The sequence below is a fragment of the Chiloscyllium plagiosum genome, chromosome 15, assembly GCF_004010195.1.
Source record: "Chiloscyllium plagiosum isolate BGI_BamShark_2017 chromosome 15, ASM401019v2, whole genome shotgun sequence".
Classification (NCBI taxonomy): domain Eukaryota; kingdom Metazoa; phylum Chordata; class Chondrichthyes; order Orectolobiformes; family Hemiscylliidae; genus Chiloscyllium; species Chiloscyllium plagiosum.
The window spans coordinates 11,456,370-11,528,458 of NC_057724.1; the positions used below are offsets into that span (position 1 = coordinate 11,456,370).

Below are 72,089 nucleotides of genomic sequence, written 5' to 3' on the forward strand. Positions count from 1 at the left end.
CACAGGTCAGAGAGTTGTATTAATCCCTGAGCACAGGTCAGAGAGGAGAAACAGTCCCAGGGACAGGTCAGGGAGGTGTAACAGTCCCTGAGCACAGGTCAGAGAGGATAAACAGTCCCTGAGCATAGGTCAGAGAGGGGTAACAGTCCCTGAGCACAGGTCAGAGAGGGGTAACAGTCCCAGACACAAGTTAAAGAGGGGTAACATTCCCTGAGCACAGGTCAGAGAGGGGAAACAGTCCCTGAGCACAGGTCAGAGTGGGGTAACAGTCCCTGAGCCCAGGTCAGAGAGGGGAAACAGTCCCTGAGCACACGTCAGAGAGAGGTAACAGTCCCTGAGCACAGGTCAGAGAGGGGTAACAGTCCCTGAGCACAGGTCAGAGAGAGGTAACAGTCCCTGAGCCCAGGGTAAGAGAGCGAAAAAAGTCCCTGAGCACAGGTCAGAGAGGGGAAACAGTCCCAGGCACAGGTCTGAGAGGGGAAACAGTCGCAGGTACAGGTCAAGGAGGGGTAACAATCCCAGGCACATGTCAGAGAGGGGTAACAGTACCTGGGCACAGGTCAGAGAGGGATAACAGACCCAGGCACAGGTCAGAGAGGGGAAACAGTCCCAGGCACAGTTCAGAGAGGGGTTACAGTCCCTGAGTACAGGTATGAGAGGGGAAAAAGTTCCAGGCACAGGTCAGAGTGGAGTAACAGTCCTTTAGCACAGGTCTGAGAGGGGTAACTGTCCCTGAGCACAGGTCTGAGAGGGGAAACAGTCTCGGGACCGAGGCATGACAGGGGTAACAGTGCCAGAATGATGGCTGGAGAGGAGGAAATAGACCGTGAGTGGAGGTCAGAGAGGCGGAGCTGTACCAGGCAGAGCCATGCATGGGGAAGCGGTCCTGGGTAGATGCCTGTGAGGGAAACCGAGACGTGGAGAAATCTTACCTTGGAGCAGGTGTGAACTGGAGAGTTGGAATAGAATGGGGATGGTTGTAGGACTGGGGTCTGGAGTGGGTGGTCAGACCACATGTGGAAGTCCCTGTGCTCAGTTGCTGAAATCAAATGTTTATGTATAATTTGTTTGTATAACTATAATGACTATCCTTTTAGCTTTGTGTCATTTGTGTAAAAGTAATAGAACTACCATTCTTGTTTATTCCTTTTTTTGCATCTCCGACTTGTATCTCGGTACTTGGGCGTATGAGGGTGCTATAAGAGGCAGTAAACCTTTTCATTGTACCCCTGTATGTCTGTACTTGAGTACATGTGACAGTAAAGATATTCTATTCTAATCATTGTGTTGGCATTGTTAAATTGGCAAAAGAGTGTTGTAGCGGTAAGCTCTTCTAGGTGAGTTTTGTTAGCAGTTCAAGACTGATTTTCAGGAATTGTAACTTTTGAAGGATATTTAAACTGATTTGTGATTTGAAAAACATCCTTTTGGTTAAATGTAAACAGCACTGATGCAAAACACGCCCTCCATTAACTATTGACATTGTGGTATATTGCAATGAAGAGCCAAATAGTATGTTTGGTCTCTGTCTAAGCACATTCCCATTTCCTCAAGCATTACTGTTAACAGTGGTCACAAGTTACAGTATTCTGAAGAATAAGAATGCATTCAACGAGTGGCATTGATCATTGTGCACACAGTGTTGAGTAACAACTAATGATTACTTTAGCATTTAAGGCAAGTCAGTTCATCATATTCAGGGAGGTAGATCTCTCTAGTCTGCCTTAGCTTGAACAAATTCTGTATTTTGTTCCCATCTTATGCAATGCACAGGGCTATTCTTTAGAACAGGGTAAGGGGCCCAAAATTACTAATTGCTGAATTTTGCCCTGGACTAACTGCACAAGGTAAAGATTTCCAGGTACTGCCTCCTTTCTCATTAGAATTTAAGCCAACACATTCAACAATCTTAGCATGCCAGTCTAAGTGGGACAACATTCTGGATCAGTGGTGCTGGAAGAGCACAGCAATTCAGGCAGCATCCGAGGACAGGCTTGTCCTGACCTATCACCTTCATCTCCTCCCCCACTGACCTATTGTACTCTATGCTACTCTATCCCCACCCCCACCCTCCTCTAGCTTATCTCTCCACGCTTCAGGCTCTCTGCCTTTATTCCTGATGAAGGGCTTTTGCCCGAAACGTCGATTTTGCCTGTCCTCGGATGCTGCCTGAATTGCTGTGCTCTTCCAGCACCACTGATCCAGAATCTGGTTTCCAGCATCTGCAGTCATTGTTTTTACCTAAGTGGGACAACAGCTGGCAAAAGTGACCTGCGTTCAAACTCTGCAGCATCTGCCAGGAAATGTTGGCACATTTCCCAAATTCCAATATTTATTTTCCTTAACACAAGGCACAAAAAATTAAAAGGAATGCCACAGGCGACATTTGGTGTAAAACTTCCACTTTATGTCTCTGAGTTATATTCTGAGTTTTCTGTACACCAAGATTCACCAGCAGTATTGGAACAAGGCCATGTTGATATGCAAACAGGCATGTGTGCAAGGACGTGCATTTTGCAGCTGTTTAACCTTTCATGAGAAACACTGGCTCTTCTCATAAACAACTGAAAATGAATGCTCCAAACTCAGTCATTACTAGGTAGTGTGAACATCGATTGGCTCCTTGGTAAATGCATCCATATTAATGGACCTGTAATGGACTCAAATAATGGAAATCATTTGGTTAACTCTAAATTGATGCATCAAGATTGAAGAAGTAACTATAAAACCTCTTAATTAGGCATTATTTCATATAAATGACAAAGGATGAACACATGTGTTAAGTATCCTCTAGAGTGAAACTACAGGAAGTTTCTCCAGAAGTCCAATTTTCAGCTGGCATCAGCTGAATGGAGGGGTGGAAGAAATGCAGAAAGCAATAGAGCATCCAAATAAGGTGTCCAGTGTAAAGTTGAGGAGGTTAAAGGATAACCCCGGGTCCCACTAGATTTGATACATAGGCATTGAGAGAATCGTGACTGCAAAATAGTGAGACCCATCTTGTTCCTGTCTTCAATAATCCATTCGAGATGAGATGTTTATTCCAATAGACTGAAAAGTAGGTATAAAAGCATAATGATTACTGTTGATAAAGGATTACGGTGAACAGGTAAGGTAAGCCAGGATACTTATCATTTATGGCAGGTAAATATTTGGACAAAATTGATGAAACTAACAGTCTGCCTGAATTTATAGAAGGGAGGCGAAGCCAAAGAAACTAATAGGAACTCTTTAATGAAAGAAGCTACCCTCTGACAACCCAAAATGTTGCTGTGATGTTTCTAGATTCCAGCAAGGCCTTGTTGGAGTGTGCTAGAGGCGATTGGTCTACATTATTGGAAGGCACAGGTTGAAATGCAACATTCAGAGGTAAGTCAAAAATTGTCTTCACCGAAGCGAGTGAAAGGGAGTTGGTGACTGGTGCAGCATCAATAATGGAAATGTGATTAACTAAGAAAGGTCGTGGTGAATGAGTGCAATTGGAACCAATGTTATCTATAGGAAGGTCTAAGAAATGAAAAAGAAATAGCTATCTAAGCTTGCAGACGAATAGAGTTAATATAATGGGCATCTGTGTTGGTTTCGAAGGCAGGTTGATGTGTCATATTTAAAGTGGATAAATTAATGAGACTGGAGTGAGAAATAGTTATGGAAATATGAACAGGACTCAACACAAGTTCTGAGGATATTTGTGTGCAGGAGCTAAAAGCATAATATTCAGAATGGAAAGGTTAATGGATCTTGAGATCCTTACAAATGTTTTAGTGAGATGAGGCGAGGCGTGAATCATTGTGGATTTTACTTTACTGAAAATTCTTTTATTTGCAAACACCACCTTCCAAATAAGAAGAGGAAGAAGTCAATGAATGATTTTAGAAAATCTGAACTTTGAATTAGACAAATCTTAGATGGGCTTGGTTAGCATTAATCTGATGAGTAAATATCCTGAGTTTTTCTGTCCTTTCTCATGTAGACTGTCCACACTGAATTGGAATTGTCGGTTTCTCCCAGATCTTTTGTAATTTCAGAGCACAGCGGTATGTGGGGAGACCCTCCAATTTAATTCACATTCAATGTTTTTGGAAGTACATGTGGTGATAAAATTGTTAAGCTCTCCTCTTGGGGTAAAAGACGTACCATACTTGGTCTTAATGTATGAGCTGGATCTTGGAATATGATTTGAGAAAAAAATTACTCAAGTTCCTCAGTGTGAGGGGGATATTGTCAGGGTCTCAGTGAATGTTGGAACTCTTGGCAAAAGGAATTATACTTTGTGACATAGCAGAGTATTTGTATTTGAAATGATATGGTTCCTTTATTGATTGTTCTGGTCACCCTTCCATAAGAAGGATGTTGTTAAACTGGAGCGGGTGCAGAAAAGATTTACAAGGATGTTATTAGGACTGGAGGGTTTGAGCTATACGGAGAGGCTGAACAGGCTGGATCTCTTTTCTCTGGAGGCTGAGGGGTGACCTTTACAGGAGGTTTATAAAGTCAAGGGGGGCATGGATAGGGTGAATAGCCAAGGTCTTTTTCCAAGGGTGGGGGAGTCCAAAATTAGAGGGCATAGGTTTAAGGTGAGAGGGGAAAGATTTAAAAAGGAGCTAAGGGCAGAGGGTTGTGCCTGTATGGAATGAGCTGAGAGAGGAAGTGGTGGAGGCTGGTACAATTACAGCATTTAAAAGACATCTGGATGGGTATATGAATAGGAAGGGTTTAGAGGGATTTGGGCCAAATGCTGGCAAATGCGACGAGGTCAGATTGGGATGTCTGGTTGGTACAGACAAATTTGACCAAAGGGTCTATTTCTTTGCTGTATGACTCTCTGTAATTCTTCTGCACAGCTCTCATGTACAAAGAGTAATTTAGCTGGAGTTCTGATTGTTGCTGATATGTATATGTTTGAATGCTGCCAGAAGAAAGAACCACGTTTCTCTCTTCTCTTGCCCCCTTTCGTCCTTTTGCTTGCTGCAGCCAATATTTTTGAATGTGAGTCCCTTGAAATAACTCGTGAGAGTTGTATCTGGTAAACAGTCAGCATCTTGGAGGAAGAAAACTCCCCAGAAGAATCTCAGTGTAAAGTCCCTGATCTATCAGATCATTGTGAAAACTCCATCTTCGCAACCTTAGCCCTCTCCTGAGGTATTATTCAGGAGAGGAATCTGTAATGAGAAAGCAGTCTATGGTTCTTTGGGACTATTTTGGGACATTCCCTGATCAATGTAAAGTTAGCTGATCGCAGCGGTAGCAATGGTAGGAATGCCACTAATCATGTCAAGAAGGAATAATCAGTCAGGGCACCTGTTTCTTTAGCAAAAGGATTTGTTCCTTACTGTGATTTGACAAAGGGATATGTTCCTTAATGTTATTCAGCAGGGTAACCATCTCTTTATTGCTGTGTAATAAGGGGCTCATTCTCTACAAATTACTGAGCAGTTCTGGAAAGAGAACAGAGTTAACATTTCAGGTTAAGGAACATCTCTCAGAACCAGACTTCAGTTTAGATTAGATTAGATTACTTACAGTGTGGAAACAGGCCCTTCGGCCCAGCAGGTCCACACCGACCCGCCGAAGCACAACCCACCCAGACCCATTCCCCTACATTTACCTCTTCATCTAACACTACGGGCAATTTAGCATGGCCAATTCACCTAACCTGCACATTTTTGGATTGTGGGAGGAAACCGGAGCACCCGGAGGAAACCCACGCAGACACGGGGAGAATGTGCAAACTCCACACAGAGAGTCGCCAGAGGCGGGAATTGAACCCGGGTCTCTGGCGCTGTGAGGCAGCAGTGCTAACCACTGTGCCACTGTGCCGGTCAGTATTTCGCAGCATTTTCCATTTCTCTTTCAGATTTTCAGCATCCATGGTTTTGTTAGCTCCTGTGACATATTCTTCGCTATTGTTTGGCAAAAGCCGATCCTGAAGAGAAAGGTCAATGCCTTGAGCAAGGAGTTATTTCCCAGGACTAATAATCCATCTCACATTAAAATAGTTAAAGGTTGCTATCTGGTTCAGCCCCCTGGCTTCAGGGTGATCAGACAGTTTGCTTCAAGTGGTAACCATCTGGTGTCCATGTCTACAGTGGAAGATTTTCTAGCACAATTCACAGATCTACAGACAATACTTTTTTCTCGCAATAATTTCTCAAGGACACAAGCTGATCAAATGGTTGTCTGCAATCCAAGACCTGTGTGCCAAAATTCAATTGATTTTGACAACACCAAGTTAAATATCTTCTTTGTAAGCTTGACCGAGGCAAGCTCATAACATCAGGAATATTGCTGTAACATCACTGAAATATTCATCTCATCTGCCCTTATAAATTACAATGATTCCATTTCTGTGCACAGCATCAAGCATTCAAGAAAAGTCAAATCTGTTCTTGATAGTTACAGAATCCAAACAGCCAAACTTGGGGAAAAAAATGAGAATGTGAAGGTATTGGATCTATTCAAATATAAGGATTTGGTGCCAACCACCACTCTAATTAAAATTAGCTTGACATGGTGGGAACTTAATTCGAGTATCATACATAGCTTTTGCTGCAATAAGCTACTGTGTTGTTCAACAATCACTGTATTCTTGGCGGTCTCAATTCACCTGGTTCCTGCAGTTACTATAAAATAAGGACAAGCTATATTTTTAAATAGATATAACACAAGACACAGAGTCAGTACCAGTCACTACCAATTTGGGTTTCACAGTAAATTAGCTGATATAATGCTAAGTTGGGTTTCACAGCAAATTGGCTGACATCATGGTAAGTTGGCCAGAAACTGAATGATTCTCTTGCTGCTTGGAGATGTTTTAGCAATAGAGTTATAGCTAGAGTCATAGGGATGTACAGCATGGAAACAGACCCTCTGGTCCAACCCGTCCATGCCGACCAGGTATCCCAACCCAATCTAGTCCCACCTGCCTGCACCCGGCCCATATCCCTCTAAACCCTTCCTATTCATATACCCATCCAAATGCCTCTTAAATGTTGCAATTGTACCAGCCTCCACCATTTCCTCTGGCATTTCATTCCATACACCTACCACCCTCTGAATGAAAACATTGCCCCTTAGGTCTCTTTTATATCTTTCCCCTGTCACCCTAAAACTATGCCCTCTAGTTCTGGACTCCCCCACCCCAGGGAAAAGACTTTGTCTATTTATCCTATCCATGCCCCTCTATAAGGTCACCCCATAGCCTCTGACACTCCAGGGAAAATAGCCCCAACCTGTTCAGCCTCTCCCTGTAGCTTAGATACTCCAACCCTGGCAACATCCTTGTAAATCTTTTCTGAACCCTTTCAAGTTTCACAACATTTTTCCGATAGGAAGGAGACCAGAATTGCTTGCAATATTCCAACAGTGGCCTAATGTATGTCCTGTACAGCCGCAATGTGACCTCCCAACACCTGTACTCAGTACTCTGACCAATAAAGGAAAGCATACTAAACGCCTTCTTCACTATCCTATCTACGTGTGACTCCACTTTCAAGGAGCTATGAACCTGCACTCCAAGGTCTCTTTGTTCAGCAACACTCCCTCGGACCTTACCATTAAATGTATAAGTCCTGCTCAGATTTGCTTTCCCAAAATGCAGCACCTCGCATTTATCTGAATTAAACTCCATCTGCCACTTCTCAGCCCATTGGCCCATCTGGTCCAGATCCTGTTGTAATCTGAGGTAACCCTCTTCGCTGTCCACTACACCTCCAATTTTGGTGTCATCTGCAAACTTACTAATTATACCTCTTATGCTCACATCCAAATCATTTATATAAATGATGAAAAGTAGTGGACCCAGCACCGATCCTTGTGGCACACCACTAGTCATAGGCCTCCAGTCTGAAAAACAACCCTCCACCACCACCACCAAAGATGATTATCTTCTTGTATCATAGGATGTTTTTTCAAGTAAGAAAGAAAGACACTCCCTTATTAGTCGACAAATTCTTAAAAGACAACTCAACTTTGGCAAAGGTTTGGTTACTCGTTTTAACAATTTCCTGTCAGCCTGCTACCATGTCTCTGTAACTGCTATTAAATCATATATATCTATATATGTATATATACCCGCCAATGAGCACTATTAATTCATTGATTTGGAATTCAATGCTACATGCATTCAGATACAGAACTTTAATTTTGATTTTGTTTGCTACCAATTTGTTCCCAGCCTAAAACTCTAAATTCCTTCAGCCAGAAGCATTTATTGCAGATGTGACTGCCCTGGACCATTATCTCTATTATCTGTTAACTAATTAAATAATTCGCTTTTTAACTAATTATTTTTAATTACTACAGGCTACACCATCTAAACTTTTTTTGCATTGTTAAGTAAACTTTGCAATACTGACAAAACACTACAATATTTACAACACTGATAAAGCTTATTGTTCTCAATAATTCCGAATTACCCAATACATCTGCTGCTCACAATCAGAAATTTAAAAAAACCTTTCTCTCCAACCTTCACAGAAGTCTTCACTCAGCATATTTTAAATTTGACAGTAAACCTTACTTAAGGCACCTCTTTTCTCGATGGACTGAATTCCCACTTTGAATGCAAATTCCCAGATATTCTCTCTTGGCTGCTGTCTCACTCGGGCAAAGTTTCCCTTACAGAAACCATGCCCTCTTACCCATATGTTGTCCTGTAATATTGCACTTGACAGTGTTTATAACACGCACTGGAAATTTTGAGAAGCGTAGAGGTCGTACAGTCAGGTCATACGTGTGCAAGAGTTATCTAGCATCTAACAGTCGATTGAAAATTAATCTTAAGTAATCTGTATTAATCAAGGAGGCCTTCAGCTAACGGAGATAATTTTTGTATTTAGAAGAGTAAATTCACTAATCTGCTACAGGGTTTACCTCAAAGAGAAAACAGATCAGACAAAGAAAATAAAACAAAGAAATGGGGATGCTGGATGTGCATGAATCATAATGTGTTAGTATGCTGGTACAGCACATAATCAGGAACGCTAATGTGAAGCTAACTTTTGCTACATTAAAGTAAGGATGTTATGCTTCAGTAGAGCATTGGTAGGACACATCTTGAATATTATGTGCAATTTTGGTCTCCTATTTATGGAAAGATATAAATTTGTTGCTGGTGGAAGTGATTTATTGATACTCAGAATGAGTGAGCTACATTATGAGGGAAGATTGGACAGGCTTGACTTATTTTCACTAGAATTCAAAAGATCTGGATTTGTTGGCAAAGTTTATAAGATCCTGAATGGTCTGATAGGGTAGACAAGGGCAGAATATTTACTCATGTGGGTGGGTCCAGAGTCTGTGGACACTGTCTCAAAGGAAGGGACTGCCCTTTTACAATCAGGACGAGGGGAATCTATTTCTCTCCAGAGGTTGTGTGACTTTGTAACTCTAGACAAAAGTGAGGACTGCAGATGCTGGAGATCAGAGACAAGATCAGAGTGGTGCTGGAAAAGCACTGCAGGTCAGGCAGCATCCGAGGAGCAGGAAAATCGATGTTTCGGCAGTAGTCCTGAGAAGGCAATGAAGGTGGGGCCACCGAATACCTTTACAGTGGCAGTAGATGGATTGTTGTTAGATAGGGGGAATCGAGGATCACTGGAAGCAGATGAGAAAGCAGAATTGGGACACAAACCTATCAGCCATGATATTATTGAAGGGTGAAGCAGGTTTGAAGGGCTGTTGGCCTATTTCTAATTCATATTTTCATAGATACGTAGAAAATTAGGAGCAGGATTAGAATATGTAGCTCTTTGACCTGCTCCATATGATCATGACTGATCTTCCAAATCAATTCCCTGATCCCAATTTCTCCCCATATCCTTTGATTCCTTTAGTCCTATATCTATGTCTTTCTTTAAAATCTTCAATGTTTTGGGGAGACTTCCACATCCTCACCACTGTCTAGGTGAAGAAATTTCTATTCACCTCTGTCCTTAAAGGCCTACCCCAAATCCTTAGACTGTAATCCAGTCATTGGGAACATCCTGCCTACGTTTACACTGTCTGGTCCTGTTTGAATTTTATAGGTTTCTATGAGATTCCTCCTAATTCTTCTAAATTCCAGTGAACATAGTCCTTAACTGATCTGGTCTTTTCCTTATGTCAGTCCCTCCACCAGGAATCAGTCTGGTAAACCTTCTTTGCAAGCCCCTCAATAACTGGAACATCCTTCATCAAATAAGGAGACCATCACTGCACAAAAAACTCCAGATGTGGTCTTACCAAGGCCCTGTTCAACTGCAGCAAGACATCCCTGCTCCTGTAGTCAAATCCCCTCACTATGAAGACCAAAATATTTGTATGAATTAGTGAAAGAACTTCATTATTAGAAACACTGGAACAAGACCAGGCCATTCAGCTATAGGTCATTCTGCTATAAAGCAACAGTTGTGACCCTCCGCAATCTTGCACAATCGAAGATTGTGCTCTGGAAAGCTGCTGCAGAAAATCACATTGTAGAAGATTGCTAATAGAAAATCACCACACCCATTCAGTAGAAAGTTTACAAAGTATCCAAACAATGTCTACAATTCGTCAAACGCGTTATAGCTAATTTGCGCTGATGAAATGTGCATTACAAAAGATTTATAAGGATGCTACCAGGTTTGGAGGGTTTGTGCTACAGGGAGAGGCTGAATAAGCTGGGGCTGTTTTCCCTGGAGCGTCAGATGCTGAAGGGTGACATTATAGGGGTTTATAAAATCCTGAGGGCCATGGATAGGGTGAATAGACAAGGTCTTTTCCCTGGGGTGGGGGAATCCAGAACTAGAGGGCATTGGGTTAGGGTGAAAAGGGAAAGATTTAAAAGGGACCTAAGGGCCAACATTTTCACGTAGAGGGTGTTGTGTGTATGAATGAGCTGCCAGAGGAAGTGGTGGAGGCTGGTACAATTACAACATTTAAGAGGCATTTGGATGGGTATATGAATAGGAAGGGTTTAGAGGGATATGGGACAAATGCTGGCAAATGGGATTAGATATATTTAGGATATCTACATTAGAGTGGTGCTGGAAAAGCACAGCAGGTCAGGCAGCATCCAAGGTGCAGGAAAATTGATGTTTCGGGCAAAAGCCCTTCATCTGGAAAAGATGAAGGGCTTTTGCCCGAAACATCGATTTTCCTGCTCCTCGAATGCAGCCTGAACTGCTGTGCTTTTCCAGTACCACTCTAATCTAGAATCTGGTTTCCAGCATCTGCAGTCCTTCTTTTTACCTATTTAGGGCATCTGGTCGGCTACAATTACAACATTTAAGAGGCATTTGGATGGGTATATGAATAGGAAGGGTTTAGAGGGATGTGGGACAAATGCTGGCAAATGGGATTAGATATATTTAGGATATCTAGATTAGAGTGGTGCTGGAAAAGCACAGCAGGTCAGGCAGCATCCAAGGTGCAGGAAAATATGACGTTTCGGCGAAAAGCCCTTCATCTGGAAAAGATGAAGGGCTTTTGCCCAAAACATCGATTTTCCTGCTCCTCGAATGCAGCCTGAACTGCTGTGCTTTTCCAGTACCACTCTAATCTAGAATCTGGTTTCCAGCATCTGCAGTCCTTCTTTTTACCTATTTAGGGCATCTGGTCGGCATGGACAAGTTGGACTGAAGGGTCTGTTTCCATGCTGTATATCTCTATGACTCCCTGACCTGTACCCATATCTACTCCACTACTTAATTTGATCATGGCTGACTTGTACATCAAATCCATTCAACTTCATATCCTTCAGCATCAAAGGCTCAGTCTTGAAAACTCTAATTGACAGCCTTCTGGAAGAGCTATTTCCAAATTTTGACAAAATCAGTCCATGCTTCATTTTTTTGTAATAGTGTGCTTCTTAACTTCACCTTTGAAGGATTCAGCTCTAATGTCATGCATGTGTTACCTCATCCTTCACTATGCACTAGAAAGAATCATTTTGCTCTCTGCCTACCCTGTCAAATGCTCATAAACATTTTAAACATCTCCACTCAATCTCCTACACTCAACAATCTGTCCTCATTACTGAACCTGCTAATCTCCAGTATAGTTTTGATGAATATCCATGGCTTGTACTTTGTACTAATGTATCTTTTAAAACGGGACACCTCCACGGCAGAGGGCACAATAATCCTGTTGTGTGGGAGTAATAGTAATTGCTTGTTGTGTGCAAGTGTACTTGTGCGAAAGCTGAACTGTGAGGCTGGTTGCTTTGCGAGGGAATCTGATACCCTCACATCCATTTTGTTTGGAACTAAGTGCAGGCTATCATTTTGAAGCTATGCAAATATTATTGAGCTTTAACCCACAAAGTACTTCTAAAAATATATATATGCTGCTACACGGATTAAATAATTTTCAAAAATCTCCCTCAGCAATGGCCACTTAAAGAGGTTTAGGAAAAAAAAGGACGGTTTTGCTTGTTTATGTATCTAGATCACTGTTGATGCAGTCAATCCATTAACACCATTATGTTTCAATGTGAGAGATGTCACACAGGGCAATTACAGCACCAGCACAAAACAGCTTAACTGTCAACATAACAATGAGGTAGAATACGCTCAAGTGAGAGCTGGGGATAGAACTGAGATCATTGCAGTCAATGTCCATGCTGGTGCAAAGTTTAATTTCCCATGGAAACCTCTGACACACTTTTCGATTGCAAAAAAAAAAAAGACTAATTATGGAGCCATTATCTCTCATCCTGTTTGTTTGCTAACAGAGATTGTTTGTTTTGAAACGGAGTAATTCCAGTCAGCGCATGGCCTTAATGTGAGGCTTGTAATGTATGTCTGATTTATGACCAAACGAGAAATCAAACAGAATTGGCTTCCCAGATGCCAGGTACTTCAGTCATCTCTGTTCACTTGAACCTCATTTCCATAGTGACGAGAATCTGATGCTAAGGACCTTTCAGCAATAATAATATAACTGAGAAATCTCAACGCTGAGCGGCACACACTGTGACTGCAACTGTTCCACAAATCTAAAAGCAACAGAGGCATCACCCAGGTGTATGTGCTCCTTTGTGTTCACTGCGCTTCAAAACTGCCACAATATCGAGAGATCCTGTGAAAGAAGCCATGAAAAATAATCATCGGCTTTTACTGGAGGAATTGGTCTCGAGTGTGAGTTTGTGTTAGTTATCACTGATTATTTGTCATTAATCATTAAGTCATCATCATGTGTAAATTTAGCAAAAAGCTTATGTCCACACGACTATTTTCTTTTGGACATCTGACTGTTTCCTGGCAACCAGGTGGTGCTATGAATTCAGAAAATGCAGATTTACAGTAATATGACTGACAAGGGCATTTGTGTTATCTGCTACATGTCTGCAGGCATACAACTGTAATTGGAGGTCAAAGATCTAGACTGACGCTGCAGTGCATGACTGAAAGAATGTTGCGCAGTTGGAGTCACCTTCTTTAGGAAGAAGGGACATTAAACTGAGGCCTTGACTGCTCTCTGAGATAAACATTCTATGGCAATATTTTGAACAAGTACAGTAATTTTACGTCTAGTGCGCTTGTCAACATTAATCCCCCAATCAACATCACTGAAACAAACTATCATATACTGTCTTTGGGGGTTAGCTATATGTGAACTGTCAGTTGTGATTCGTATGTTAAAACAGTGACTGCATTTCAACAGTCCTTTGTTGGCAAAAAGATTTTCAGGATGTTCTGAAGTGGCGAAAGGTGCTGCATATGCAATATTTTCTTTCCTTTATTATTGTTGTACTTGAAGGGTCTGTTTCCATTTGGTATGACTCTATGAACTGTTCTGTCCAAACACCTTTTCTTGTGACCAGCTGTGTGAACTCTTATAGTTAACAAGCCTTGCTTCCAAAGGCTCCCTGTATGTAGGTCAGTTTTCATGCACACTGTAAATGAGACCAAGGGATTATGAAAGGTAGATAGGCCTTTGATCCCATTGCTATGGAATATACAAAGGGAACAGTCTCTCTACATTTCTTGGCTGTCTTTATGAAGCCATTGCTTGGCTGTTCCTTGACCTAGGAACATAGGAAATGGAGTAGGCCCATCAGGAGTCTGTTCCACCATCCAATGAAATTATGGCCGATATGTGACCTAACTCCGTATATCTGCCTTTGACAATTAAAATTGTATGTCAATTTGTGAGATAGTGAATGTTGCAGCAACTGCTTTCATGAAGTTTGTACCACCATCTCAAAAGATCTCCTGCTTTTAATCCCAAAGAGACCTTCTATCTGGATCTTATTTCTGTTAGGAGGGTATGCATAGAATCATTAAAATTCAAAGACCTTCCTTCTGTTTCTTCCCCTACTGCATGCTCCATGTTCCTGGACAGTTCAGCCAAGGATAACTATATGTTTTTATTTTAATCAGTGAAACCGCAGTTCCATCGATCCCATCAGCTCAAGAGAAACAGTGGTTTTATTACAGTGATCTCATCCCATATAAAAGATGAAGGCCAGTCCAGCAAATTTGATCAAAATGGGGGTAAACTGGTGAATGGACATATTGACTGCCCTCTTACTAACCAGCTAATAGTAGCATACAGTGCTGGGTATTCCCAAGACAAAGGGTGATTGTCACCCACTCCAAGTGAACCTGAAAAGAAATGTAAAGGAAAGTTTACAATTTGGGATGATACAGCTCTCACAACCCACAAACCGTGACTTCTCACTTCTCATTGAGGCAGTCACAGCAATTTTCAAGACTCCAATTGGAGTCACACTGGGAAGGCATGTCCAATTCCACCCCCAAAAAACTCAAATTGTAGCCTAGAGGAGAGGCAAAAATAGGCTCCAAAATAGTTCAGAGGAATAAGCTTATGAGTGATGTGTCACGAGGTGAGAGCTGAGTTAATTTGCTGGCCCAAAATTTCCAGGATCCAATAGGGATTTGTTTGTGAGTGACGAACATTTGGCATGGCTGCTGAATGTAACCGAGGCAGTGCTGCAGTGTCATAGGTGCGTTAAAGTAATAACCCTTCTATCTTCTCAGGTGGATGTAACAAAGCGCATGAAATCACTTACAGTTAAAAGGAAAAGGCAAACTGAGCATTGGGAAAATCCAATGGAAGAGAATGGAATGAAAGTAATTTCAATGAGGAACATATGTCTGGCAAATTTTTTGTCACACAAAGAATTCCTTTACTGGTTTCTGAGAATTTTGTGCTAAGTAAATTTGCTTATTTCACCCTGATGACTCAGTAGTTGGCACTGCTGCCTCACAGCGCAGGGATTTAGGTTTGATTCCACCCGCTGTCTGTGTGGAGTTTGCACATTCTCCCTGTGCCTGCCTGGTTTTCCTCCAGCTGCTCCGGTTTCCTCCCACAGTCCAAAGAATGCAGGTCAGGTGGATTGGCCGTGCTAAATTGCCCTTCATATCCGAGGATGTGCAGGCTACATGGATTTGCTGTGGGAAGTATAGGGTGGGAGAGTGGGTCTGGGTGGGATGCTCTCAGAGGGTCAGTGTGGACTCAATGGGCAGAATAGTCTGCTTCCACACTGAGGAGATTCTATGAGAAAACCTGGTGCGGTTTCTTTCCAAGTCCTTTTTTTTTAACCAGCGTCTCATCCAATTGTAACCCTCGTGCATCAGCACATCCCCTGATCGGCCATGAGTTTATCCACAATGAGGGAAGTGTTCCATCTGCCAGCTTGTACATCTCTTTCCGTAACAACTCGGTACAAATTAAAACCCTTCAGTAGGCCAAGCATCTTGGGATAGGCGATCAGATTACTATGGTGATCACTTAAAAAGCTGGAGTGGTTTGTAGTGGCTGTGTGAAGGAAATCAGCTGACAATTGTGAAATACCTCAAAGATTCAGTAGCTGCTGATATAAAACGACATAATCAAGATGACAGTGAAGTGAAATTAAACGCCTGAGTCCCTGAATCCCTTACAGTGACTGCAATTATAATTGCGGGCTGACTAACAATTGTGAAGCTCAAAAGGAACCAGGGCAAAATAATACGGCTGGAAATTGAGACTGTGACAAATGTCTGTGAAGCTATTTAGTCCTTAACTCGGCAGAGACAGAAATACTAACAGCAATCCCGCAGCACACCCCACCCCAATTTACCCAATGGACTGCAATAATTGCACGGTGACTCTGTTTTTTGCTGTGAATTTGTTTGAAGGTAAGTATGATAATATCCCTAGCATGTATACCAGTAATAATAATATCAGCCCTGCTGTATAAATTGGATTGTAAGCCTTTGCTGATTAAAATGTATTTTTGTTGGGTATTTTCTTCATATAAATATTTTCATTTTAGAAAATTCGCAATAGGCGGTCATAAATTGTTGAGAATTAATTTGAAGGCAGTCTTGAGAAAACCCTACTAAATTTGGAATCATTCCAGTATAACTGATCTGAGCTTACTATACTTTCTAATGGTACTGGCTCGTGGGTCATGTTAGATTGAGCTGCTACAACATTCATTAGTCCCTGTCTTTTACCCTGGACTTGACCACTCAAACATTCTCTTGGCTGACTTCCCATCTTCGATCCTCCATGAACTGGACCTCATCCAAAGTTCAATTTCTCATCTCCTTACACAAATCTGGTTCACCCATCGAGTTTGCGCTTGTTGGCTCCCAGTCCATCAATGCTTTGTTTTAAAAAAAGTTTTAGCCTTATGCTCAAATTCATTCATAACTTTATGGCTCAATATTTCTCCAGACCTGCCTGCCCTGCAAATCTCCAAGATGTCTGAGATCCACCAACTCTGACCGGTTGTACATCCATCCTTGTCTATGCTGGTCATGCCTTCAGCCCTTTCTGCTATAAGCTTTGGAATTCCCTCTTAAACTACAGAATTTATAGAGGTTTACAGCATGGAGAGAGGGCCCTCAGATCAACATGTCTATGCCACAATTCACAAGTAGCCACGTCCCATTTACTGGCATTTGGTCCATATCCCACCATACTTATCCCATCCATGTACCTGTCCAAATGTTTCTTAAAAGACAAAATTGTACTCACCTCCACCACGACCTCTGGCAGCCCTTTCCAGGCACTCACCATTCCCTGTGTGAAAAAGGTCCCATTCTGTACCCTTTTGTAACTCTCCTCTCTCATCTTAAACCTATGCCCTCTAGTTTTAGTCTTCCCTACCATGGGGAAAAGCTGTCAGCTATCTACCTTATTTATGCCTCTCGTGATTTTATAGCCATCTTTAGGTTAACCCCTCTGTCTCCACGCTCCAGAGAAAAAAGTCCCAGCCTATCCAGCCTCTCCTTATAGCTCAACCTTCCAGTCAAGGCAACATCCTAGTAAATCTTTTCTCCACTCTTTAATTATGCTCTCGAGTTTAATTAGGCCCTGTCTATAGTAGGGTGACCAGATCTGCAAGCATTACTCCAAATGTGGTCTTACCAACATCTTATACAGCTGCAAAAAGACATCCCAACTCCTGTACTCAGTGCTGTGACCAATGAAAGCAAGCATGCTGAAAGCCTTCTTCACTACTCAATCTACCTGTGACTGCACTTTCAATGAACTTGTACCCTTGGATCTCTTGTTCTATAATCCTCCCCAGAGCCTACCATTGATTGACTTACCCTGGTTTGACCTACCAAAATGCAACACCTTGTGTTTATCTAAATTAAACTCCATCTGCCATTCCTCAGCCCGATGGCCCAGTTGATCAAGAACCACCTCACCTTTATTTAAGACACAGCTTAAAGCCTTTTTTTGACGAATCCAGGGGTATGGGTTCATACACAGAACTGTTTTAAGATCTCCTTCCTTGAATTTTTTGTCTGATAATGCTCATGTGCAGTGTCTCGCAATGTTTCACTATTTGAAATCATGGAATAAGTGTGAGTTGCTGTTGTCGATCGTTTCTCCCACTGAAGATGATGCCCTTGGCGGTTGCGTTTCTACTTTGAAAAACATATGACAAACTGATGTTGTACGACTGAAATCTTATTTGTTAACCAACCCCACTATCACCCACATGTCAAAACAGCAATCAAATTGTTTATAGTCTTGTTGCTCCAAAATGACTGTAAATTCAGAACAGTTGTTTTACTTTATGTGTCAACATATCTATTAATGTCTCATATTAAAATATTAAACTCTTCTGTTTGTGCTGACTCCCAGTATAAATTCCTCTGTCCATATTTATAATGGAAATACCTTGCCATGCTTTAATTGCTTGACAATTTTTGCACTCTGATGAAGGCATCTCCTGTATCCTCAGCCTATACTGTACCCTCAGTCCCCAACAAACTGTACTTTGGTCTCTTTCTTTTGAAATGCTAAGCATTTTGTTTCTTGGTTTTGAGTTCTCAGCCCGAAGACAGGTCCAACTTACAGGATCGCCACATCCACCAGATATAGGGCAAGGAGGCAAGTTCCATATCCAACCAAGCAAGAACAAGAATCAAATCCTGTTCTGTTGGTACGAACCTGATCCAGACCACCTGACCAGCCAACTGACCATCTCCTCTCCAAGGGGTCCAAGTCACATTGTAGTTTGGAGCTATTATTAATGTTGGTAGTGGTACCAACCTTTGCTCCATTGCATGGTCAACCAAGAATCTCTCCTACCCTTGTCGCCTGCCATTGACAGAACACTCTCGATGATCCGAACATCAATTGTCCAAATTTCGGATTATCCGAACAAGATCTCAAGGTGCCGTTTAAATACTATCCATTATCTGAACAATCCATTATCCAAACTCTCAGTTATCCAAACAAAATACTCCCCGCCCGTCTCATTTGGATAATCGAGATTGTTCTGTATATATTTTGAAAGGAATTGCAAGTTGATGGCCACACTGTTTGCTTGCCTTATGAATGCACTTCTTTGAGCTGGAGTAGGACTTGAATGCCAGAGCTTCTGACCCAGAGGCAGGGGCACTACCTCATAAACCGCAAGGTCTCTTAAGAGTTTTCCCATTTAATCATATCTAATAGTATAAAATCAAAACACCATTTAAGAATAGAAACAGAATGCCTGACGTTAAAATATGGTTTGAATTATGTCTACATATCCCTTTCTATTTAATCCACTTAAAACTCTTAAGGGCAGCAGATGCTTGGGAATCTGATTGAATTAAAAATATATGCAAACATAGCACGGGAATTTATGTCTCGGAGTGGAGACTCAAACCCCCTGGCAAAACATATTTGAAGTACTGTCAGCATGTTTTGTCTCTATACCGCAAAGAAGAACGAGGCACAGCGGAAAGTACAAACAAAGTTCTCGAGGTTGATGCCAGCAATGAGATTGCAGCAAATGGAAGTGACTGGTCAAGTTGAGGAGATTTTGAAGGGGCCTGACATCAGTCTTTAAAATTGTAAATGGGTTTGGACAGACTAGCTGTGGAGACAAGCCAAAACCATGGCATGTAAGTACAAGATATTTGCTAAGGAGTCCAATAGAGAAATAAGGAGAATTCAGAGCTTAGAACAAGGAGCTTGCTAGAACAGGAAGTGGTTGGCACTTAGCTACTTTAAAAAGGAAGCTCGATGAGTACATGAGAGAATGCCTTAGAAGAGGTAGATCAAATAAGAGAATACTTATGCTAGTATAAATACTTTGCATGCCCTTGTTGGGTCAAATGGTCCATTTCAAGGTTGTATATTATCTGTGATTTTTAAATACTTCTCCTCAAAGACGCCCAACTCCCTGACTTGGAAGTAGATTGTCATGTTTTTATTATCACGGGGTCAAAATTCTGGAACTTCACACCCAACAGCACTCCAAAGGTTTTGTTATCTTGTGGAAAACAGTGGTTGAAGGCCAATTAGGAACATGCAATGAATTCTGAAAATGGACAATCAGACAACGTACATATTAAGTTGGATTTTCATTTATGGAGTCAGAAGTTCAACATCAAGAGCAATTTTGGATCCAAGATCACATCATCTCAGTATCTTAATAGCCAGATGGCACCCCCACTAACCAATTAGAAGTGGAAAGTATCCCAATTTAAAGGGAGTTTCGTTAATTTGTATTGGAAAGAAGAAGAGATAAGCAACTAGGTAGGAGGACAGACACCCCGTGCAAGAGCAATACCACAATTTATTGATATTTCTCTTCAGATCTTGTTTAGAGGCATTAATATCTTCAATTTCTGACCTCTTCTGTTTTGCCTAATAATGGAACCCCCTTTGTAAGCTCACTCCCTCCACTGTGTACTAATGTATGGGTAGTTGCCAGACTCTGTTCCCTCTTACACAGTGTTCTGAGTAGCATCTGTTCAAATGACTTGCACCCCACTGTGATTCAGCCTCCTTGATAGGCAAGCTGGAGGCCCTGCATGTTTTCCATGGCTTTTTTCAAGAATTGCAAACTGCTGTTCAAACGATACTCTGCATGTTTAATTCCCCAACCACCATTTCCCGAAAAGCTACGGCTTCCAACTTCCCGACTCGGCTTAAAAGTTTGTAGTGTGTCAGATTTGGTCCCAATGAACTTGTCCACTTCCATTTCCACCTTAACCATGTTGTGAAATTTGATCCATTCAGTCCACTCTAGCCTTGGATTGTGTGTCAGGATTTGGATTCTATACCGAACCACAAAGCAAGAAAGTTGATGAACAACCCTATTAGTGAAAAGGGCAATCATTCGTTTAGAATGCAAACTATCAAGATATGTTGAGTAATAAAAACTGATACTTCATATTTTACTCATCAAGGTGTGACACAATTCACAAGTTCAACATGCTTGAGTCTGCCTTTCCTGAATCGGGAGCCTTTCCTTGGTTCTCTTGATTCATCAGATTTTAGCTTCAGTCTGACAAACATACAAATGCTTTTGTAGCTTTAAGATTTCAACTCTGGTCGATTCTGCTTTAACACACAATTTATCAGTCTACGTTCACTGTTGGATCTGTACACCAGTCCTCTTCAAGTTACATGACAGTATTTAGCACTTAAAGAAATGGCAAATTGATGAGCTTGTTAACAGTATTCAAATACTACATACAGATTAAGACTTTTTGCCACAAAGCTTATGTACAAATGGATGATTTAAACATTATTAATTTCTCAAATATGCCAATGAGATGAAGTCTAATAGCAGATAAATGGAGTTGAGGTTCAGCTCAGTCATTGTCTATTTTAGCATCCTTACTGGATGGTCTAGTTGTCAGTCTCTATCATTTGCCTGATGTCAGGGGTAGGGGAATGTAGCCTTTAATTTCCACTGTTTTGCAACTCTTTCCTGGCTGCATTAGGTGGGAAGTCAACTTGTAAGCATTTAAATTGGTCTTGGAGTGAAAACTAAATCTGAGTGGTTCAAAATCTCTCTTGCGGGAATCTGGTATGTTGTTAAAATCGAGCCCTAATGCAGCAAAACTCAACATTTGTGACTTAAATATGCTTTAAATCCATGTGCACAAGTGCTCAATGTTCATTGGAAAAGCAATTATTGCTGAGGTTTTATTTGACCCATCAAAAAAAAACACTTGAGAGTGAATGATGCTACATAAATGTGTAAAAGTAATTGCTGCAGCTCCATTTATCTTTAATAATCACCTGTCACTGATGACACCGATTGTGGGACTGACACAGTGGATGGTTAATGTATTTATTTTTCTCTATGAGAGGTATTTTGCTTATATAAGGTTTGCTTTGTGTGAACAAGGCTTGACAAGATGATGGGCTGTATCATTCTTTAACAGTGCTGGCTTGATGTTGCTGCTTGAACTGTTGCCGTTATAATTGTCTGTTTGCTCTGACCTTGTCTGTGCTTTCAGTTCTCAGGATTTAGTGCTTCCTCCTAATAATGAGTCACTTGCTTATTCCTCACCTTGTGTTCCCTGTATATTTGTAAAGAGGAATTGTTGGGGTCTCACTGCGCCAATAGGCAATAGGTCACTATTTGTTGCAATATTTCACAAATATGGTGTTATTTATTAAACAGACGTCACTGAGATAAATTATACCCTACAAAATTGTTGGCAGCACAGCTCAGTAAGTGAAGGGAAAAAAAATTATATGGCCCTCTGACCACTGAGATGCAATGAATCTTTGCAAAGCTCCATAGCAACAACATATGTTTGACCGAATAATGGGACTTTGTTGGATACAGAGTGTCAGCATTGAGGAAATATCAACACTAAATCTTCAGTTTTATAAGTAAACATTGGGACAAAGGATTGCTTTCATGTAGTGAACCTGTTGACATATTTCATCACATTCATTGCGTAAATAGTGTAGGCTGTGACTGAAAGATGTCTCACCCTTATATTTATACAACAGGGATGTAATGCAGACCATATTTTAATGTGGTACAATAGGGATCACACACTCCTTGAATCTCATGTCACATCACTAAGTCATAAGATAGAAAATACAATGTAAAATCCCAAAGAAAGTATTCAGTAAACATTATGGAATTCTCATTTTAAATAATGGGTACGTTGAATATCTCTGGTTTTCTTAACTGCTGATATTCAATGAACAAATCACATTCTCATTAGGTGTTAAGGAGGTCTTCAGTGGGTAACTAAGCCAAATGGGTTTTGTGGTTTCTTGCTATGCAAATATATAATGTATGGTTAGTTTTCCAAAACAATTTGCAATCGGACACCAAGTATGAGGCGAGGGAACACTCAAGCACTGGTTGAAGTCATAGCTTTGGAAAAAGGATTTTTACAGCTGGAGAGAAAAAAATTAAAAAGCATTGAAGGAAGTTCCAAAGAAACGTGTAGGATATCTGAAGGCTTTGCCACTCCGGGTATGCAGAACATATCAACATTGACAGAGCGTTGCAGATTGGTAAAGGTCAAGGAGCTTTTAAAACAAGGACAAATATGAGACAGGATAAATGCTGTAAAGTTAGAGTGGGTTTCTGAGGAGATACGACCCAGGCCCTCTGATCAGAGTTGGAAACTCCATTTCAGATGCTGACAGGAAAATGAACTGCACACTTCCCTTTGGGGGTGTTCATGCAAACTGCTGAGCTAGGAGCCAGTTCAGGCCCGGAACCCACACAGACAGCAGCAGAATAGATCAGCCACACCCCTTTTCCTGACACTGGTTGGCATACGCTAAGATTTAAAGTTTCTGTGGACACTTTAGAGATGCTGCACGTGTCAGAATTGGAAGAGGGAATGGATTGGGTGGCAGTTGGGTGTGGTGAAGTGCGCCAGGTCAGTGGGTGAGAGTATACAGTAGGTTGGGGTGGGGTCTGGTCAGAGGTGATCTTGGGGTCATGAAGTGGGTCTCAGGGTGACTCAGGAGGCTGTGGTTGATCAGATCCTGAGAGGGACTAGATGCTGGACATCCATGGGGGAGGGGTCAGAGGTTTTTGCAGGTGCCAGTTTAATTGCTATCTATGGTTAGAGTAAGTTTTAATCTCTGCAATTTTTCCTTGGTAAATATTAAGTAAGGCAAAAGCTCCTTAAATCTTTAACTCAAACTCAGCAGTGGAGACTTTTCCTGTGTTTCTAGATACTGGGTAATTGCCCACTGGAAGTTTCAAATACCAGGGTGATTCCCACAACTCCTATCTTCATCGCTGTGATGATTATCTTCCAAACGACAAGATCATGCTCATCATTTACTCAAATATTATAAAGTCCTTTGCTCGCTGAAAAGTCAGGTTTTTTTTAAGACTAACCCCAAGCTCAAAGCTGAGGGGGTCCTTGGAAATTGTACCCATGTTAATATCACATACCTCCTTCCTCAGTAAAGGTTTTGAAAAGCCAACTCTTAACTCAGACTTACAGCGGACAATTTTTGGAAATTCCAGGGTTGCATGCACATTGATCCTGGATATTTGATCACGGAAAGCAAAGTTCCCGACCAGGCCAAAGGATCAAAGAATTCATTTCAGAAATGAAGCAGAACCAATTCTACTCTAACAGTGTCTGAAACTAATGATTCACAAGCAAGATACTTTTGATTCTTCCTCAATGCTGCAATGATAACTGTAAGTTTCGGGGTAGCTTAGTGCAGCTCTGCTGATTCTGAGGATATCGCGTGCGTATGCAATAGAGATACTGTCAGGGTTGATGAGCCAAGCTTCAAGTACCACTATCAGTCTGGAGTGTCCTCCTTTGCAGCTTGTTCAGAGCTGAATATGACATACTTTTGCACAGAGAGGAGTTTTGTTCATGGAGGTTGATGAGGAAAAGGACCTTTAAGGCTCAACAGTTGGATCAGCAAGAGGAATTTGAGGAAGATGCAGAAATGGGAAGAGAATCCTTTACTGACAGTTCAAGAGATTGTGCTGCTTGCGTCCAGGAGACTCCTCAAATTTTTAATATGACCACCATCTTAACAACACTTGCTACATCTTCCCCAAACCAATGCTTCTCCAACACTCAAATCCCCTTAACAATAGAATCCTGAATCTCAGTGAATCCTTTTACAGGCAATATTATTGCAGCCCTACTGTAAATACATGAATTTTTAAAAAGTTACATGTTTAAAAGTAATAATTTATTTTTAATATTTTAATGCACAAATTTGTGGCCTATATCCTCCCAGATTTTTGTGGTTTTTCTAACTGAGAATTATGGTCCAATTCGACTTTTCTCACACCACCTTCAGCTGTGCAGCTCATTAATCATGTAACCAGCGTCTCTAGCACACAACTCACAAACACATGTGGTAGGAGAGACAGAAGTGCTTACCATGATTGGGACTTTGCAATGCTCATGCCTCAGGCGCTATGTTTCAACCCGACTCCACAGCACTACGAACACTACAAGGCAGGACCTGGCTTTACACACACTGCTGGTCCACCATTATTAGCAAGTGAACTTCCCCGGAAAGGGAGCTCGGCACCCCAATTAGCCAAACAAATCCCCAAACAGAGATTTGAAATCGCTGGTGAATGGGGGTGGTGGGAAGGAGGGCAGACTGCCAAATGAGGCAAGACCAGTGTACACGGCCAGCCTGATGGCAATAGCACTCTGGATCGGGGCAGTCTCCAGGGTGAAAATGCAATGCCCAACAGTGCCAGAAGAAGGTGATTGATCTTGTGTGTTGCCCAAGAGTGTGTCACGATTTTCTCTCTGCTCATACATACACACAGGGCGATCACTCACTCTAAATCTCCCACTACACAAATTTCACACTAAAACTAATAGATAGCAATTCTTATCATGATCTTCACTCACTGGCTGTCACCCATCCAATCCTCCAAAACTCTTCATCCTTCCTGTGCTTCCCACTCCCCTGTTGAGAACATCTCACCACTTGGCCTACCCCTGCATCACAACAAATGCTCTTCATTTCACCTCCATCACTGTCAATTCCACACTTTGACGTACAGAGTCATAGAGATGTACAGCACAGAAACAGATACTTCTGTCCAACTCGTTCATGTCAACCAGATATTAATCTAGTCCCATTTGCCAGCTCCCATATCCCTCCAAATCCTTCCTATTCGTGTACCCATCCAGATGCCTTTTTAGTGTTGTAATTGTACCAGCCTCCACCACTTCCTCTGCCAGCTCATTTCATACATGGGTGAAAACATTACCCCTTAGGTTCCTTTTAAATCTTTCCCCTCTCACCTTAAACCTATGCCAGCTAGTTTTGGACTCCTCTACCCTGGGAAAAGATAGGGTAGTGGAGTTTCTTATATATTTGCCCTATCCATGCCACTCATGATTTTATAAACTTCTATAAAGTCACCCCTCGGCCTCTGTCACTCCAGAGAAAATAGTCCCAGCCTATTCAGCCTCTCCCTACAGCACAAACCCTCCAACCCTGGCAATATTTCCTGCACCCTTTCAAGTTTCACAACATCTTTCCTATAGCAGGGAATCCAGAATTGAACGTAATATTTCAAAAATGGCCTAACCAATGTCCTGTACAGCTGCACCATAATCCTCCAACTTGTTAGAGCCAGCCATTTCAATTCCCCCTCTCTCTCACCTGACGACACCATCAAAATAAGGCCACATGCATACTGGAGGAAGAACACCTCATCTTCTGCCACGGGAGCTTACAACCATACAGCCTGATCACGTAATTCACCAGCTTCCAAATCTCCCCACACGCCCCCCCAACCTCATCCCAGGTCCAGCCCTCCCTCTCCGCCCCTCTCCCTTGACCTGACCTAACCTGTCCATCTTTATTCCCACCCATCTGCTCCAGCCTTCCCACTGACCAATCACAATCACCTCCTACCTGGATCCACCAGTTGCCATTTCACCTACTTTTCCCCCAACCCCAGCCCCTCTCTCCATTTATTCCTCAGCCCCCTTCCCCTCGCCCATTTCTGATGACAGCTTCTGACCTGAAATGTAAACTCCCCTGATACTGCTTGACCTGCAGTGCTTTTTCCAACTCCATGCTTTATCGACTCTAACTTTCCAGCATCTACAGTCCCCACTACCTCCAAGAGGAACAACTGCCCCAACCAGGTGGAGACAGTGAAGTTATCAGTTGGATGACAGACATCCCAAATGAGGAGAAAAACTGGATTTGATTGGAGAATGCCTCTGTTCAAGTGGGAACAGAGAGACATCAATGAGCAATCGAAGGTGTGATGCTGGAAAAGCACGTCAGGTCAGGCAGCATCTGAGGAGCAGGAGAATCGACGTTTCAGGCATAAGCCCTTCATGAGGAATCATGCCCGAAACATCAATTCTCCTGCTCCTTGGATGCTGCCTGACCTGCTGTGCTTTTCCAGTACAACACTCTCGACTCTGATCTCCAGCATCTGCAGTCCTCACTTTCTCCTAGACCTCAACGAGCACCCAACCTTCTAATCTTCATTTGACAAAATGGCCCTGTTCTTCTATTAATGCCAGTGTTATCTCTATCTTGACCTGCACTAGCTCTTAGACCTTTTATACTACTAATCCCCTCTCTTCTCTTATTCAGGCACCACTGAGATTTAGCGAACTATTACAAAAGTGAGGAGAAAGTGAGGTCTGCAGATGCTGGAGATCAGAGCTGAAAATGTGTTGCTGGAAAAGCGCAGCAGGTCAGGCAGCATCCAGGGAACAGGAGAATCGACGTTTCGGGCATAAGCCCTTCTTCAGGATTCCTGAAGAAGGGCTTATGCCCGAAACGTCGATTCTCCTGTTCCCTGGATGCTGCCTGACCTGCTGCGCTTTTCCAGCAACATATTACAAAAGTGAGACAAGCACCACCAACCTGCAGTGATTGTGGCAGCTCTTGGCCAGCACATAGGACTCCATACTTTCACCCACCTTGTGAAAGCAAGTATGGAATCAGCAAGCCAGCTAGTACACTGTACACAACTGAATTTTTCCAAATATCTGCTTTTTGTTAAAATGCGAAGTAAAATGCTGGTACTATCACTGGCAGCTGCAAATTAGCCAGTGGATATGGACAACATAGACAAATGACCATTCATGAACAAAATCGTGATAATTCTAGTCTGTGCCACTTTCATCAGTGTCTACATGTGCATTTCATCCATTGTTTCTAAAACATTGAAGTGTTTTAATCGTATGTACACAAGTTGTTGTTGCTGTCTGTTCACCTGGACCAATGGCCAGTGTCTTTTAAAATCAATGGTTTGAACGTCCCAGCCCCTGAATGACATGGGCCAAGTGTGAGTCAGTTGAGGATAAAATGGGAAGTTTGGAAAAACGAGATTCTCAACGTTGGGAGATTAAAGTTCAATTTACCACCAAAGCCTCAAAAAGTGAAATGTCAATCTTGCTGGTGAATGGTGAAAGGCCTTTTGGATGTATTGACATCTTATTGTTACGTTCCAGTTCAGCAGAGGTAAACCTGACAGCGATAACTTCCCTATAAACGTCCGAGTGGGTACCTGGCAGCACTAACTTGCCATTTACTCCTCCTGCCCCCACCCTGAACAACAGTCCCCGTGCATGGGCCCATCCACAGAGGCTGACTCATTCAGAAAACACCTCATTACTTCAATGCTACACTTCAGAGCACATTGTTGCCTTTCATTGCAATGCTGCTGCTGCCAGGCTCCTTCGCACACTGGGACAAGTCCCCATCTGAAGTATCAGAACATGGTGCAACTCAGGGTTCCCAGACTGCTCCCTTAGAGTTCACTCTACTTTGTACTTACTTGAACGCTCTGGCCGGAACTGATTCTCCTTGACAGTTTTCCTCTTTGCGGCATCATTCAAAACTTCAAGACCTCCTACACTTCTGCCTTGCCTGACTGTTTAGCACAGACAGGCAGCTTGTCATGGTCATCAGCCCTGAGCAGTCAAGGAGGTGTAGGTGTTGCAATATGGCACATGCTCCATCAATGTTATACCTACACCATGTGCCAGCAGCTCACACACTAAATATACTGCACATGTTTTAGCCAATGACCAAGTCTCAAAATCTAAGGGAAATTGCTTTCAGATGGCACAGTGGCTCAGTGATTAGCACTGCTGCCTCACAACTCCAGGGATCCGGGTTCAGTTCCACTCTTGAGTGACTGCCTGTGTGGAATTTGCGCATTCTCCCCGTGTCTGCCTGGGATTCCTCCTGGTGGTCTGGTTTACTCCCACAATCCCAAGTTGTGCAGGATATGTGGATTGGCCCATAGTATCTGGGGATGTGCAGGTTAGCTGGGTTAGAGATGGGAAATGCAAGGAATAGGGTATGGGGTTGAGCTTGGGTGGGAGCAGTCTTTGGAGGGTTCTGTGTGGACTCAATGGGCTGAATGGCCCACTTCCACACTGTAGAGATTCTATGAAGACAAGGGAGACTGTTGTAAGAGGGTATTGCCACAGTCAGTCAAGTGCAGCATCTGATCTTAGTCTAAGGGATTGGACTTGGTCAGTCATGCATTTGAGGTGGTCAGGGTCAGCAGTTCAACATCACTGTGATAGGGAAGTTGAGGATGTCAGTTGTAGGGATTAGAAGCAGCATGCGGGGATGTAGAGGGGACAATATCTCTGAAGGGCAGTACCCCAGCGTATAAGGAAACAGTGCACTAGAGGGCCTGGGTAAGACCAGTGGGCAGGGGCAGGGTCGGGGTATGTGGGTGGGTTGAAAGGCAGTGGTGGTGGGCCCATGAGAAGGGGAAAATGCAGCATGGTGGTTGGCATGGATAAGCCTTAGGACTGGAGATTGGCAGGGACGTTGGGGATTCAAGACATAAAGGGAAGAGTTGGACGTGAATGTGTTGAAGCTCAGAACTGATGGGATCAACAGGGAAGGCAAGGAAGGAAGGATACAAGTTTGTGTGTTATCTTCCCACCTGTGTTATCAATGCACGAGAAAGAGAAAATAGTTACAACCACGTTGGAGAACAAGGAATAAAAGATTCTTTTTGCTGCCTGAGCATACAGGTTCAACTTGGGAGTGACATGAGGCCTTCCAGGGGGATTTGAATAAATCAAGCACTTCAGGTCAAAAATATCTATAATCATAGCCCCATACAAATGGACATAAGCAGTGTTCAGCCATGTGGGATACAAATCCTGGCCATTAACAATCTTTGTCATATCATTTGTCATTGCAGATTGATCATAGTCAGCTTTGTGAAGGGGAAATTGTTACAGGCGATGTTAAAAGTGTAAGCTGCGGACCACAGTCTATAGACAACCCAATATCACAAGGATGCACAGGGGCATGAACTGATTTCCTCTCACCTTAAACGGTGAGTATCTGCCAACATGCTGTGATATGCAAGGCTGTCTTTCTTGGGGATGGGGTGTGGAGTTGGGGCTTTGTGGAAAAACAAAGTTTCAACAACCTTGCCAAACTTACAATCTCCTCCTGCAACTTGGCTTGTACTGCATACAGTGCAGGACAAGTTTGTGTGTTATCTTCCCATCTTTGGTCATCAATGCACAAGAAAGAGAAAATAGTTACAACCACGTTGGAGCACAAGGAACAAGAAATTTTTTTTTGCTGCCTGAGCACACAGGTTCAACTTATATCAAAGGTCTATGCATAGACTTTCTAGTGGTCCCCTTTGTCAGAGTCCAACATGTCCCATTGTAACAAGGACAGATTATATGTGCACCTACTATGACTGTTGATTAGACAAGTGATGATATAAAATCTTTATGGAAGTGAGTTTTTATTTGCAATGTATCACCCCTGTGTACCCTCAGAAGCCTGCTCTCCCACTATATGTACTGTGAAGGACTCACAGCAACTAGCTGGTGTGGAGCTGGTGATGAAAGATAATGATGGCAGTGAAAATCCAGAAGGTCCTAACAGAAATGAATACTTTCACATTGCTGAGTGAAAGATAACACAAACGCAATGCCGTGGGGTTGACATGAAGTGATCAGTGTAAAATTGCTCGAGACAACTCACGAGAGCTCATAAAGAATTAATCTCCAAGGCACTCCTCAAAATTCGACCCTGAGTCAATCTTTGGTAAAATTCCACTCCATGTCTCTGCTGGGTGGCTGATTGCATAGCTTGTCAAACTGTTGCATAGAAGTTGGTTCTTATTCTATGCTCAAGTATTATTCTTCCAGGAAGATACTCTAATGGATGATTAGCAACCTCAGAGCTTCTGCAAATGATGATATCTTCCTTGAGAGTATGTGTCTCCTCTCTCAGGTGACATGCTCTCATGGCAAGATCTCTTACCCCCTAAGACAATCCTATGTTTAATTCGGCATCTAGTGATCAAACCTCACAGGATTTTGCTAGTTGTGTCAGTGCTATTACATATGAATCAATCACTTTTCTCACTCACTGACCCCACCCCCACCACCAAACATTGGTTTTAAACACACAAATTGGTCGGAGACAAAAGGTAGTGGTGGAGAGTTGCCTTTCAGACTGGAGGGATGTGTATAGCAGTATGCCGCTGGGTTTGGTGCTGGGTCCGCTGCTTTTTATCATTTATATAAATGTTTTGAATATGAATGTAAGAGGAATGGTTAGTAAGTTTGTAGATGACGTCAAAATTGGAGGTGTTGTGGACAGTGAAGAATGTCATCCCGGAGTACAATGGGATCTTGATCAAATGGGCCAAAGGGCGTTGGAGTGGCAGATGGAGTTTATATAAATGTGAGGTGTTGCATTTTGGTAAGGCAAATCAAGTTCTGAGGAGTGTTGCCAAACAAAGAGACCTTGGAGTACAGGTTCATAGTTCCTTGAAAGTGGAATTGCGGGTAGACAGAGACTTGAAGGAGGCGTTTGGTATGCTTGCCTTTATTGCTCAGAGCATCGCATATTAGAGTTGGGAGTTCATGTTGCGATTGTACAGGACATTGGTTAGGCCACTGTTGGAATGCTGCACAGCAATTCTGGTCTCCCTGCTATAGGAAGGATGATGTTAAACTTGAAAGGATTCTGAAAACATTTACAAGGATGTTGCCAGGGTTGGAGGGTTTCAGCTACAAAGAGAGGCTGAATAGACTGGGGCTGTTTTCCCCGGAGCAATGGAGGTTGAGGGATGACTTTATAGAAGTTTGTAAAATCATGAGGGGCTTGGATAGGATAAACCTGGGTTAGGGTGGGGGTCGGGGGAAGGTGGTGTGGGAGTCCGGCACTAGAGGTTATAGGTTTAAGGTGAGAGGGGCAAGATATAAAAGGGACCTAAAGGGAAACATTTTCATGCAGAGGTTGGTGCGTAAGTGATGGAGGCTGGTACAATTATAACATTTAAAAGACATCTGGATGGGTATATGAATAGAAAGGGCTTAGAGGGCTGTGAGCCAAGTGCTGGCAAATGGGACTAGATTAGGTTATGTATCTGGTCGGCATGGACAAGTTCGACTGAGGAGTCTGTTTCCGGGCTGTACATCTGTGTGACTTTATGACTAAATTCACAGTAACAGTAATGTGATTATAAAGTGTGTCTTCGAAATCTTCAAAATCTCTCCTGTCTGGGTTTCCTCAGTGAGATTTAGGCTATAATGGGTTTATAGCACTCTTGATCCAGCAACTTATTTGCTGAGTCTTTTTTATTTAATTCCACAACTATTTTCTGGCTTTCCAATGAAAGTGCCTTAGCCCGTTTCATTTCTACAGCAACACAGAGTCAAATATTCACAGCCATTCTGACTTATACAGCACTTTCAAGCTGCAGACTGTGATTTTTAACCCTCTTGTATTATCTCCTTCCTGTACTTGGCTCTCTTGTGGCTGTGAACATGCACTCAATTTTAGCTTCTCAGTTCTGACACCATATTTTTCAATTAATGTGTTTACTGTCTGTCACAAACTAAAGTGGTTACAAGTCTTAGCAAAAATAAAGATCAAATGACTGCAGCAATTCAGCTAATACATCATGTACAATTGCATTTCTTCACACAGATATGGTTTCAAAAGCCTTAAGTTTTTCAATGTTTAGTGGTGTCAGAGATATTAAGCAATGGGATACCTATTGAAATTATTTACTGCGCCCTAGAACTGTTGAGGTTGATTCAGATATGAAATATTAAACTGAAATAGAAAAATCTTTGGTTTGGTAAGATTGTTAAGAGATGTGCGTTGTTTAACCATGATCTTACTGACTGCTAGAACAGACTTGAGGGGCTGAATGGTCTCCTTCTGTTCTTACGTTCCGATTCAATATTTATGGAAATAACTTCCAAAGACTCTTGTATCTAAAAGAAATTCAGGACATTGCCAGGGACTCCCTGAATGAGTGAGTCATTTTGATGTGGATTCTGAATTCTTTCAGTGTTAAAACAGGAAAGCAAAGAAAAATTTGCAGCACAGTGGGGGGCCATCATATCTATTTTGTTTCTGATTCCTGAGGATGAATTAATAACTCAAGCATGATGTGGCGATCTACTTAAAGCTTTAGTTAGGATATTAACATATAAATTTGATAAAGAAAGTGACATATAATATGTTGATATTAACATGTCTTTACCTTTTTTCTTGAAGATAATGAGATAGCTGCATGCGAGATAATATGTAGGTTTCTATTATGAAAAGATCAAGGTACCTTTATCGGAAACAAAACCCAAAGAGCTCTTGCCAGCATGTTTTATAATGCCTCCCAGCACTATAAAGGCTGATGTGTTGTCACCTTCCTTTCTGTAATATTCGGTTCATAAAAGTTTCACTAGTGAAGTGTCTTGGGCTGGTAATGTTGGATTGTAGCAGGGATTTTGTTTTGTATTTTCATAGAATGTGCAAGGCCAGCATTTGTCACCCATCCATTGACCTGAGTGATTAGCTCAGCCAACACAGAGGGCAGTCAAAGGTCAAACACATAGATGTGGGCCTGGAGTCACATGTATTCAGAGCAGGTGAAGTTGGCAGATTTCCTTCCCTAATGGGCATTTGTGAATCAGCTGAGTTTTTCAATTGATCAATTAAAGTTTCAGGGTGACTGTTACTGGTGGCATGGTGCCTCAGTTGTTAGCACTGCTGCCTCGCAGTACCAGGGACCCAGATTCAGTTCCAGCCTTAGGCAACTGTCTGTGTGTAGTTTGCACATTCTCTCTGGGTGATCCGGTTTCCTCCCACAATCCAAATGTAGGTTAGGTGAATTGGCCAGCTAAATTGCCTACAGTGTTTGGGGATGTGTTAGTTTGTTGCATTAGTCAGGGGTAAATGTAGGGGAATGGGTTTGACTTCAGTTACTCTTCGAAGGGTCAGTATGGACTTGTTGGTCCGAAGAGCCTGTTTCCATGTTGTAGGGATTCTAAAACCAAAAGAGAAAATGCTGGAAAATCTCAGCAGGTCTGGCAGCATCTGTAAGGAGAGAAAAGAGCTGACATTTTGAGTCTAACTGAACTTTGTCAAAGCCAAATTCCAGATTTTCAAAAATTAAATTTAAATTTCACCCGCTTCAGTGGTGGGATGCGAGCCCATGTCCCTGTAGCATTGACCTGGGACCACAGGTCTACTTGTCTAGTAACAACACCAATGTGCCACCTTCTCCTCAACTCAGAGAATCAGTTGAAGGCCAACCTCCCTCAGCCTGCTCCCATTCCATGTGCCATATCATCTGTAACCTTTAATGGCAAGCTTAGGTTCACATTGTCGTTTAATATCAGAATCATTTTAATATTGTCAGTTGTGACCTTGCGAAAACTAGTCTCATGCTACATTTTCATTTTGCGCAAATATAAAAGATGATAGAGTAGAAGAATATTCTTCCATTGACATTTAAGTTGAGACTGTGTTTTTCAAATAACAGCACATGCAGAATTGGACTGTATCAGTGGGTTTGTGAGAGAGGAATGAGATTATATTGATTGGATTACACTGATTACATTGACTTAAAAAAGATCCCATTGTGCTTTTCAAATTCCAGCAGGTTGATGTAAACCAAGCCATCACAACCAAAACAAAGTCTTATGTTTGTTTGGCTAAGACCGAATTTTTTCATTTTTCGCCATGAGGGTGGATGGGTTCGCTTGCTCTACCTTACCAAAATACCATGCCCTGTGGTCCGATTTCAGCCTCATCTTAACACACAACATTCCCAGAGTAACTCGCTGCTCACAAGATACCTCTGAATTCACCAGCAATCTGTGCACCCACACCATCTTTAAAAGCCTGTTGTTCACCCAAATAAGTATTGTCAGTCTGGAGGTGGACTGCACAGCTCCTGACATCTGTCCCATACATGGCAGGCAGGGGGAAATTGACACCACATTTTGTGGTCAGGGTTTTGGGGGTCCTGCTGGATAGGGTGGTATCAATGTGGAACTTTTTTCTCCTCCAAAGACCAGCAGCCATGACACTAGACCATTCCAGGCTAGCCTGAAGTTGGCACCTGGTTTAAAACAATCTGAGCCATCTAGAGGAATGGCTTTCTCCACATTATCAGGATTAGAGCAACCATCTTCTATCCAACATCCATAACTTATCCTATCGCTGCTATTGTCCCCACTTTACATATATCAGGAAAACTAAAATAAAAAACACACACAAAACCTGGATAAGTGAGATTCACTAAATCATCTGCACAGACTTGGTAATGATTTACACATATTTCCATAATGGACAGCAACATCCCATGACATACAGACACTGGCGACATGTACCCCACATCCAAAGACATTGGCATCCAATATGTGCCAGTCTCTAGGAACACTCACGGCACATCTCCAATTCACTTTCAGGATGCTTTTGCCCTTCCAGTGCTGCATCTCAGGCTGCACTGAGAACTCTCATTGTAATACTGCAGCAAGGATACTGTGTGCTCAGGGGCGAAGTTAACAGTCAAAAGTCTCTAATGGGATCTTAAAAAATGGAACAAATCTAGCACACCTTATACAAGGCAATGTTAGCGTGGAGAAAGATACCTCTGAAAGCATGGAAAGCAATCCAGGCCATTGAGTAATGTAAATGTGCACCCAAACTACCCTTCTAATAGAGAAAAAACCTGTTGAAGTCAGACAATTTAACAGACTTGAACAATAGAATTAAGGTTAAATGATAGCAAGCCAGGTATCACTTCAGTCAACCAGCCAAATGTTTGCCAGGACTGATGACTAAGGAGCCAATCAGAGTGCAAATGTTCAATACTCTCAACAAGGGACAGCCCATGTGGCTACTTGCTGAGCAGTTGTCATTTCAATTGTATTTAGTGAACTTTAATGATGAGTTATATTGTCACAAACATATATGTACAACTGGAAAAAAATGCTCTTTCATTGCAGGCAGTTGATATGAAGACATAATATCACCAAGTGTACTCAGTACAGAACAGCCATCAACCCCAGCAGTTCACCATTTTCCAACCAGTGAATGGATAATCACCCTCAGTTATCAGGCATCTACATTTGTCATGAGAATAATATTCTCTGGAGATGGAACATCACCTCAGGAATGGCCAGATACCAAATTAACTGTACAAAAAAAGCTGCTTGAAGATCGTTACAGTGATTTAAAGGTGAAAAAATCAGAAACTGCTGGAAAAATGTACCAGGCCTTGCAGCGTCTGGGGAGAGAAAACAGAGTTAATATTTTGCATCCAGTGACTTTTCTTCTGAACCCATGTAATATATGCTTATAGGTCATATATGTACTGTGTATGCAGATAAAAGTGAAACTGACTGGAACTAACCAGTTTTGTTAATGAATTGTAATTGCCTTTGTTGAAAACTGAGAGGTACAAATGGTAGTGCATGCATTTTTCTTAATGAAAAGGGGGAATAATTGGAGGAATGCACTTTTATACCGTTTGCTAGCTGGCTTGCCGTAGCCATTTGAGCTGTAGCTCTGCTGTAAATTGTTTTTTATTTAACTTTGCGGGAGCCACTAAAAATATTAATTTGTGCTTACTCCTCATCAGCATTTGAAAATCATACTAAATAGATCAACCTCTCAAAATCAACAATTTTTTTTGACAAAACTATCAACGGCTCAATTTTTTCTCTGTGGCATTTGGAATTATGCCACAATGAAGACATGTCTGATAGTCTTTCAGTATTACCATTGCAAGATGAAATAATCAGAGTTTTGTTTATGGGGAGGGCCTGTGGACCATTTATTACCTACTATTTATTATTTCTGTGTCTTTAAGTAGGAAGGGTATTTCCCAGTAGTGATAAGGGCAATCAGAAAGCACTTAAGAGTAATTTGTATTACAATAACTCTCATCATTACTTTATTCACATCTAATTTCCAGATCTGTCCAACAGATAATGGAAGACATCCAAACAGTGCCAGCAATTTTAAAGCAAATGCAATTCTTTGCATTGCCATTAACACTAGTGAGAAAATATGCAGGAAAGATTAATTAATCTATCAGGGTAAAATATGAATTCTTCATATTACAAAGCACATTTTCTCATTATATTGATTAATTACTTGCAAGCACTTTAACCTAGTCTTTCATTTTACCATTGTACATCAGACAATTTCTTTGCCTTGTAAGACAAGTGAATTGGAGGAGCTAATTTCTTCATTCAAAATTAGAAGGCCAATTTCTAATCAGGAATACGAATGAATGTGTTATTTTAGAGTTGGATGTGAGCAGCATTAAGTGCTGGGCTTTGAAATAGTGTGTGCAAAAATTATTGCACAACTTGACATGCAAAGCATATGCTGTTAACAGTGACAAGTTCAGTTCTGTGTGGGATGGAACAAATACTGCAGGGTTGGATTTTCAAAGTCATTCTGGCTCCACACGAAGATGTGCAGTTTTGTACTGATATGAATCATAGTATTCCACGTTTATTTCTTTCTACCAGCCAGCCTCACAGCATTCCACAGTTTACTGAGTTTGAGTGAATTGATGTGAAACTATGATATGCGCAGTACCCCAGTGGTTATAACATGGGACTTGCAACACCAACGGTTGTGAGTAAAACCCTAGTGCAGAAAGTTGTCAAAATTCATTCAATAATCTGTGTAACAAAAAAAGACTGTGAAATGTGTTGATTGTTGTGATATCCCAATTGGTTCAATTTGGTGAATGTTTAATAGCTTGAAGATAACTTAAAACAGAAAATAAAGGCAGTTTTGTTGCATCAATTTGTTATTAGCTACTTAAAGCTATATAACCCTGGGAGCTGAATCATTTTCCTTACATTAACTAATTAGTATCACTGAGGTACAATTGATAGAATCTTCACCTCCCCATCAGAGAGCTTAAAACCTCTGGTCAGGAAAGACCATTCCTTTTCATTCACATGACAATGAGGTACAAAGGAAGTTTCAGAGATGCTGACTTTGAAAGGGGATGATGAACCAAAGGTCAGAGTTCAGGTGCTTGTGGAATCCTGTCAGATGCTATGAAGGACGAGGCATCCTCCTGGTTTCCTGACTAACATTTCTTCAAAAGTCATTTATTGATTGTGGGAGTGCCTTGCAGTTTGTAAGAATTCAGGGGTGAAAGGATATAATAACATGAATGTTTCTCATCAATATGCAGCAACCCCCAACTGAAAATGGGCGTAGAACATTTTGAGCTGAGTCTGAAAATTGGAATTGTGCACTCACAACCGTTTGGTAAATCAGGGCTCAGAAAGGAGCCAAAGTTCACCACTTGCAAGCCTGAAGCCTGTGAAGTTAAAGTATCTCAGAAATTTGAAGCAAGTGGTTTCATGCAGTGGTGACGGAGGTGGTGTTGCTCTCTGATGGGAGGTTGCAGTTGGTTCACAAGGAAGTTTGGCCTACCACATAATTTAGCATCACTGCACATGAATTTCAGTGCTGGTGCAATGCCAGCTACCTAAGTTGTATAATCCAATGACTGATTGATTGAATCAAGCATCATGTTCTTCCAGCTGTTTGCAATAGGCAGAATATCAAACATACTCAACGAGTTTGCTCTTGAAAGATTAAAAATAGAATACCTCTTGTTAGATGTGACTCGATGATTTACCAGCACTTGCTAAACAATCTTAAGCACACCAACAGCTAAATTCATAACCCGTTTAAGATAATCATTAACAATGCATTGAGGCTTATTTGTCATTGGAATTGTCATACGTTCATATGCAAGCACTTATTTTTCTGCAAATGAAAGGAAAATGTTCAGCCTTCGTTCATTTAAAAAAATTATTATCTGAAAGCACAAAGATCCAATAATTCTTTGTTGTTTTATCCATTGGCAAAACCTTGGCTCATCAAAGTTAATTTTCAAAGCAATCAGCAGCTCTTTTCTTCTGTGGTGCATTCAATCGAATCATTTAAAATTTAGCTTTCTAGCATTTGTCCTCATTAATACAAAAAATGCTTTTGCAACGTACCTTCCTTTTTAATAAGAAACTTGAGTACAAAGACATTTAGTGCTGATAGAGTGCTGCATTGCCAGAGATGCCAACTTTTGGGTGAGTTGTTGAACTGAAGCCCATTTTGCCCTATCAGATGGATGTAGAGGATACCACAACACCTTTTCGAAGAGAAGTAGGCAAATTCACCAGTGCCCTGGTCAATATACCTCTCCCTCATACCTCTCTCAACTGACATTGTTAAGAGAGATCCGGTTCCAGATCGCAAATTACGATGTCAAGATTACTTTGGAAATTTCTAAGCTTCTGAAAACGTCCTTATGAATGTGAGTTGGCTTTTTTCCTTCTGTGATGAGGTCGGGGCAGGGGTAGGTGTTGAGAACTTGAGAGTAATACCTGCAACATCAGCAAAGAGAAAAACTGCCATGAAACATTGGGGATAAAGCAACTGGCATTGGACCATGGTTTATGTTTCTAAATAAGCCCCCAGTTGGTTGAAAGTGAGAAAATTGCTTAGGAAGAGGCAGTACTGTAGTGGTAAAGTCAATGAACCTGTCATCTAGCATTTCAGACTAATGTACTGGGAACATGGGTTCAATTCCTGCCATAGGCAGATGGGAAAATTTGAATTCTATAGAGCCTGGAAAGGGAAAAGTAGTCTGACAGTAACCATTGCTTTCTGTCTTAAATACTGATTCACTAATGTTCTTTCGGGAATAAATCTGCCATCCCTCCATTGTCTGTCCTACACGTGACTCCAGACCCACAGCTACACGATTAACTCTTAAGGGCCCTTTGAAATTGTTTGGTGAGCCAATCAGTTCAAGGACAATTAGGGATGGACTATAAATATGGGCCACCCAACAATGCTCACATCCCATGTAGACATGTTTAAAAAGTCAATATTGTTCCATTATTTATGATTTATTTTTGATATCCAGATCAATTACTTCAATGTGTGTCCCAGTAGCCCATTAGATTTCCCTGTGCTGCTTGTCTGTTTTTGTAGGTGACGATTGATATCCTTTCCCCTCTCTGTTCCTTTTCCTGTGTGAGGGGGATCTGGACCTGAAATGACAGCATTTTATTGCGTCACATCAAGCAATGCAATTTAGCAGTAATTCAGATGACTTTGGGAAATGTCAGAAATAATTGTTTGCCAATTTATCACACAGACTGTGGGGGGAAAGAAATGAACTCAGATGAAATGCATTAATGTGGTCTGCAAATTCTTGAGTGATAGACTTCGCATTTAATTGTTTGTTATTCACCGATCTCAGTCACAATTGCTGACTGTTCACCAGTTAGGAACATAAATGGGAACAGGCCATTCAGCCCTTTGAACCTCGTCTGCTGTTCAATTTTATTTTGGCTAATCTATAATTGAATTTGTTTCGCTCTCTTAACTTTACAGCCCTAGAGGCTTTAGTCAATTGAAATTTATTGACTGCCGTCCTGGAAACTCCAAACGTCTGAATATCTTCAGGATTTTCAGTCGAGAATACTAGATTTCTCCCACTCCTTGTATGATTTGTAATTACCCTCTGAAATAGCCTAGCTGTGATTTAAAGTGATGTCCAGGTACTGTTCACACCTTTCCAAGAATAATTACTTTCTCTATAGTTAGTTTACAAATCTGGACGAAAATGGAATAGTGTTGGTTAGATGGGTTTCAGATTGGTTTTACAGATTGGTGCAACATCGAGGGCCAAAGGGCCTGTACTGCATTGTAATGGTCTATGTTCTATGTTCCAAGTTTATTTTACCATTTTCAGTTTCACAATAAGCTCACCCCTTTGCCTTCAATCAAGGGGAATACAAAAAAAACCTTCAAGTGGTTATGGGCTGCCACAACCCCACAGACACGGTGTTCCTCCTGGCATGTGCTGTGAAAACCTTAACGGTGTTCCTGATGGAGTCTAGAGAGGGCTCCACTTAGTTGAAGCACCAATTTCTTCACTTTCTGATGTAAAGGCTTTGGTATAGTTCTGAATCCACTGAAAGGTAAGAAAATGATCTGGTATGAAGAACCAACTGGGAAGAAATCTTCCAAATAACTTCATCAAGAGGTGAGGGTACACCCTCCATTTGGTGGCTGGGTCACTTCTGGTTAGGACTGGTTACCTCTTTTGGTCATTCATTTACAAATGATTTACCAGAGGAGACATGCAAGTCACAACAAAAGTTCAAAGTTCAGTGCTGACTTTCTTTTGAATTTTTCTTTGGGTAAATTACATGGAAGCTGTTTTTTTGTTTACATAATGATAGACTTGATGGCAATTCAAAACCCTGAGGTATTATGGACAAGTTTTAACTTTTAGTTTCAAAAACGTTTTTTGTTTTGGAAAGAGGACTGGTACAGACAAAACTAACTGGGAATTCATTTCCTCTCAAGCAGTTATATGGGAGACCCATGGAACATTACACATGTAGAGTGTCAGGCAAACTTCAAACTGTGTGAGAGGGATAATGAAAAAGGCTGAACAATGTGGCCATGATTAAACAAAAGCCACCTCTTGCAGACTTTCTTTTGCGTTTTGTCCTTCAGATATATACAAAGCATGAGTTAAAAGCCAGCAGCAAGTGTCTGCATTAGCGGGAGAAGTTGGGTTAATGGAATAAAATGTATTAATTGTTTAAAACACTGGTGTGTTGTGTTATGCACAATTAAATAAACACCTAGTACTCACCCTTGCATTACAGGGAAAAAGTTTTGAAATAAATCACTACTGTATTGGTTCAAATGCGACTGCGCTGTATATACTGCGAGTTTGTCACACCAAGCTTTTGTGTGAGCAAGTTTTGTTGGGACAACGTGGTGGATTAGTAGTGAGCCCTGCTGCCTATAATGCCAGTGACCCAGGTTCAAATCCAGTCTCGGGCAACTGTCTATGTCGAGTTTGCGCATTCTCCCAGTGTCTACATGGGTTTCCTCTGGGTGTTCCAGTTTCCTTCCACAGTCCAAAAATGAGTAGGTTAGGTAGATTGGCCATGCTAAGTTGCCCATAGTGTTCAGGGATGTGTGGGCTAGATGGATTGACCATGGGAAATGTAGGCTTGCAGGGATATGGAAGGTGGGACTGGGTGGAATGCTCTTTGGAGAGTTGGTGTGAATTTGCTGGAAGAAACAGCCTACTTCCACACTGTAGAGATTCTATAATTCAATTAATTTCACACAGGCCAGGATCTTGTTACCCTTTATTTACATGTGGAGAGTCCTTGACACCTCCCTCAGAGCCAGCTCTCAGAGTGAACAGAAACTTTGACACTCCTGTTTATACCTGTCAGCCAGGGCTCCCTGATTGGATCAGGCTAACAGCACCAATCAGGGAACTCATATCCTATGGACCTCGGTCCAATCACTGCAGGATTGTTTTTCTGAGTACAAGGAGTCAACTAGTCAGCAAGCCAACCAGAAGCAAATAAGGCAAGAAAGTCTCTCTTATTATGAACGCTGCCAACAAACCATCATCAAAAGGAAACAGGAAAGAAAGATTTCAGCAAACCAGCAAAAGTTGAGAATCCTGAAAATAACTATCGACGGGCAACCAAGAGGGAAGGACCCATATACATTTTTACTTGTTTTTAACTCACTTCTTATTCCTAATCTATGTGTATGTGTTGCATTATTAATACATTTCACATTTAGTTACTAGAAACCCTCTCTTTTGTTATCCCAAGAAGTTAAATTGACAACTTTTAAAAACTTAAATTCATTGTTCTACAAACAGAGCATCCACAAGGGAGGGATTCTTTATAAATTAACCCTATTGTGACTAACCATAGAGGCAGGTAAATAATCTAGTTCTTCCCTTCTCACCCAAGAGTTTAACAAATTGGAATATCCATATGGAATGATAATGACTTTGGGAATCTTGGTTGGGGCTTCATTGTATCAACATGTACAGGTAAAGCACAGAAATGGAGCAACTCGTGGTGACACTGAAATATGGTTTCAGATCTCTCCAGTTAAATCATTGGCTGTGTTGTATAGATGTGAACTCTCGGTATGAAATATGCAGGCAATGCGCAAAACACCTATTCATCCCCCTCCATCATTTCATCCCATCCCAGTTCACTGGCTCCAAGCCAGCCGAATACTATGCAAGTTGGCTGATATTTCTGGAGGTGACAGTTGCCAATTCCACTTGGACATGTTCCTGGAGTTTTCTTCACATGACCTATTATCGCTACAAACCGTCCCCCCAACTGCCACATGGCAACTCCACACCTCGAATTGAAATTATGTCCAAACTCAGTCGGGTGGAAAGTGGGCAGATCTCTCATTATGTGATTGGTGATTCAAACCTGTCAGTTCCGTGTTTTTATAACTCAGAAGGTGTTTAAAGGAAAGATTAGTTTTTTGAATGGTTTTTGCAATGTGTTGGGGATTAATGTTAAATCCTTTGAAAAGTGTTGGTGAGGTATATGAGTTGCAGCTGTGAGTGAAATGGTTGTGAAGTGAATAAATTATCCTTGTGGGGTTATCAGATCACTTGTCAACTTGACCCCAACCAAATCATTTTGAAAGGACCTGCTTGAGTGATTTTTGCTTCATTTTATACCTTCTTAGGACAACACATGCTAATTACATTCCACTTAGTCCTATGCACTACACCTACATTTGCATAGTGAGTCTCCTGCTTGATGAAATAAATGGTTGCTAGGTACCTAGTGGAGCTCCTGCAAGATATGGCAGTGAGTGGAAGTCCAATGGGGTTGGTATAGCTATGTGGTGCATCTGAGTCAAGGACAACTACTAATCTGACTTCTGCTCGGTCATCACACATGGATGTGGTTGAATGTGGGATGAGCCCAAAATCCCTGAGCAAATTATTTTTCGATAGGAGCAGGAGAGGGAGGCAAAGGTCTGGGGACGGTGCCTGAGAGGTCCCACAAAACAGGCGTTGGGAGCCCATCAGCAATTACCCTAAAGGCAAACTCCTCACCACTCATCGAAGGGCCGGAGAGAAAGAGAGAGAAGCAGCTGCTGCTGAAGAATGCAGGAGACCTCAGGCCAAATGCAGGCAGGTAAAACAAGAATGGGCAGAATGGTGAAGTGGGAGTCAGAGGGTGAGCCCATTCTGTTGAATGTTTGAGGTTGTAGGGGTGTCTTCCCTGTCCAGAGTCTCTTTATCTTAAACAGCTCACCCTTCTTCAAATGCTGTGAGGAGGCCCGGTCCACACAGGCAGTATCCACTCCACTTCACCGCTGGTAAAGTTCTGCCCCTTTCATGGAGCTGTTAATTCCCTGAATTGGCTGTCTGCCTCTCTTTGTGGGCTGTGTTCAATCCCCTGCCACTTCTCTTCCAGGTATGTCCACTTTGAAGAAGTTCTGTTCTTCTTTCCAACGGGAGTTCCACTTCTGTCTTCCAGCTTGTTCACTCTCGTTGCATTCCATCGTCTTCCGAGAGTTCTGAAGAAGATTCAGATCAGACTCAAAATGTTAAGAACATTAGAACTAGGAGCAGGAATATTCCATTCAACCCCTCGAGTTTGCTACACCATTAAATATGATCGTGGCCGATCTCATCTGGGTCTCAACTCCTGTTTTCCGTCTACTCTCGATCAGCCTTCAACCCACAACTAATTAATAATCTGTTCACATCCTCCTTAAATTTATTCAGTGTCCCAGCACTCACTACACTCTGGGGTAGTACCTTCCACAGATTCATGATCCTTTGAGTGAAGGTTTGAGTTATAAAGGAAAGCTAGAGAGGCTGGGACTATTTTTTCACTGGAGTATAGGAGGTTGAGAGGCGACTTTATAAAATCACGAGAGGTATAGGTAGGGTCCATGGTGCATGTCTTTTCCCTAGAGTGGGGATTTCAAGACTAATGGGCACATTTTTAAGGTGAGAGGAGACAGATTGAAAAAAGCTGTGAGGGACAAATATTTTACATGAAGGGTGATTTGCATGTGGAATGAACTTCCTGAGGAAGTGGTGGATGTGAGTACAGTTTAAAAGACGCCGAGCTAAGTACATGTAGAAGAAACATTTGGAAGGATATGGGCCAGGAGCAGGAAAGTGGGACTAGTTTAGTTTGTGATTATGTTTGGCTTGGACTGGTCAGACTGGAGGGTCTGTTTCCATGCTGTATGACCCTATGACTCCATGACTAAGTAATTTCTCATCCATTTTAAATCTGCTGCACCTTTCCTCGAAAACGATGACCTGTATTTCTCTCTCCATAGTAGCTGCTAGACCTGCTGAGTTTCTCTATCATTTTCTGTTTATTCCAGTGCTCAGACCATCTCAGTGCCATCATCAACCACAAGACTACTGTGCCTTCAACACAGTAAAAGGTTGCCGTGGCAGCAACTGTAGTCTTATTTTCCTTTGTAAAACATCAAGGATCTTACTTCACGGGGAAGTTCATTGATTGCAGCACTTTGGTGTCAATCAAGCTTTTCTGACAGCTCTAAGTACAGTGGAATTATTACCATGCACACTGAGTAATAAAACGGATCATTGACTATATAGCAGCGTGGTGATTATATGGTGTACATATGCTCTCCTGTTTGTGCAACGGTCCGATGAAACTTTACCCGCACTGCACCTTTCCTCTTCAATGCCCATTTTGAGTGAGTTAATTGCCAATAAATGCATCCTTGGGTAAATATGATTCAAAAGAAAAGGATAAAAGTCAAAATGATACACATCACTTGTCTGATCTGCCTCCTCACTACAATGTTGTCTAATAAAACTGCAGGTTGTTGACTTGGTTTTGTTTTGCTGTTTGTGAATCATTGGGGTTTAGATTTTCCATGTGCATTGCACAGTGTATTTAATGTACTTGAATTTCTGTCCGACTGCCTCCTGTAAAGAGCGGCCTGTATTTTATAACTTCCTTTTGAAATTTTACCAGGAGCTGAAGTTAGATCCTGCATGAAAAAAAAAGCATTTTCGGCTGAGCTGGAAGTTCACCTCATGTTTGATCTTTCTTGCTTCACTCGTTTTCCAGATGGAAAATGCGAAGGTCAACAGCCCCAAGCGAGCAAACAGAACTGAGTGAAATGCCATTTCTGAAGGAAATTTCTTTTAAAAATTTAGATCGGAGAGTGTGAAGGCGATGTGTTTCAATGAGTTCTGTGCTAGTTTTTGACTATTATATAACTCAAACTTGCAAGATTCCAGATGGTACACTTTCTTCTTTTTAAAACCAAAGTTTCATTATGTTAACCAAGTGTTGCTGTTAAAACATAGACTTAGGTTCCAACTGCATTCCCTCTGGCAAGTAAAACATTGGTCTTCTGTCTCCAATTGAGTCTCATACTGAGAGAACCTCTCAGATTTTTCTTTCCCTTCTTACAAAGTGCAGTAGAGGACATTAAATGGTGGGAAGCCAGTAACTAGAGCTGAAATGCCTCATCTGACTTTCACTTCAGCTATTAACTGAAAATAATTAATTAAAAGGAATTGTTCTTCACTGACAGAAACCCATTTATCTGCTGGTTCCAACAACTAGTTCAATGTAACAGGCTCTGAGTTGATAACGAATCATGCCACAATATCCAGTGGGCCAAATTGCCTGTACACTCTTGCCACGTCAAGGGTTTGAATCATGAGAATCATTCTGAGGCTGTATAAAATAAGATATAGGGTCGAACTTGAGAGTTTGGTGTTTCTAAATTATTTTTCAGCTTTCAGAAGCAGTTGTGTGTTCAAGGATTTAATTAGATAAGCAGGTAGGTGATTGATTGATGAGGTTCCCTCTAAACATGGGTAATAGCTTAAACCAGCATTGTGGGTTATAAGTAGTACTGCAAATTTATAGCCAAGCTAATTAAACCACTTGATACAACCACGGGCAGCAGCTGAGTGATATTTTTAAGCATGAAACCTATTTATTTCAACTAAACAAAATATAAAATGGCAAGGCAGGTGATGTGTTGTGGCTGTAGCATGTGGGAGCTGATGGTCACCAGCTTGATCCATGACATGAAATATTTAAGAATCTGCAGCTCAAGGAATTTCAACTCCAAGGTCTGAGTTTTGGACAGTACAATGTAAGGAAATGGGAATATACCTGGACACACCTGGTGGTAGTTACTGTCCATGGCCAGGGACTGGAGGGAGTGAGCATTGTGAGGGGGGATTACAGATGGTAGTGAAGAGGAGCCTCAGCACTTGCAATTGCCCAACAGATTTGAGATTCTTACAATTTGCCAAGATAAGAACTGGATTTGCAATGAGGATGCACAAACCAGGTGTGAAGACATCTCTTCAGTTGCAGAAGAATTTGGAGAGGAAGGGAAAGGATCTAGCTGTTGTGGTACATGTGGATAAAAGTGAAATAGGATGGACTGAGAAAGCAGGTCTGCCAAGTGTGTATGAGCAGCCAGTGATTAAATTAGAAAGCAGGACAAAGACAAAATCTAATGGAACTATGAGCAAATTCATAGATTCATTAAGATTAGGGAGATCAACGGATGGCTCAAAGACTAATAAGTGAGAAATGCATTTTGATCCTTGGAACACTCAGTACTGGAGAAAGTGGGAACTGTATCACTAGGATGCTCTTCATGTAACCTCACTGTTTCAATGTTCAGGTAAGTCCCATAGCTAAGGCAAGAAAATGGATTTTAATCTAAATTTCAGGAGGAAGAGTTCACGTGTGAGAAACTGGGAAAGTTCAAGAGAGTAAAGAAGGTAATAAATGGGTCATTTTGGACTGGTACACTGTGACTAGTACAGTGTCTTAGGTCAACGCTGGGGTTTCAACTATTCATAATCGATGTTAATGGTTTGAATGAAGGGATTTAAAAAATGGTGATTTGCACATGATACATACAAGAAATTTTTAAAAATACTGAGGAGGATGCACAAAAGTCTGCAAGGGAATCTTGTGAGGTTAAGTTAATAAGTACAATATTTGTGGATGGAATATAATGTGGTGAAAGACAAGATTGCACACTTTTGTGGCAAGAATAAAAAAACTAAATATTTTTCAAATGGAGAGTTACTGAATAATGCCCCATACAAGGGGCAGAATATTATGGTCATTGCTGTCTGGTTTGCTGGTGTGTGGCCCACAAAGTTCCCTATCCGGCCACAGTTCCATCAGCCACACACTAATCTGTGAAGGACAAGGTCCAGGGAACTCAATCCACCTTCACTCCAACTGAGGCAGTAAGCTAATACCGACTTCCTTTTTATTCACTCGTGGGACATGGACAACACTGGCTGGGCCAGAATTTATTTTCTGTCCGTAGCTGCCCTTGAGAAAGTGGTGCCTTCTTGAACCGCTGCTGTCCACATGCTGTGGGTAGTCCCACAATGCCCTTTGGGAGGGAATTCCAGGATTCTGACCCAACAATAGCGAAGAAATGACAATATATTTCCACGTCAGCTTTGGTGTGTTTGCTTTAAAGGAACTTGCAGCTGGTGGTGTTCCCAAGTATCTGCTGCCCTTGTTCTTCTAAATGGAAGTGGTCGTGAGTTTGGAAGATGCCGTCTAAAGGTCTTTGGGGAATTTGAGCAGAGCATCTTGTAGGTAGTACACGTTGCTGCTCCAAGCATCAGTTGTGGAGGGATGTCTGTATATGTGATGCCAATTAACCAGGTTGCTTTGTTCCTGGATGGTGTCAAGCTTGCCATTGAAGCTACACCTAACCAGGCAAGTGGGAAATATCCCATCCCATTCTTGACATCTGCTTTGTAGATGATGGACAGGCTTTGGGGAGTCAGGATGTGAGCTCCTCCATCACAGTATTCCTAGCCTCTAATCTGCTCTTGTAGCTACTGTATTTATATGGCAAGCCCAGTTGCGTTTCTGGTCAATGGTAACCCCACAGATGTTGATAGTAAGGGATTCAGTGATGGTAACATGCCAAGGGACAATGGTTAGATTGTCTCCTACTGGAGATGGTCATTGCCTGGCAGTTGTGTGATGCAAATGCTACTTTCCACTTGTTAGCACGAGCCTGGATATTTTCAAGATATTGCAGTATTTAATATGGAAGCTTCAGAATCTGAGGAGTTGCGAATGGTGCTGAATATTGTGAAATCATGAGCGAACATTCCCAATTCTTACCTTATGAAGCTCATTGATGATGCAGCTGAAAATGTTTGGGTCTAGGACTCTACCCTGAGGAACCCCTGCAGAGATGTTCTGGAGCTGCGATGACTGATTTCCAACAACCACCACTATTTTCTCATGCGTCAGGTGTGACTCCAACCACTAGAGAGTTTGCCCTGATACCCATTTTTGCTGGGGCAGCTTGATGCCACACTCAGTCAAATGTAATCTTGATATCAACTATGACCTCCCCTCTGGAATTCAGCTCTTTTGTCCATGTTTGAACCAAGGCTGTAATGAGGTCAGGAGTTGAATAGCCCTGGTAGAACCCAAACTGGGCGTCACTGTGCAGGTTATTACTGAGCAGGTGCTGCTTGATAGCGCCGTTGATGACACTTTCCATCAATTGGCTAGGTTGGATTTGAACTGTGTTTCATGTACAGGACATACCTGGGCAATTTTCCACATTGTTGGGAAGATGCCAGTGTTGTAGTTTTACTTGAAGAGTTTGGCTAGGGAAGCGGCAAGTTCTGGAACAGTTCTTCAGTACTATTCTCAAAAGGTTGTTAGGGTCCACGGCATTTGACGTTTCTAGTGCCTCCAACCATTTCTTGGAGGACTGAATCGAGCTGGCTGAAGACTAGTATCTGTAATGCTGAAGCCCACTGGAAGAGGCCAAGATAGATCATCCACTTCTGGCTGAAGAATGCTGCGAAAGCTTCAGCCTTACCTTTTGCACTGATGTGCTGGGCTCTTCCATCATTGAGGATGGAGATACTTGTGGAGCCTCCTCCCCCAGTGAGTTGTTAAACTGTCCACCACCATTCACAACTGGACATGGGAAGACTGCAGAACTTAGATCTGATCCCTGGGATCGCTTAGCTCTGCCAATCAATTGCTGCTCATGCTGTTTGGTCTGTAGGTAGTCCTGTTTGGTAGTTTCACCAGCTTGAAACCTCACTGAAGAGTGAGACTCTTCCTGCCTGCTCTTATTTTTTTTTGCCAGTGAGAGGAGTTGAGAGCAGTGAACACAGAGTTTGGGGAGGTGGAGAGGGCGTGGCTCTGTGTTTCAGCCTGAAGGAGAAAGTTGAGCACCTCCTTCTCAGGCCACTTCTCCGCATCAGGTGCCCAGATTTCAAGACTTCAGTAGTTAATGAATAGTAATTGTAGCACGTTATCCTCCCCAGTTTCAGGCTGCCCTCACCCTGTGATCTGCTGTCACTGGCTGCCAATTTCTGTTGCGTAGTTTGGAAAATTCAAGCGTATGAGTCATGGACACCTGCAGGAAGTTACCACTAAAGCCTTAGACATCACAGTGTTTAAAGATTGCAGATCAAAGCCTTAGAAACTCACACGCACACAGATATACACACAAAATAGTTACAGGCATCAGTGGTAGAATCAAAACTAGAGCAGGGAGAGCTATATAGTGAAGCATTAAAGAATGATTCAGCACAGAAATATTGAATTCTAATTTAAATAATTAGAATTCTAATTTAAATAATTGGCCCACAAAATATTGCAGCTTTTCCCCTTTGTGTTAAACAGCAAAGGTTCATTTATTACTGCAATATTTTGAAGATGGGAAGATTTCTGACATAGCTTATAACTCTTTACTTCCCATTAGTTTGCCTGATCAGTGAAAATAAATGGAAATTGTCTGATCTTGCTACATTCGGTCTGTGTGGAGTAAAACTAATCCAAGATTTATTCTTTTGTAGGTGTGTCTGCCACTGCTTACATGGTTAATGTACAGATTTATCCATTGCATGTTAACTTGCCAAGCTCTGAATGTCTGTTTTAATGTATTTCTTGATGAAAAGTCCTTTTCCTCCCCCCATTTTTATCTCATGAAGGTTTATTGCCCCTTAAACAGTCCTCGACATGCAAATTTCCACTGTACAACATGCAAATTTCCACTGTACCTCTGGAAGAAAAATCTACCTATGTAATTAGCGGGATATGTCTGTTTGATGTTAGTTAAATGGCTGCACTGAACTGTGAAAATCATGTTGAATATACCATGTTAAATGCAACAAGCATAAAGGGCAATGTTTTTCATCTGACTAAAAAAAAAACATGCTTGGGAAATAAAATCATGTCATCTGTAGTTGGTAAATAATTATTAGATTCTAATCATTGTCAAAGATCTTTTTGAACTGTGAATTTGTTTTTGTAAATGTGACTTTTAAAACATTATTCCCATGTCTTCAAATTCATGCATTAAAAATAGCAACCTGGTTTTAGAAGTGGGGCTTTAAGTCCAAGGATAAATGAGTGTAAGCCTTTGGTTCATCCTTGGTTAGAACACTATGTGTAGTTTGGGTGCCTCTATACATATGGACATGCAAATTATAGCTTATCATAGATTCATCAGAATAGTACCAGGGATAGGAAGTTTCAGATACTGGAAGTAGTGTTGGTTTTGGTAATTGTAGTCTAAGTTCGGACCCTGGAGTAACCTTGCAATGATATCATGGGGCTGTTCCCCATCTGGGATAAATAGCATAGGGTTTACAGACTCACCTTAGAGTCTGGCATACCTCAGATTACCATGTGTAAGAGTATTTAGTGTTAATGTGTAACAACTAGAGTGCCAAGGGAGACTAAGTCTGGAGACAGTTCTTGATCTTACCTCTTCCCCGAGCAGTTTGTCCTGAACCTAAACACTGGATATAAAACCAATTGTGGCTGGCTTTTGTCTGAATAAGATCCCTGAGCAATTCATCCACAAGGACCACACTGTTAAAGAATTAAGTGGAGGTGCATCTACTATGCAGTGGGAACTCTACAGAGTGTGAAGATGATAGAGTCATACGGCACAGAAGCAGACCCTTTGGTCCAACTAGTCCATGATCAACATCATCCCAAACTAAACTAGTTCCACCTGCCTGCTACTGGCCCATAACCCTCCAAACATTTCCTATTCATGTCCTTAGCTAAGTCCCTTTTAACTGTCATATCTATGCCCATATCCATCACATCCTCTGGAAGTTCATTCCACATGTGAACCACCCTCTGAGTAAACGATTTGCCCCTCATATCTTTTAAATCTCTCTGCTCTCACTTTAACAATATGCCCCCGGTCTTGAAATCCCTCATCCTAGGGAAAAGACACTTACCACTAACCCTGTCTATACCCCTCATGATTTTATAAACTTCTATCAGGTCACCTCTCATCCTCCTATGCTCCAGTGAAAAATGTCCCAGCTTTCTTTATAACTTCAAACCTCCAAACCTGGCAACATCCTGGTAAATCTCTTCTGAACTCTCCCCAGCTTAATAATATCCATTATGATCAATGTGCAATGCTGTCTGTATGTCAATTCACTCAGTTTGGAGCTCAATGCTCCAACTTGCTCTCTTTTAATCCTGTAGCTCAACTCATGTTTGACAGCGTGAAGGACATCCACTGCAACCGTGACTTAAAGGGATTGTCAACTACTTACCAGTTAGAGAGTTTATTTTCTCTAGCTGTTGCCATACTTGTATGAGTTTCTATTGATTAGTGTTTCAATTATTGCAGAAAATGGTATAGTAGGCAGGCAAGTGGATCTTTGCTGATTTAAACTTTTTAGTATAAATCAGTCTCTCCCAAACATGGGTGAGCCAGTAGCTGTCCAATGTGTATCCTAGAATCCCTACAGTGTGGAAACAGGCCCTCTGGCCCAACAGGTCCACACCAAACCTCTGAAGAGTAACCCACCGTACCATATTACTCTGTATTTCCCCCTGACTACTGCTCCTCACCTTAACATCCCTGAACAATATGGACAGTTTAGCTTGGTCAATTCACCCTGACCTGCACATCTTTGGACTGTGGGAGGAAACTGGAGGACCTGGAGGAAACCCATGCAGACACGGGGAGAATGTTCAAACTCCACACAGATGGTCGCCCGAGGCTGGAATCGAACCCTGGTCCTTGGCGACCACTAAGCCACTGTGCCAACAAAAATGGAGCTGGACTGTGAGAATGATTAGAGACAAGAGAGGAGAAGGAGAAAGCAAAAGGTTTTTGGCAGGAATCCATACATGCAGAGTCTTTGGGGAAGAGATGGATTGGCTTGGGAAGCTGGAAGCACTCTAATATCTACGTGGCAATGATTACAGCAATCTTAGCGTTCATGGCAACACTGAGCTGTTGGGTAAATGCTACCTGCAACTTAGTGGAAGCTGAGACGTTAGCCATCAAATGCTGTTCATGACTGCCTTCACAAACACGGTGGTTATTCTTAGAACACCTCCATGTTAGAATGGATGGGTGCTTTAACAGGAGATGTTTTAGCTACAGCCAAGTTGTACTCCAATACAGGAAAAGTTAGATTCCCTACATTATGGAAACAGGCCCTTCGGCCCAACCAGTCCACCCCGACCCTCCAAAGAGTAACCCACCCAGACCCATTTCCCTCTGACTAACGCACCTAACACTATGGGCAATTTAGCATGGCCAATTCACCTGACCTGCACATCTTTGGACTGTGGGAGGAAACTGGAGCACACCCACACAGGCACGAGGAGAATGTGCAAACTCCACACAGACGGTCACCCGAGGCTGGAATTGAACCTGGGACCCTGGTGCTGTGAGGCAGCAGTGCTAATCACTGAGCCATCGTGGAGCCAGGAAGGATAGTGAAAGAGGTAGAGAAAATAATAACCCTAAAATAAAAGGAGCATGATCTGTTTCAGATGAAATCTTCAGTTGATAACCAAGCTAAATTCGATCAATTGTAAGGGCAAGTATGGAGGAAAATGAGACTGACAAGAAGAGAATATGAGAACAGAATAACCATTAATATAACCCAAAAATCCTCTATTGGCATCTAAGTTAGCAAGTGGATGCTCAGAGGAAGAATGGGGATTATTAGGGACAAACAGAGTAATACTTGCATAGAAACTCAGGGCAAGTGTTCAATGTTGAATGAGTATTTTGTCTTAGTGTTTGTGAATGAACAGGACACAGACAAAAGGGGATACTGTAGAGGGCAAGATGGAGTCAAAATTGATAGGAAGGATGTAGCGGCAGCGTTGGAGTGGATGCAATGACTTGTTCAGTAGCTTGTATCTCAGCCTCAGTACAAGAAATATATATTTTCTCCAAATGGGGAATCAGTGAGGAGGAGTCAACACTTCAAAACGTCACTGAGTTTGCAAAGAGAGAATTGGGAGAAATTGTTTCATACAAATTGCAACGAAACCTTTCACCACAACAGGCAGTTTGATCCAAACACAACTACTTGGCATATCAGAGGAGACTAGCATTTGTCACCTAGATTCAACATGGGAGAACTTACATAATCCTGACCTTCTCACAGCAACCAGCGCAGAGACCTCTCTGACCTTTGCTGTTGAAGGTCACCACCGAATCGAACTACGTTGCTGTGGCTCATTTCAAGCTCTCATTTGCAGAAAGGTCAATTGTTCTGACACCAATGCTTCAAGCAAGGCTCCTCCTGCCTTCTTTACCAGGGGCTAAAGTGTTTGAAACTTGAAAAGGACGATTCAACTAGAAAGGCAACAACAGTTTTAATATGAGCCCAAGTTGTGAGGGTACTGCAATATTATGAGGGTAAAACTAAAATACAGCGGATGTTGGGGATTTAAAATTTTTTAAAAATCAGAAAGCACTGGAGTTCCTCAACATGAGGAAAGCATCTGCAAAGAGAAAATGTTTGATGTTTCAGGTTTCCTACGATTTCTTTGGGGCTGTCAAAATGTAGGACATGCAATCAAAGAGTTGCAAAGGATTCTGTCTGCTCCACACTTCACTGGGTTGTGACAGAGTTGGAACCAACAATGCTAAGGCAATCCATGGTGCCACAATGATTTCAGGGAATCGGAAGTGATACATGGGGTGCTTCAGGGGTCACTGCTGGGCCTATTGCTGTTTGTTATCTACATCAATGATTTGGATGAGAATGGACAAGGCTTGATTAGGAAGTTTCCTGATGACACTAAAATAGGTGGCATCACAGACAGTGAGGAAAGTTATCAGAAATTGCAGCAGGATCTTAATCAGTTGGGGAAGTGGGCCGAGAAATAGACAAGTGTGAGGTCTTGCATTTTGGAAAGTCAAATCAAGGTAAGAGTTTAATGGTGAATGATAGGGCCTTAAGGATTTAGGTGAACACAGGGACCTTGGAGTTCAGGTGCATGGTTCTCTGAAAGTGGAGTCACAGGCAGGCAGGGCAGTGAAGAAGGCTTTTTACACACTGGCCTTCATCAATCAGGGCATTGAGTGTAGAAGTTGGGAAGTTGTGTTGCAGTAGTGCATGACGTTGGTGAGGCTGCACTAGGAGTACTGTGTTCAGTTTTGGTCACCTTGTTATAGGAAGGATGTCATTAAACTGGAGAGAGTGCAAAAGAAATTTATAAGAATGTGACCAGTGGAGTGCCACAAGGATTGGTGCTGGGTCCTCTACTTTTCGTCATTTATATAAATGATTTGGACATGAGCTTAAGAGGTAGAGTTAGTAAGTTTGCAGATGACACCAAAATTGGCAGTATAGTGGACAGCAAAGAAGGTAACCTCAGATTACAACAGGATCTTGACCAGATGGGCCAATGGGCTGAGAAGTGGCAGATGGAGTTTAATTCAGATAAATGGGAGGTGCTGCATTTTAGGAAAGCAAATCTTACCGGGACTTACACACTTAATGATAAGGTCCTAGGGAGTGTTGCTGAACAAAGAGACCTTGGAGTGCAGGATCATAGCTCCTTGAAAGTGGAATCACAGGTAGATAGGATAGTGAAGAAGGCATTTAGTATGCTTTCTTTTATTGGTCAGACTGTTGAGTACAGGACATTGGTTCAGTCACTGTTGGAATATTGCATGCAATTCTGGTCTCCTTCCTATCGGAAAGATGTTGTGAAACTTGAAAGGGTTCAGAAAAGATTTACAGGGATGTTACCAGGGTTGGAGGATTTGAGTTATCGGGAGAGGCTGAACAGGCTGGGGCTGTTTTCCCTGGAGCATCGGAAGCTGAGGGGTGACCTTATAGAGGTTTATAAAATTATGAGGGGCATGGATAGGGTCTTTTCCCTGGGGTTGGGGAGTCCAGAACTAGAGGGCATAGGTTTAGGGTGAGGGGGAAAGATATAAAAGGGACTTTTCTACGCAGAGGGTGGTATGTGTATGGAATGAGCTGCCAGAAGAAGTGGTGGAGGCTGGTACAATTGTAACATTTAAATGGCATGTGGATGGGTATATGAATAGGAAGGATTTGGAAGGATATAGGATGGGTGCTGGCAAGTGGGACTAGATTGGGTTGGGATATCTGGTCAGCATGGACGGGTTGGACTAACGGGTCTGTTTCCATACTGTACATCTTTATGACTCTGTGTTACCTGTGCTCAATGGTTTGAATTATCGAAAAAGGTTGGACAAGCCAGGAACTTTTTCTTTAGAATGTAGGAGACTGAGGGGGGATCCTATAGAGGTGTATAAGATCATGAAAGACAAGGATAGGATGAATGCACTTAGTCTTTTCCCCAGGGTTGGGGAATCGCACACTAGAGGGAATCCGTTTAAGGTTAGAGGGGGAAGAATAAAAGGGAACCTGAGGGGCAGGGTTTTTACACAGAGGGTGGTACACATATGGAATGAGCTGCCAGTAGAAGTGGTTGAGTCAGGTACATTAACAACATTTAAAAGGAATTTAGACAAATACATGGATCGGAAACGTTTAGTAGAATATGGGCCAAGTGCAGGGAAATGGGGTTAGTGTGGATGGACATTTTAGTCAGCATGGACCAGTTTGGGCCACAGGGCCTGTCTCTGTGCTGTAAGACTCTATGACTCTATGACTCAAAGAATGGACAGATGCATATAGGAGGGCCAGGGTCATTTGTGTTGGTTAACATCAATCAGAATGTCCCAGACTAACAAAAGAGTGAAAGCACAATGCTGGCCACCCACCGCAAAAATCTGGGAGCACACAGAATTATATTATTAAAGTACATTGTGTTGGGTTCCTCCTCTATAAGCCTGGGAAAGTATTGAAGCTTTCCTACAATCCTCTCACAAAGAATAGGGACCCCAGGTAGCCAGGGGTCTCAAGGGGAAGCCTCTGGATTAGAGAGGAGGAAGCAGAAGTGACATTTGGGCAGGAAAGGACAGTCACTGAGTCTGATGCTGGCGAGGCAGGCTGCTGTACTGAAAACTGTGTAGCATGACTTTCTACCAAAGATAGTCCTTGAGTTGTAGAGTACAGGGAATTGCACCTTTGCTTTAAGCATTGCTACTGCCCATGTGTGATAGGGAGCGAAGTCATAATGACATCAGATCACATAGAACTCATGTCTGGGTGTAAGGACCTTCAGGTAAAATCTCCTCTCTAAATATCCTCTGTATAGAGGAACCTCAATTATCCGAACGAGATGGGCGGGAACTATTTCGTTCAGATAATTGATTATTTGGTTAATTGATTCAATGCCTTTCCTCTCGGGCTTGGAGTTTTCCGTTAAATCTGCTCCCCGTTCAGGAGATGAGACATCAGCACACCGCACATGAGCCCACCCTGTGCAACCCCCTTCCACGGCCAGCTCACAACCCCGTCCAACACCATTAACCAATGTTAGCAAGTTTTGAGAAGATTTGTAAGGACAACACATCCATCCTAGAACAAGCCAAACAGAGACATGCCTAAGAATTCCTAGAAGCATGGCATTCCAACCAGAACTTTATCAACAACCACATTGACTTGGATCCCATTTATCACCCCAAGAGAAAAAGAACAGGAAATGACATCACCATAGGAAAAGACATCACTACAGGAAATGACACCACCAACCCAAGGAAACCCAAACATATAAATAGAAATCAAGAAATACCAGTAGTGCTTCATCCAGAGTCTCGGTGAAGATGTTCCATAGTATGGTGATGAAACATCTGAAAATGAACCTTCCAGCTCAGCGAGCAAACCTACATCCATTAACAAATGTTGTTAATGTACCTGCCTCAACCACTCCTGCTGGCAGCTCATTCCATGTATGTACCACCCTCTGTGTAAAAAGTAGACCCTTAGGTTCCCTTTTATCTTTCCCCTCTAACCTTAAACTGATGCCCTTTAGTCTGTGATTCCCCATACTTGGGAAAAATCCTGAGTGCATTCACCCTATCCGTATCTCTCATGATCTTATACACCTCTATAGGATCCCCCCCGCCTCAGTCTCCTACACTCTAAAGAAAAAAGTCCTAGCTTGTCCAACCTCTCCCTGTAACTCAGACCCTCGAGGTCTGGCAACATCCTTGTAAATTGTGACAATCACAGGGAACCAAAAAGGTAGATAGTAAGAGCCAATGTTAGTAAACCACGAGGTCAGCTCAGCAATCTGAACTCAGGGAGAGGGAAAATGCCCACAGAAAAGCTCAGCGCTGTTAAGTAGATGGGCAGGAGGCCGGGAGAACACAGCAAGCCCGGCAGCGTCAGCCAGTGGGTAAGTCGACATTTCGGGTGTGACCCTTCAGCTAGTGAGGCTCTTTGAGGCTGATCTAGGCACTGGACAACAGAATAGTAAAGCGCAGTCAGAAGATGCAGCAACCACAGGAGAAGATGCACCTGCTGAATACGTAACGGGGAGGGTTTGTTAGTGTCAGTGAGAATACTTTCTCTTTGAATCAGAAACCTTGAGACAAAAATTCATATAAAAGTGGGGCGTTGTAACCCATGAAGTTCTCCAAGTTTCAGTTTCAGATAGGACACCCTAAATTGTTCAGCTCCCTGGTAAGAAGCTGGCTCCCCTTCTTTATTCCTTGATTAGCCACAGCAAGGTTTATTTAAAAAGTAAACCTCCTTTTCTCCCAGACAAATTCAATTTGTGTTTTAAAAGGAGCCAACGTAACCAGGTTGTCTTGGTTAACAAAAAAAGAGTATTTATTAGTCACTAACTGTGAGAAGAGATAATAACGCAAAAGGAAGTTCTTTGAAGGTTGACTGAAATGCTTTTCTCCTGGTCTCTTTCAACAGTTGCTAGCTAGGAGCATTCAGACAGAGAGTAATATTTCACTTTCTTTTCCTGCAGTGTATGGTCTTTAATAGCTGTTCGCAAACTGTGACATTCATAGCACATTAGTCCACATATTACTATGTCAGTCCACTAGCACGCTCAGACCAACAGTTTTAGTTAGTTACTTGCATCTTCACGGAAGGGTAAAACAGAAACAAGCCTGCAGGAGACTCCTTCCTGCTAAGGCAGGAAGTGAATAGTCAGTCTCCCATTGTCTCCTCTTTATTTGTCTTTTCGTTTGAGCAAAAAATATGGTAGTTTTCACAGTGAGATAATTCAAGAGTAGGAGCAGCGATGTCTTTCTGCAGTTGGACAGGGCTTTGGTGAGACCGCACTTGGAGTATTGTGTGCAGTGTTGATCTCCTTATCTGAGGAAGGATGTTCTGGCAATGGAGGGAGTGTAATGAAGGTTGAGCAGACTGATTCCTGGGATAGCAGGACTGACATATAAAGAAAGACTGAATCGGTTAGGAATATATTCACTTGAGTTTAGAAAAACGAGAGCGATCTCAGAGAGACCTCTAAAATTCGAACAGGACTAGACAAAGTGAGTGCAGGAAGGATATTCCTGATGATTGGGGAGTCCGGAACAAGGGATCATATCTAAAGATATGGGATAGGATGTTTAGGACTGAGATGAGGAGAAAGTTCTTTGTCCAGAGTGTGCTGAGCCTATAGACTCCTCGACCACAGAAAGAAGTTGAGGCTAAAACATTGAATGTGTTCAAGAAGGGGATAGATATAGACCATAGGGCTAAAGGGGAGAAAATAAGAATAGGTGTACTTGGTTGGATGGTCAACCATGAACAGGAACAAAAGACTGGATGGTCGACTCCCATTCCCATCTTCTCTGACATTCCATGGGCTTGTGCAGGATCTACCAGACAGAAGCTGAATTTACATCTGCAGATTTTGGTTGTAGCCATCCTCTGAAAAATCGCAAGTTGGAAAGTTCAATTTGTCCATAAGTACTTTGGAGTTCTGATCTGTCCTTGTGACAGAGGAACCCTGTGCAATGTTAGGAAAAGAGCTTTAATGTTTCCAATAACTCGGTTGCCACAGTCCACACTGTAAGTTCAGTTTTCCCAATGGTGGAAACAACTTTACCTTCACAAGACCCAACAGAAAATGCGGAGGCCCTGACTGGGTGTGTTGTGTGTAAATTAGCATTAACCTTTCAGTAGATACTGTGTTGTGGCAGGCATTAGGAGAAAGTCAGGACTGCAGATAGAGTTGTAGAGTCATAGAGGTGTACAGTATGGAAACAGACCCTGAGGTCCAACTCGTCCACGCAGACCAGATATCCCAACCCAATCTAGTCCCACTTGCCAGTACCCAGCCCATATTCCTCCAACCTCTGCCTATTCACATACCCATCCAGATGCCTTTTAAATGCTGCAATTGTACCAGCCTCCACCACATCCTCTGGCAGCTCATTCCATACGCGTACCACCCTCTGCGTGAAAAAATTGTCCCTTTGGTCCTTTTTATATCTTTCCCCTCTCGCCCTAAACCTATGCCCTCCACTCCTTGACTCCCCACCACAGGGAAAAGAGTTTAGCTATTCACCCTATCCATGCCCCTCATGATTTTATAAACCTCTATGAGGTCACCCCTCAACCTCCTACGTTCCAGGGAAAACAGCCCCAGACCTATTCAGCCTCTCCTTATAGCTCAAATCCTCCAACCCTGGCAACATCTTTGGAAATCTTTTCTGAACACTTTCAAGTTTCACAACATCCTTCCGAAGGAAGGAGACCATGCTGAAGATCCGAGTCAAAGAGTGTGGTGCTGGAAAAGCATAGCCGGTCAGGCAGCATCCAAAGAACAGATGAATCGATGTTTCGGGCATAAGACCTTCTTCAGGAATGAGGGGTGGCCCGGGTGATGTTGACAGGTTGGAGATGAGGGTGGTGCAGATAGGTGGGAAGGAATTGGACAGGTGGGACCATTCAAGAGGGCGGTGCTGAGCTGGAAGGTTAGATCTGGGATAAGGTGGGGGAGGAGAAATGAGGAAACTGGTGAAATCCACACTGATCCCATGTGGTTGGAGGGTCCCAAGGCGGAAGATGAGGCATTCTTCCTCCAGGTGTCAGGTGGCTAGACTTTGGAGGCGGAGGAGGCCCAGGACTTGCATGTCCTTGGTGGAGTGGGAGGGGGAGTTAAAGTGTTCGGCCACACGGTGGTGGGGTGATTAAGTGCATGTGTCCCAGAGATATTCTTTGAAATGTTCCTCAAGCAGGTGTCCTCTCTCCCCAGTGTAGGGACACCACATTGAGAGCAACGGACACAGTAGATGAGGTGTTTGAAAGTGCAGGTGAATCTCTGTCAGATGTGGAAGGATCCTTAGAGGCACTGAATGGAGGTGAGGGCAGAGGTGTGGGCGCAGGGTTTGCACTTCTTGCGGTGGAAGGGAAAGGTGTTGGGAATGGAGGGTTGTTTCACGGGGGCCGTGGACCTAACAAGGAAGCCATGGAGGGCACGGTCTCTGTGGAATGCAGATAGAGTGGAGGGAAACATATCCCTGGTAGTGGGGTCTGTTTGTAGGTGATGGCAATGGCAGAAGATGATGTGATGTATCCAGAGATTGGTGGTGTGAAAAGTGAGGACTGTGGGGTTCTGTCCTTGTTGCGACCACCCATTTCCTTCAAAAGAAACATGAGGAATCATAGAAAAAGAATGCATCAACGAAGGTGACAACCAGCCACTACAGGGCTTTTGGAAAAAAGATTCACTCTTTCAGAGCATACAATTGCAGAAAAGGAATTCACTTGAAGTCACCTATTTATTTGGACCTGAAACTTCAGACCTTCCTGTATTTTGGATTTAGAGGACGTTGTTCCTGAAAATGTTTCTTTTGTGGAGAATCATTGTGTTCTCGAAGAAGTGTTGTGGTCCACTATTTCACAGAACGTACACAGGGAGTAGAAGGGCAGCGGGTATCGTCGCAGTTATTTGAAAAAGTTCTTTCTGGCAACCCTGGACAGAACATTGCCCTGAACGAAGTAAACCTATGCTGTTCAATCTGACATAGAGATCGTAGAGGTAGAAACACATCTTCAAACATGCAACAAAGCAGCCTCAGAACTTCAAGATAAAGTCAAGAGCACTGTTTCGGGGGTGGGGGTGGGGGGGGGGGGGGGGGGGTGGGAATGGGACCATACTTGCACAGGCAGCAGCCAATACTAAACGACAAAGCTTTGCAATCATGCATGGGGGGGGGGCAAACATCAATATGAACTCAATGGGTTTCGAGAAAAATTGCAACCCTCAACCAGAAAGGAATGCAACAACTCTGAGTGATTAATAAAAATAACTGTACAAGCAGAAAGAGCATTCATATTCAGTGTTCAGCAAAGAGTGTCTGAAGTGCAGAGCAAGTGTCACCACCTCTGGGCCAGAAGATCTGGTTTAAATTCCTACCTGCCGTAGAGACCTGTCATAACAAGTCCGAGAATGTTGATTAGAAAATACTTTAGGTCATCTTGCGGCACACTGGTAGTATCCTACCTCTGGGACAGGTGGTTTAGGTTTAAGCCTTGACTGCCGAGATGTATGCTACAGCAGGTTGTTTCAAAATAATTTATTAAAATTTTGTGGCATTACAGCAATGTTCCTGCCTCTGTGTGAGAAGCTCTGTGTTTACACCTGATCTGCCTGAGAGGGTGACATCATATGTCCAAGCAGATTGATTAACAATTTGGATTTTAATGTGCAGAAGTTATTGATTTGGCAGCTGTAAGCTAAGGGGAAAAGCCCATTGGCAAGCCAGGGAGAGTGCTTTCATCCCAACAATCAGCTATCATCAAGCTACCTTGTCATTCTATGATGTATTAGCCCTCCACAAAAATGATGGGAGAGTACGTAATGTGAGGCAAGGTATGTCAATTACATTGTTCTCATTTATGGAGTAGGAATTTGGATACTTTGAAAGAAAAAGGATGTGGTTTAGAGCTCTGAAGATTTTTTTTGAGCTGAAAGGTCAGAAAGTCATTTTTGAACAGTGAACAAAGTGCACCACTTGCAAGAAGACATATGACTGCAATTTAATAAAACAGGATGTTTATATGTTTGAGTTTAAGGCAGGCAGTGCAAACATACTAAGCCTTTCACTTCATTTTCTGTTCAGTTTGGAAACATCAGAATTTTGAGAAGAATCAAGAGTTAAGTTCAGAAGCAACTTTTTAATTTCCTGTCCTAGCAGCTCTCAGTTCAGTCTAATTCTAAGGAAATCAGTCCCTGCAGTAGCAGTGACTTTTTTCCTCTCTTTAGTTTGTGAAGTCTAGGACAGAAATCTTCATGCTGTTAGAATTGAAAAGGTTTCAACTATTAGACTTGTGGAAGGTTCATGCCATCAGACCTGGGAGAGAAAGTGTAAAATTGTTTCTATAGTTCAAGAAAAAGAAGTGGAAGGAGTTAGCTGAGTAGAAACTTAGAGTTGAAAACAGTATATAATTTAACTGAACTTGAGTCTTTATAAGAGATAATGTTGGGAAATGGGTTAAAACATTGTTTTAGTGTTTGTGTTAAGATCTTTCAAATTTGTACTATACAAATATATAACTTGGTTTATTTGCTTTTCCTGTTGTGTAAAAGACATATGCTCCATTACTAACAAAATATCAGCAGTCTTATTTGAATCTGTTTAAATGATCAACTATCACATTAACAAGCTAATTGAAAACATAAATAAAAGCAACATACTCTGATTGCAAGACATCTGATACAAACATAAATAACGCTGACGTTCTGAGGAAGAGGCATATTCGGATCAAAACATCAACTCTGATTCTCTCTTCACATTTGCTGCCACACCTGCTGAGCTTCTCCAGCATTTTTCTGCTTTGCTAAAAAAACACACACAATCTATCAAGCCAAGTTTCTTTCTCGTGCACTTTCATTTGTAATATAGTATTTTTAAATGACAACACTGTGAGGCAGCACATTAAGATGAAAAATAAGAGTGCACTTCGGCACTCAGGATCACGATAAGTAATATTGCAGGACAAAGCAATTGCAAGTGATTTTCTAGGTAGGACTAGATGGCTATTTTTAAAAATTCATTCATGGGACAAGAGTGTCACTGGCTGGACCAGCATTTATTGTCCATCCCAAGTTGCCCAGAGAGCAGTTAAGAGTCACTTACATTGCTGTGCATTTGAAATTACATGTAGACCAGACAAGGTGAGGACAGCAGTTTCATTCCTTAAAGAACACGAGTGAACCAGATGGATTTTTCCAACAATTGGCAATGTATCCATGGTGCCTATTTACCTCCTCCCTCCTCAGTATCCAAGGGCGCAAACACACCTTCCAGCTGAAACAGCACCTTACCTGCACTTCTCACAATCTAGTCCACTGCATTCACTGCTCACAACGTGGTAAAGTCTAGATTCGGTAAACGAAGTGTAGACTGGGTGACCGCTTTGCAGAATATCTACTTTCTACCCACAAGAAAGACCCTGAGCTTCCAATTGCTTTAACACACCACCCTGTTTCCCTGGCCAACATCGCTGTCTCAGACTTGCAAGCTGGAAGAACATCACCTAATTTTCTTCTTGGCAATCCTGCAGCCCTCCTGACTCAATATCGAGTACAATAATTTTAGGGCTTAAACTCTCCCATGTCCTCACCCCCCACCCCACATACCAGGTTTTGTGATCACATCGTCTACCTATTGTTAGCCGCTAACAGACTCCATTAACAGCTATTCACCTTCCCAGCCAGATTGTTGCCTACTCCTTTGTCAGTTGAACAGTACTTCTCTCTCTTTGGGCTCTATCCCGACCTATTATTAACTCCTTACCCCTTCGACATCACCTTATCTTCTGCATAAAACCCGGCATTTTCCTCGCTACCATCAATTCTGAGGGAAGGTCACTGGACTTGAAACGTTAACTCTGATTACTCTTTACAGGTTCTGCCAGACCAGCTGAGCTTTGCCAGCAACTTCTGTTTTTGTCCCAGAACATTAGCTGAGTCTCTGAGTTCACCGTCTAGCAATAATATCACTAGGCCATGGCGTCCTGTATGAATCAGGTGAATACAATCCTGACCAACTGGACATTAGCTTTGGAGGAGATTGGCTTGATCAACCATGTCAAAGACTAAACAAAGGTGAGAAGGACGAGAACAAAGAGTTTATCTTTTTCACATTCAGCTTGCATTTCAGTTATGACTTTGATATTAGCCATTTTGTGGCAGAAGCCTAACAAGGGTGACTCAAGCATGGAGCTCTGGGAAAGGTAGGCACCGCTATGCAAACTGATAAGCAAGATCAAAGATCTTGGTAAGGAAAGGGAGGGGAGTGGTAATTTATAAGGAAGGCACTTTTTTTGAGGAGAGTAACAACTATGGATAAGTGAAAGAGGGTCAAAGTCTGAGGAAAAGAACAATAATATCAGCTAATGTGAGAGATGTCAGGTGGCCAACAGTTTAACATGAATAGACTCAAGGAAGCAACAAGTTTGTCATAAAGATATGTTTTGAAAAGATCATTTCTTATGGGTGGCACAGTGGCCTGCACTGCTGCCTCACAGCACCAGGGTCCCACATTCAATTCCAGCCTCGGGCAGCTGTCTGTGTGGAGTTTGCACATTCTCCCCGTGTCTGTGTGGGTTTCCTCTGGGTGCTCTGGTTTCGTCCCACCGTCCAAAAATGTGCAGGTCAGGTGAATTGGCCATGCTAACTTGCCCATAGTGTTAGGCGCTCTAGTCAGAGGGAAATGGGTCTGGGTGGGTTACTCTTCGGAGGGTCAGTGTGGACTTGTTGGGCCAAAGGGCCTGTTTCCATACTGTAGGGAATCTTATCTAATATTGTGTGAAATATGTGAGTTTAGAGTTAGGACAAAGATTTTAGAGGATGTTTGACTAGGGAGGGAGGGTAAGCGGGGGGTTGGGGGGGTGGTGAGGGGAAGGATTGGAAAAGGCAGCTAATTAAATGGTCCCAGTCGTAGTAATGCAGAGGTTCATGAATGTGTTGCAACCACTTTTGGGTGAAAGTGGAAAAGGGTTTCAGACGACAGTAGGCCAAAGAAGATAGGAATCTTCCAAGAGGATTCTACCCATTTTGCAAACAAGAACGCAACTTATTAGTGTTTGATGTGGTCTTGCCAGATTTTTCAGTGAATGCCTAAATCAATTTTATGTCACATCCATTCAAATCTACATTTCTTGGACTTAAAGTTCTTTTTCCGAAGATGTGAAAATTAGGTCAATTGGCTAAGCTAAATTGCCCACAGCGTTCAGGGATGTGTAGGTTAGGTGCTTTAGCCACAGGAAATGCCACATTACAGGTAGGGGCATGTGTCTGAATGGGATGCTATTCAGAGTGTCAGTGAGGACTTGGGCTGAATAGCCTGCTTCCACTCTGTAAGGATTCTATAATTTTTTGATAAATTGTGGTGATTAGCACCTTACCAGGATAGATGGTAAGAATGAGAAGATAATAATGGTTTTAAAGGGTGTGAGGTCATGAAAGGTCAAAAGGATGTGGTTGCAGAGTGTCAAGGCTAATCTATGATAACTGGTAGGCCAAAGACTAAATAGTTGCTATTCAACTGGGAGCTTTTTTTTCCACAGATGAAGACAGAAGTAGCGTTGGGAGGAGAAAGGGAGATGTGGGACGCAGTGAGGAAAGTTCTAATGATATCTGGTCCTATTGTGCGCAGAGTCAACTGGTTCCCTGGAGGGGACAGAGGTATGTGAGGGACTTTGCATCTCTGCTGTACACCTCAATTAACATTTTGGGAAGGACAGCCAGTGTCTGGCAGACTGAACTGGTTTAAATCATGTCTGGTTTAGCTAGTGCTGACCGTTTAAAAGTTAACGTAATACAGATAGTCGACAGAACCAAAGCAGGATCAGTTTCAAGTTCTCCAGTGCACTTACCCTGCCCACCAAGAAGCAGACTCCCCTCAGTGTGATTGTACCATGGGGAGGTGCTGTTTCCTCTTTTGAGCAGGATGTTTCCCACACTCTTTACTTCTTATGTTCACCCAGTCTCCAAGACGGCATAGAAATCCATGATCACATGACCCAGGGGCACAGATCATACCCTTGTAATCCTAGCTGGCCTGAAAACAGGTCCCCATGTGACAGGATTTTGCAAGAGGAACAGGTGATGGTACAGTTTCCAAGAAAAGGTGAACACTAAGGTTGACTCTGGGAATTGAGATAAAGGAAAAATATGGTTACTGCCCATGCTTCAATTGTTTTATCGGAACTGATTTTCCAGCACTATCCATACAATGTAGAGAGATGTTACTGAGAGTTCAGGTGCAGATATTTCTGGTAGATCCAGCCATCAAGACCATTATGAACAGAGATGCAGAGCTTCTGAAAAACGTGTGCCATTTTGGTCAAGAACATATGCATGGAATTCAGTTTGAAGGTGAGTGATTTTTGAATGAAAACCATTAGTTAAATCCTTGAAGAAAAGGAGATGGATTTCAATCTGATAAAGATCAGTGTCTTGAGGAACTTTATGGCTTACATTGGTTTGATTGTTAAAGTCTTAAAAAATGAAATACTATCTGTTTGTTTACTTGTTTGGATTGTTTGAATTTGGCTATTTTGCTTTGTTGATCTCAATGGAATCCTAACAATGTGATTAGAGATGTCCTTCCCGAGCCTTTGTACTCTCTCTCAACTGATTGTATACAATTCCTGAATCTTACTTCTGACAGAAATACTTCTATCAGTATGTTCTCTATTGTTTCATAGAACTTCTCAAGTTCACTGACCCTCCTCACCACATCTCAATTTTAGCAACAGTTCATTGATGCTGACTCCACCACATCGATGCCAGTTTAATCTCATGGTGGAATGTTCGACTTGAACACTGCTAATTCCATGTCTGCTACGAAGAACTACATATACCTTATAGTTACAGATCCATGCCTATCTAACTTGAGATTTCTCTGTGTCCACTGAGATGTCTTTGTAATCTATGCTGCCTCACAGCGCCAGAGACCCGGGTTCAGTTCCAGCCTCAGGTGACTGACTGTGCGGAGTTTGCACATTTTCCCCGTGTCTGCGTGGGTTTCCTCCGGGTGCTCCGGTTTCCTCCCACAGTCCAAAAATGTGCAGGTTAGGTGAATTGGCCATGCTAAATTGCCCGTAGTGTTAGATGCAGGGGTAAATGTAGGGGAATGGGTATGGATGGGTGCGCTTCGGCGGGTCGGTGTGGACTTGTTGGGCCGAAGGGCCTATTTCCACACTGTAAGTAATCTAATCTAATCTAATCTAATCTAATCTAATCTTAACCTCACACTGTAATGCTGCTTGACTCCATGGAATTTTCCACTAGGATTCTTTATTTTCAGTTTGATTTCTCCAAACCTTCTCCACAAACTAGATAGGGATTCCTCTTCCTTCCATTTTGCTCTAATGAATAAGACACTCATATCAACATTACATCATCATCATGCCCTCCTGATGTTAATCCATATCAATTTATTCTATTTCTCATCCCAAGTCATTATCCCTACATACATATCCCTATATACATGTTGTCATCTGCCCTCAGTGTCTCTGGCTTCACAGGCTTGGTCTCTCCAGTGCATTGACAATTCTTCATGATCTAGTTCTGAGAATGTTTAACACTTTACCTTCTTTCAGTGTTAGTGTTACATTCTTTGGTAGTGATAGAGTATTTTTCTTCCTCTTCTTCTGAGAAATAATTCCAAATTTCGATATTTTCTTTTTCAATACCATCAATAAATATGCTTTGCTGTTTCCTTACAATTCCATGATTTATTTGAATCTTGTTCGATCTTTTCTTTGCCTTGATCATTTTCACTCTACCTCTGTCCCTTCTCTATACTTTGCCCTTGATTTGTAGCTCCGATCATTCACGCTCTGTACCTCAGCTAATGTTATTACTAAACAAGTCAGATCCTAAACTGAAATCTGGTTTGATAGTTTTTTTTAATTACTTAACATGCTTGTGTTTCTTTCACTGAAACACAAGCATGCAATGCTTGCAGTTTGTTTATAACTATAGAACTAAAGACTACTGTACAAAAGATAAAATAGAACAATCCAAGCTATTTGCATATAACACAATTTGAAAATTTTAAATACGTTGCCAAGCAAAATTCCATCTATTACAACTCCATCACTTTACGTTATTCAAATATGAGGGAGAGCGTTCCCTTTCTATCGCATCTGGAAGTTTAACTTAAATCATTCTTTCAATTCCTGGTCTTCAGATCTTGATAGCCTCTTCCTTGATTATCCACAAAAGTGAGCCTAAACTTTCTTAGTTCCAAAAATCTTCAGTGGATTACTGAACCAAACACTTCTAGCTTCGAATTTTCAAATTCATAAGTTTATACTGAGGTAACGTATTTCCTAACTGTTCTGAATTGACTCTTCCTCTCAGGAAAGCTGTTCTCCCATCTGACCCCAGCTGGATCTTCTGTGAACTGACACCGAGAGCTCTCCATTCTTGGTATTCTTGCCTGCACTTACAATATACCACATTCCTGCCTCTGCCATTTATGACCCTTAGAGAGAAATTTTGGTCCAGGTGGACAAGAATGGCCCCAATTGGAATTTCTATCCCCACAGAAACCATAATGAACATCATCGAAGAGACAAAGATATCAGAAGCAACATCACTTAAGGTGTGATTCATCTGTATTGAACAGTTAATGTAAGCCATGGTTTTTTATTATTAATTAATTAATTTTAACTCCATTCCCCTTAAGTTAAAATCACGTAATTTACATTGTCAGATGATGCTTTACTGCACAATGTGATTTGAAATGATCAAAATACCGCATTACTTCTGTCTTTAATACTTTAACACTGTTCCTCTGACTTGTAATATCTTGTGGGAAATCAGGTCAATTTACAATGTGATATTTTGCAGTCAAATCCCTAATTCTATAGCAGAAACTCATTAACATTAAAGCTTTAATCTCAAGCCTCAACACAACCCTCTCTGGTGTAATGTTTAAATGTAAGTAACAGCAAACTATATATACCTTAGTAGCTTGGAAGGATTCCCAGTTCTTCCAATAGTAAAAGTTGAATTGATAAATAATGTACCAGAGAGGAAGCGTTCTGGTTTTGAGCACATCCCTAGGGTCTGGTGATCATGTAAGCACCGAAAACTTCACTCACTTCACCAGTTCATTCAATTAAAGCCCCACCCCAACCTTACTCTAATGCACCCTCCCCCCAATTCCTTGTTATTACATGAGTGAGAGAAGTCTGTGTTTTAAAGAGAAAGAAAGGAACTGCACTTGTTCAGCATTTTTCATTACCTCATGTCCTAATTCACTTTGAATCCCTACAGTGTGAAAGCAGGCCATTCAGCCTATCAAGTCCATACTGATCCTCTGAACAGCAACCCTCCCAATCCCTGTAACCCTGCATTTCCCATGGCTAAACCATCTACTCCGCACATCCCTTGGCGCTATGAGGCAATTTAGCATGGCTAAACTACCTAAACTGTACACTGTTGGACTGTGGGAGGAAATCAAAGCACCCAAAGGGAACCCAAGCAGCCACAGGGAGAACATGCAAACTTCACACAGTCACCTGAGGGTGGAATCAAACTCAGATCCCTGGCACTGTGAGGCAGCAGTGTTAACTACTGAGCTATCATGCTGTATTTGGCAACCACAGGAGTTCTTTTAGACATGTGACCACTGTTAGAACATAGGAAACACTGCAGCCAATGTGTGTGTTGGTAAACAAACAACAATGTTTTAATGATCAGCTCAACTAGTTTTTATGTGTTACTTATGGCATAGTATGGGGTATGGGATTACTTATTGGCCAGGATAACTCCTCTGCTCTTCTTTGAATCTTTTGACTTCACCCCAATGCCTTGATTTATCGATTCATCTGTAAGGTAGACCTTTTTAATGCAGCACTCCCTCTGTACCACACTTGAGTATCAGCATGAATTCTGTCATTAAGCCTCTACAACTTTAACACATGATTCCAAGATGGGAGTGCTACCACTGATCCAGTGCATGTGTCTTCTTTTTTGACAAGCTTCTGAAAGTGTGGCAGGCTTTCTTTTAAAAAATTTTGCAAATGGTTTCCAAATGTATTTTTTTTTCTTAAAATCTGAGTATCATATCGTGATCAGCAGCCTGCTGCTTTTTTCTTTCGGCCTTTTGGGTTGGAGTTGCATGAGACCTACGTGCAAACGATTGTGGTGTATTTGACAGCACTTATCAAATCTTCCCCGATGGCAGACAGCCTGTCTCAGGCTAGAATGGCCAAATGTTCCACATATTGTAATCAAACCATTTGTGTTCAATAATGAAGAAGCCAAAAAAGAAATCTGACAGCTGTGAAATAAAGTTAAAGTAGCCCGAAGCCTTTGGAGCATGTTGATCCAATTATGATGATCTGCTCATATCCTTGTGGTTTTTCAAAATCAATTATAATTTTTTAGCTCAAGGGATTTTTTTTTTGTTACAACAAAAAAAAACTGCTCATACACTGGAACAGCTGTAGACGTTGGGACAAATGCATTGTTTTAAACATAACGCCTGTAACTTTGTTTTTCATGATTTAGACGTATGAAAAATGTCAAAAACTTAAAGTTATAAATTTCTCCTCAGATTGCAAGGCATTTTTAGTGAATGACAATTAGTGTCAAAGCCAGTCAGGAAATATTAGAATCAACATAAAGGCAAAAGATATTTATGTTTCAGATAAGGATGTTAAAATCAAATCTAAATTCAAAATATTTTAGCTCGGTTGGCTAGATCTTTTAAGTTACTGATAAAACTTGAAAAAGGAATCTTATACAATTTCTTTTTAGCTTTTCCAGATTTTTGTAAACTATTTTAATTTTAAAATCTGGTCATATTAAACTTTGATGTTCCACGCTCAAATGTGTCTCTATGTTGAAGATTAAAGCAAAGTTAGTCTGAGTAGCTATCCCTATGACAGAAGTAAAAAAAGAGTTCATTATGTAGCATCTTTTCCTGACCATCAGTAACATCCCAAAGATCTTCATACCTTCACATGGAAAGAAATATTTTAAAGGAGTGTTGTTGAAAGCGAGCAACCAGTTTGAACAGATTCTGGGTTCAGAAATGAGAGAAGAGATGTGATGATGAGACTGATTGCAGGAAATGTTTTTGCTAAAGCACAGGGAGTAATCTCTCCTTCTCAGCCAGTACCATGGGAAGCTTAATGTGCACCCTAACTAACACACATGGCAATTTTTTTTTACTCAGTATTAATTCTAATGATATGTACTGAATAAGTACTGAACTTATTCTCCATCACTCGTTAAGCTTTAGAAGGTGGTACGCTGACCTATTATGCAACTGATTAGTTCCACAGTAGTATTGGGATATGAATACCAGAATCTTGACCCAGCAATAATGAGGGAATGCAAATAAATTTGATTCATGTTCTTGAAACATCACAATCTTATCTGTAAATTGTCACTTTTAATAAGTTAGACCTTTTTTATATGAAATAAGCAACATCTTGTTGCAAACCACAAATGTTCTAACAGTATTATAAAGTATCGCTTTGATTTTGGATTTTTTACGATGTTTGTGAACTTTATGATTGTTCAATATAATACACAACTTGTGAAATATGA

At 41.9% G+C, this 72,089-nt stretch overlaps 1 long non-coding RNA gene across 1 annotated transcript; it reads left to right on the forward strand.

Moving 5' to 3' along the window:
• The first annotated feature begins 12,933 nt into the window (after positions 1 to 12,933).
• LOC122557474 lies at positions 12,934 to 36,524 on the forward strand. The gene is made up of 3 exons (XR_006313842.1): positions 12,934 to 13,103; positions 29,369 to 29,506; positions 35,448 to 36,524. It is a non-coding gene; the product is annotated as an uncharacterized LOC122557474 (long non-coding RNA).
• Positions 36,525 to 72,089: the final 35,565 nt, after the last annotated feature.